This window comes from Taurulus bubalis, assembly GCF_910589615.1.
Source record: "Taurulus bubalis genome assembly, chromosome: 17".
In the NCBI taxonomy this organism is placed as follows: domain Eukaryota; kingdom Metazoa; phylum Chordata; class Actinopteri; order Perciformes; family Cottidae; genus Taurulus; species Taurulus bubalis.
In genome coordinates, this window is record NC_136605.1 from 3,946,986 (window position 1) to 4,019,074 (window position 72,089).

Below are 72,089 nucleotides of genomic sequence, written 5' to 3' on the forward strand. Positions count from 1 at the left end.
AAAGGCCCTAAAGCCTTCATTCTCCACCACAGACAATGGCTGTGTATCCACAATTACTAGGTTCAGCAAGGCCTCATCCAGCTGTTGCTTCCTGGACACTGATGAAAGAAAATTATTTAGGTTACGTGTGCAATATTAAATCTTATTGTAGACTCAACTGAAGAATAGGTTGTATTAAATAGTTACAATACCAGAAGGGTCAGCAGGGTGAGCTTCAGCTGAGGTGCTCGGCTGAGAAGTTGCTGCATCCTCATGCTTGGCACGAAGATGCCGCAACATAGGTGTTATTCCCATACACCAGCTCTCGTGAGCATATGAGGCACTGAACCTAAATTAAAAAAAAATACATTAAAAAATGTATTTACACGTGATATTAAAACAGTCAAGATAATATGAAGTTGAAAATAATACAAGCGATATCATAACATTCATTCATTTTCTGTAACCATTACATGTTTGTAAGTGTAACAAGAAGATATTTTGCAATGCCATATTATTTTATATATATTATATCTCATTGCTCCTCAATGCACAACTGAGCGCCACAGGAAGTCATTCCTGCCTGTGGCCATTAAACTGTATAACTCCTCTCAAAACAAACAAAGCATAATTATAATTACGCATTTGTAAAGCTAATGATTTCACTGTATATATCTGTTTACTGTATTTTAGCTCGTTTTCTACTACTTTGCACGGCGCAACTGGAACAAAAGCAAGTTCTCCCCGGGGATCTATAAAGTATGCTGATTCCGATTATAAAACACCTACCTTAGTGGGTGACACAAGGTCGAAGTGTTCCCATACACGGGAACGCTTTCTTCCACTCGGATTCTCCATCACTCAAGTAGGGTTGTCGCTGTCAAAGGTCTGTAAGAACGCAATGAGGCGGGGGGAACACTGGGCATCTCGGTCTCCTTGAAAAGAACGAAGCCACGCCAAAGTTTCGAATCAGTCACCTCACTTCCGGTGGTTCGTTGTGACGTGTGAAGCTTCAAACGTCATCGGTCACGTGATCGCGGAGATTTGATACAAGCCTCGACACAGCGCTTCGAACCAGCCTGCTTCAGGAAGAGCGACACAAGCTCCAAAGCCTTGGTATCGTTTGCCCATCCCTAGTTACAACTTTATCCTTCTGAGACCCAGCCTATTCATTTGTGTTCTGTGGTGGACACTTTGGTTTTGCATCTCTCCTTAAGACTTCCTGCTGTACTCTAACGAGAACATCCTGGGCTTTCCAGTGATCTCACATGGGTAGCGGTGGGATCATGGCAACGTCCTCTTTTTGACTCGATCAGCCAGCACATTTTATGGAAAGTCAAAGGGTAAGTCAAATATTGCTGACTGCATTTAATCCAAATAGAAGTGTGAGGTTTAAATTATTATCTTTAATGGTGTTATTTTCCATCTTACTAGATTCACACCTGTGCTACCTGGGCTTCCATACTGTCAAGATGGGACAGTAAGATGACTCTACAACCCGGAGTCCAATTCAGTACTTTTTCACGTACATTGACAAAGTATTTGAAGATTTAGCAGCATTCATTCGAAGATGAAGATTTATTTTATAATATAATTATTGGGCGACTGTGGCTCAGAGATGAGCAGGGTCGTCCTTCAATCAGAGGATCGGCGGTTTGATCCCCATCTCCTCTAGCCCCTGTCGATGTGTCCTTGAGCAACACAGTTAACGTAGCTGCGCCTACGGTGTATGAATGGTTGATAATCCTGATGTGGCACCTTGCATGGTAGCTCCCCTAGAACAGCGCTATACAAGTACAGGTCCATTTACCATTATTGGTTTAATACCACTCTGTAGCTATAATTTGTTCATATTTTTTATCTTCTATATTTGGCTGTCTTCACACAAATTGTCCTGTGGACATGCTGTAAAATTAAACATTAAAATAATTTTCCAAGAGTCTAAATTGTAAGATTTATTTTAACTAAGGAAATCACAAAAAAAAATGATTTTGGAAGACACTTTTCCCTCAGTTCCCAGGAGGATACACTAACATTGCAAGACTCAAAAAGCAGCAGATTACCCTGTAAATCACCATGTCCATTTATTCATATTGTCTCTTCCTGTGGCTCAGTATTCGCAATGTTTTTAATTGTCTTTTCACAGTACGAGCGTCACAAACGTACATTTGTTTGTCAAAATGCATCAGTGCTGTCTGGCCGTAGCCTTGAGAAAAAGCGTCGCTAAATATGTTTAGACTTATTTTAGCGTTCCTGTCAAAGTTGACAAAAAACCCCCCCGCCTATCCAGGTATACCCAAAGTAAATTGCAAGCTGTACTATTTGGAATAAATGCATGGTCTTGGTCTCTTTTGAAAGGCACTCTGAAGCTTCCCCCCCCCCCCTCAAGTCAGAATCACTTTGTGCTGCCGACACTGACTTATATAAGTTTGAACACTCGTATGAACACAAGTATAAGGTTTTTATTTTCACCTGAAAATTTCTTTGCACCTATGGTACTAATACTATCATAGTTTGCTGATAGTGTTATGTCAATGGTTTAAACGCAGGAAGTAGAGAAGCTACTGGTGCGTGAACTGTTTTGTTGCCGGAGAAGAGGAAGACTGCCATGAAATGTCTAGGTGTTATGCATGCTGTGATGCTAACGAATGAGGCATTCGCGCACCTTTCTGGAAATCTTACGGACCCACATAATCTGCCAATTGTGCCAAAACTAGTCAGACAAAGCCTCAGCAAAATATCAACCACTTTAAAAATATGGATTAAATTATACTAGCTTGGTATGTACTGGTCCATCTGCTTGAGCAGAGCTGATCAGCTGTCAGTCGGCCGCAGTCATCATAAACCGACGCCACTTCACGTGACGCTTCAGAGGAAAGGACGTCTCATGTCTCTAAAGCGCATTTCCTCGCGTCTTCTCTCCCTGCTTGGTTTCCTTGAGTCTCTCTATGCATCCCTGGTGGGAGGGACTAAGACGCAAGGAAAAGACGCAAGTCAGGGAAACGGGGATGCAATTTAGAGACTTGGGATGTACCCCTGGTCTTGTGTGTCCTCTGGGTTTCCTGCCCTTGTGATTGTCCCCTGATGTGTCCAATCACCTGTCCCTCCCCGGTGTTTGTCTCCTGCCACAGGATTGTACTGTGTATTGCCTATCTGTGTTCCTCTGGTCAGCGAGTTTGTCCACCCTTTGTTTGTAGATACTATTTTTTTGAAGCCTTTTCTTATTTGTTAAAATAAGTTACTTATTTTTTTTCCCCCCCAAGCATTGCCTCTGCGTTTGGGTCCTCCTTCACACATCGTAACAGCTGTTTGTTGAAGATTTAATATCCAGTGTGGTGTTGCCTGTGATAAGGTATCATAATTAATGCTCTGTGTTTTCTTATGTAATAGCAAAAATGGCCAGCCTGGCTAAATTCCCCCAAATCGACGACCCAGAAGTAGAGGCCGTAAGGCAAGCTCTGCAGCTGGTTACGGTGAGTGTGCCATGTGGTGGATTTGCCGTTGGTGCTCATCTGAATATGATATCGGTTGGTTGTGTTTTGTCCCAAGTCTCTAGATTAACGCATCTAAAGTCCACATGCATGTTCTGTGATTGATATGTAAAACATTTTCTTTCTGCTGGCCTGCCTTAAATTTGATGGTAAGTGTTAGCGTTCTGCTAAGTGAATATGTAACAATTGAGTCTCAATTTTGCACATTGGGTTTGTGAATTGGGGCAAGATGGATGGTTTGTTTGCATTATTAAACAATTAGCATGAAAAAGATTTCATTAAATATATTTCTATTTCTTTTGACGATTGTCAGCACCCTGGCCACATTAAATGTGTTGTGTGGTTTGTTTGTTTATTGTATGTTCTATTTTTTTAATAAATTGTTTATCTTGGTTCATGTGGTTGTTTGTTTTCTATTAGGAAATAACTTTGAGAGTATATGTACAGTTGTCATTTAGACAGATAAGGGAGTAAAAGCTACACTTTTGATTATATGGACATTATATATTCTACATAACAGAATGATGTCAACACATAGGTAGCATTATAATGTATATCCAAAAATCCACAATTGAGATGCAATTTCTTTACAAATACTAGCAAATAGTATTGCAATGTAGCAATAGCCTTCTCTCACATAGCGATTAGCAAAAGTTAGCTGTGTCTTTGGGTCCACGTCCCGTCGAGGCCGTTGGCGGCATTCGCGGGAACGCACACCCTATACTCACGAGTCTTGGAATCATCCTAGAACATAAATTAAGTCCATTGCATGGAAAAAAAAAAAGTAGGACAAGTAGTCTTTGGCAGAAAAGAAAATAGGCAAAAAGTGACAAAACTAACCCAAAAATCCCAAATTGCCCAAATTACTGTAGCGCCCCCTACTGTTGAAATCGCACGACTGATTTATTGCAAGTTGGGGGATGCAATGTGCACATAAAAAAAAAGTTTGGAGTCGTTTGTCCAAATAGTTTTAATGTTAGGAGTGTTTAAAAACAAGACACGCCCCTAAGAGGCTAATTGGTCGATATCTCCTTAACGAAATGCGTTCAGCGTTGATCTAAGTTTGGTATGAAAAGAACATAGCTTTTGGAGAAAAGTGCAAAATCGTATTTTTCACTAAATTCAAGACGGCGGAAAATATTCCTAGCCGGACTTTATGGGTCTGAGAGGCTTTTTTGTAGAGCAGGTGGAGATGGACATGTGTACATTTTCTCAAGTCAAAATAACATTCTGGGCGAGGGGCGTCACCGGTCCAACTTGTAAGGGGCACAGGAGTAATTTTTTGGAACTTTTTCCCCCGGCTTTAATATATATTTATTTTCACCAGGCCAGACAAGCGTTCCAAATTTGTTGAGTTTTGAATATGTAAAGTCTCCCAAAAAGCAGTCCAAAGTATAAAAATAATAATAATCCCAGCAATGTCAATAGGGTCCTACTCGGACTGACTGCGTCAGTCGCTCGGACCCTAAAAAAAGAGTCACGAACAACCAAGCGGTTTGCTGGTGTCTGGCCAGTGAACACTCTGGTCCTCCTAAGCTCCACTGCGGTTGCAACCGAGTGTAGATGTACTGTGGGGTTGATTGAATGCAGCTGGTGCAGGTCGGACAGGTGCGGTGAATGAACAGTAATCAGGAGGGAGCCAGGAGATTGCCACGCCCACATCCATACAACAGAGGTCACACATGTCACCATTTGATATACTATTACAAAGTGATCTTAATTGTCACGCTATTGTGCAAAATCTGAATTTTCAGTGACGGAACATGATGTTGAAATAATGCTGGCTTAGCTGTCTATTGCAATACAAAGTACCAACCACAGAAACAGGTGCTTAAAGGCAGTTCATGCCTTACTCAAAACCACTAATGATAAATGACTGTTCAGCTTCAGTAAGTCGAATTGAAAACAATTTTTATCCCTACTTTGAAACTACTTATATATATTTGCAGTACTTGGTTAGGCTGGGTTTATGAAACCACTCCAATCAAACAATAACGGCATTCGAAACTGCTCCGAACCAGGGGTTGGTGGAGGGGAGCCACGCTCGGCGTCAACAACACCGTCACACTGTCTACGGACGGCTTTCTCAGCACTAACCTCTGCATGATCAGCTAGCCATTGGGACACACACATACTTGATGCGTATCGAACAAAGTACTCTTTTGGTATCACCTTAAGGGTGCTAGTGTTGGCATCCTACTTTTTGATTTGCGCTTACCGTGGTCCCTGTCAATTGCCTTGAATGTGAAAGCCTTCTTGGCAATTAAAGTGATTATGAGTTGACAAACGCTGACGTTTCTGAAATGCACACAATGGGAACTGACGTTGAATTGCACAGCTTCCAGTTAGCAAAAGGAAATACATTGCTTCATTTATTTACCAGATTTCTAGTCAGTATTAAAGACATGTCTTGGAGTCTGGCCAGAGGAAAACTGACTTACACAGCCTGGGAGACTTTCACACCCAGAGGGGCAAAGCTGGGCATTTGCCTCCAGATATTCTCAGAGAAACAGCCCGAGAAAACTATTTTGATGAAAGAAAAAACAATATGCATTAAGAACACAAGGTGAACATTTTGTAAACCTCCTCTAAAAACAGCTTGATTGTGTTTGATGGTGCTGTACTGGGGAATTTGTTGAGTTTTAACTCCACGTGCAGGAAAGATCTTAAAATCAAGATAAGAATCCTGATACGCTCTGTGATACCAACGCAACCAAGGTCACTCCAGCTGCAGGATGTCAGGTGACAGCCTCGCTCTTAAAGAGAGAGAAAAATGTATAAGGACGGAACAAAAAATATTTTTGGGAAAGGTCAGTTTAAACCCATTCTGAGCCGCTATATTGACAGCTGTACCAAAGCTCTTATTTCTGCTCTGAGGAGCGAGGATGGATCTCGGAGGAGCCATGAGCGAGGAGGTGCGAGAGCAGGCTTCAGGGAAGTGTTTTAGTGGCCAACACGCTTCCTCATTGTTCATCATTTAGCAGCTAATCAGCCTGATCGCTGGAGTTTAATACCAGAGTGAAGACGGATCACAGATTAATCTCTATATATTAGATTGTCCCCACCTGGTTAAAATATGTTCATTGTAGGTCTGAACAACAAAAGGACCATACACAACTTTCTTCATTTATAAAAAGATTGGTCTTTTTTTCATGATCTGTTATTTGAACAACTTTTTAGTCACGTGAGACTGATCATTACTGACGGTCGGTTTTAAGCTTAACCTAAAATATTGAGCCTAATAAATTAATTCCAGTGTTCAAGAGAAACCTAAATCATATTCTGGTTTATTTAACAATGACGTCACAATCAGAATTTCAAATCATACAGACGCAAAAATATAGTAAATAAGACGAACGCCTTCCGTCGTTAGAAATCAGTCCTAAGCATGACACAGAACACATTATGAATACCACACACTGTATTAATTCAACTCAATGTTTGCATTTATACAAACCGTAGATACGATGACAGCATTTGGTCATCGGTGGGTTAGGGTGGGGAAAAAAAGGCTGCATTCGTATGTGTAAAGCCCTCTAGGGCAAATTTGTATTTTGGGCTAAACAAAATAAAATAAATTGAATTTGTGTTCTTTGTGAAACTAAAAGCATATGTTGAAGGTTAAATAATGTGTCTTCTCTCGTAAAATTACATATTAAAGTTTGCTAAAGGTGGTTGTTGTTTTATTAATGGTAGTTACGTTTCTTACGTGACGTAGTTACATCGTTGTCAACTTTAAAACAGGTTCTCCTCTCTGCTGCTGTCAGTTCTTCTTTCAGCTCAAACAGTTGCATCCCTTCTCATGAGGAGCATCAGTCATGCTTCTTGTTCTTTATCGGATTGCAGCAACTCCTTCTTCACCACCAGTGTCTGGAGTCAAAAGACTTTGCACTATTCAAATGTTATGTAATTTAAATAATAATTTGTTACATTTTAAACAAGTCTCTCCTGATTGAAATTCACTTAATCCTGCATATAACCAGGTAGTTTAGTTTTTCTAAACCTAGCCAATCGTTTCACAACGGTAACCATACGGCCAACATTTTTTCGACTGGATGGTAATGCATCAGTTTAATCAAATTACAAAAAGTCATTTTTGAGAGGAAAAGAGGCAATGCCTGCTGGTTGGTCTGGCCCCAGAGAATGAAGCCCCTTGACAACAGCAGGTTAAAGTGTTTCCATATCTTGTGAAACATCTTCACACTTACCTCATGGATTGGCACTACATGTTGCACCACAAACAGCTAAATTCACCTTAATGTCACCTTGATGTCATCCCCCAATATTTCAGTGACTGATTTTTTTTCAAAGCCTGTACAAATAAAACTAAAACTATCTTCAGGACCAAAGAACAGTTGGGAGATTTAGTGATACAATTTTTTTTTTTCATGTAATATGGGCAAACTGACCGTCTTAAGTGCTTCAAAAAAAGTCAGTCACTCCTTTTCTGCTTTTACCTGGCCTCACCTCACCAACATCCCTCTGATGTTTACCCCCAGTGTAAAGTCAACGGCTGAGTCCCACTCGCCTGCAGAGGGGGCTTCCTCTCGGCAAACAGAGCGTCCTCTGTGTCTGAAACTGGAGAGGTCAGCATTCCTCTGCCCAGGCCTCAAATAAAGACCCTGCAGAAATAATTCAGATTCCCGCAGGGACTGCAACCTATCCTGGGGCAGCTGCCTCCCTCAAGGTGGACAATCAGTGTCTTTGTCAAGCCAAGCTGATGCCAACAGGCTGAGCACCGGAGCAGGTCCACCCGGCAGTCCCGCTGCCGGAGCTGTGCAGACAAGTCGGCCTCGCTGTGGAAACACTGGACTATTTTTGAACAAATCTTGTCATCGATACTGGATTATCAGTGTGTCCTTGATGGATTATGGATGTCCAAATTGGATTCAATGGCCCGCATGAAACGTCACTGGCTTTTATGGATTGCCCGACCACAAGGAGGTATCGCCACCAACTGAGAGGTAGGCCACGATTATTCCTCTTTTCTGACCGATACACAGTGCATGCTACCCAGTGAAGAGCGTGCGATGTGTTTTCAGACCAGAGTGGAGGCTGACTTTTTCTTTTTCTTTTTTTAAACCATGTCATTAAAGAGATTTTCTGATTTCAGGAAAAATGTCACAGTGCATGTCAAAGTATTTCCCGATCCAGTCTGAGCTTTTAAGCAAATGGGTACACCCAAACACCTGATTTAGCATTCGAAACCAAAGTAATGACCCTCTCTGGGATTTGTCTCAGTTGCATTTCTTTCTCCTCCCCACACACTCACAGGCTCTGTCTCAATTAGGATAAGCCCATCCAAGAGATTGAGCAAGAATTTCTGAGAGTTTGCATTAATCTCCCAGATCAAATCACCGTACAACTGGTGAATCGGTAAAAGAAGAAGAAGAAAGAAAGATGCTTTAATTCAAGTCCTAACGGGGCAGTCAGTGAGTCATTCAGGGAATTAGGCAGAATTCAAATGTCAGACCACTTAACATGCTTTATTTCAGCATTCAAAATAATTAAAAACATCTCAATTTATTATACATATACAAAATAGGTACAGATTTGTGTGGTATTTTCCCCCCATGGGTGTATCTGTCTGCATTTTCTCACAAACTCCTTCCTGATGGCTCTCTTTCTGTGCATTGTTTGAAAAAAATAAACTTAAATCTCCAATTTTTCTTTTTTTGTGAAAATTCACCCTTCGCACAAGAAAACAAGAAACAAACTACAACTGATGTGTGAATAAAGAGGGTGTGGGGGGGGATTCTTTTTGAAGGACAAAAGAGATGGAGGTGGGGATTTAAAAACACGAAACCAAGAAATGCGGATCTGTTCTTCACTTTCAACTCAAGAGAGTTTTTGTGCAGAGAGAAGAAGTCTGTCTCATTCTGGACGCCAAGAGTAAAAAAACTGTACTTTTGTTTTAGCACCAAGAGGGCCCTGCCACGCCAGAGTGACCTTAACATTACACAACAGTATAGTCTTACTGACAGCCAGGAGACCTCAAAGAAACAATAGCACCTGAAGTTTTAGCTGTTTTCACTTCTGCTAAAGTGTTGGTAAAAGTCGACTACCCCAACGAACGCCAAAACTACCGCAGGCTTCACTTCACAAACACTGGGCCCCCTTTCTTTTATGTACAGCTGATACTCCTTGCATTTCTGAGGTAGCCATAGGATAGTTTTTTTCTTTCAAAAAAGAGGTTGGAACCCATGTTTCTCTGCTGGTGGTTTTAATGTGACTTTTCTTAAAAAAAGAAAGAAAGGGAGTAATAGAAAGGAACAAACAAGACAGCAACAACAAACAAATCACAACAGCCACAAAATCAGCGGATGGGAGTTGTCAGTGATGTCTGTGGCAGGTTGACTTGATAGGGGGCGGGGGGGCAGAACAACAGAGACAAACATGACTGTCAGTTTCACCGTTTATTCATCAACACCTGAAACGTGGTACAAAGCAATTGGGTTCTGTCTGTTGGGGACTGTCCTTTCGTTCCTCTCGCCACAGTGGTGTATAAAAATACAAAAGTCACCTGTGTGTTTCTGTAAACTCCCGAGAGGCCTGGTATGGCTGGATGAAGAGGGGAAGTCAATTTTTTTACACTTTACAGAAGCATATATTATTTTCTTGTTGCCAGTGAAACAAAATGTCTTCTCTACAGGATCCTTGGTGTTGGTGATGGTAAAAAAAAACAAAAAAAACCAAGAGTCAGGAATGAAAAAAAAAGTAGTGGTCCCAAACGCGACGATGCAGATTCCGCCGCATCGCCGGCATCTTGTTGAAGTGCAGGTTTTAGGCAAAGTGGACCATCAGAACAATGGCCGAATGGAAATTCGTAGAATCAGGAGCGAGGGGTCAGATTTTTCAGAAAAAATGGCATTAGAGAAATGTTTTGGTGGGCTTTTTTTTTAGAGAGAGATGACTGCTAGAAAAAATAAAACACAAACACACACACAACAATTTCAAGTCCAGATTTCTCTTTTTACAAGAAACAGACGGGTCCAACTTCAAGGCCAAACTCTTGGTCTGGAGCACCAACGTCCATAGGAGCGATGTCAATGATGGGCAGGCGAGATGTTTTCGATGTCTTGTAGTCGATGACTGTCTTGCCCCATGTACCGGTGTGTGACTGGAGGGAGAGAAGAAGAAAAGGAAGTTAGAATCATCATTCAAATTGGCCGCTGCATAGTTAACCATGGACATTTGAAAATGTCTCCCCATTCTGTATGAACTTTTGTTCAAATCCCATAAACCGCAAGACTAGATACAGTAGCGAGCATGCATGTTTGAAGCACTACTTAGTGTATAACATGAGTATTTTACTTTTAAGTGTGCTAAAACTACTGGTCATTCCAAACTTTGAAGTTTTAGCATTTGAAGCTCACACAGCTGTCAGTGGGATTGGCATGAACGTGTCAAGTTTTTCTCACCGTGCATCCATCTTCCAGGACACTGTAGGTGAAGCGGCTGTTGCCCTCGGCTCTGATCTCGATCTCGTTGGAGCCCTGGAGGAGCAGGGCCTTCTTGAGGTTGCCGACGGTGGCGTCCATGTAGGCGACGCTGTTCTTGCAGTGGTAGGTGATGTTCTGGGTTGCCTCAGTGGACATGAGACGCAGGAAGGTCAGCTGGATGTTGACATCCTGTGGTGTAGAGCCCTCGCTGCCATACTCAAACTGTGTAGGAGAGAGGAAGGGGGAGACATTACTGACTGAGGGATAAGAAGTGGAGAGATATAAGTTTACCTAAGAGAAGGCAGGTAGGGATGGGTTTGGAGTGAGTAAGTACTCTGTTTGGTTGGTTCAGCATATTTACCTGGAAGCCATCGGTCATAGCCTCTCCGAACCAGACGTGCTTCTTCTCCTTGATGTTCTTGCTCATGTACCAGTTCTTCTTGGCGACCTCGGGCTGAGTTGCGGTTACGCAGGTCTCTCCGGTCTCCATGTTGCAGTAGACCTTGATGGCATCATGAGTGCAGCCTTGGTCAGGGTCGATCCAGTACTGGCCTGGAGAACAAGGTGTCAGAAGAGGAAAAGTTCAGAAAAATCCAGTATGCTTATTTAGATTATTCAATCCTCCTCTACAGTTGGATTAATCCACCACTGCTGGGTAAAAACTCACCGCTCTTCCAGTCAGGGTGGCACATCTTGAGGTCGCGGCAGGTTCTGGCGGGGTTCTTGCGGGTTCCGTCAGGGCTGCGGAGCTGCTCGATCTGCTGGCTCAGGCTCTTCAGGGTGCCATCCACCTCCAGGTCGCGGTCACGGAGAACGTTAGCGTCATCAGCGCGGAACATGCGGAAGGGATCGGGGGCCTTCTCCTGAGGCTGGGAAATGAAGCCGAGGTCAAATCCGCCACCAGGGGCACCAGGTGCTCCGGGGGGTCCAGGAGCTCCTGTAGGACCCTGAGAGAGAAGAAGGGCAAGAGGAGGAAGATAAGAAGTTGGTTATTTCAGTGCTCGTAGAAGCTTTGTGGTGCTCCTAGGAAACCACAACCTCTATTTTCCCTCAGTTAAAAGACACAAAGTAAAAAGACAGAGGAGTGGATGGATAGTTAGACAGCTAGACTTACAGCAGGTCCCATCTCTCCAGAACGTCCACGAGAGCCAGGAGGTCCAGTGGGTCCAGGCAGGCCAGTCATACCATCCTTACCGGCAGATCCAGCAGATCCAGTTGGTCCCTGTAAAGAGCATAAAGGGAAAGTCAATGTCAAAGTCCCTCCAAACACTGAGATATCTCACGAAATATTAAAATGCAAAACACCTAAAACTTCTCCAAGCAAAGATTGTGTGATGTGTTAACTCACCCTAGGTCCAGCAGGTCCGGCAGAACCAGCGGGCCCTTGCTCTCCATTAGATCCCTATGGGTTCAGTATAAAAACAGGGGTTAGAATTAAAGTGCGTATGTTGTTTATGTTATATATGTGTAGATGTGAGTGTGAAGTGACATACAGCTGGTCCAGGAGATCCCTGCATGCCAGTGAATCCTCTGTGTCCCTTCATGCCTCTCTCTCCATTCTCTCCATTCTCTCCCTTGTCTCCGCGAAGTCCAGGAGCTCCCTGTTAGGGTGAAAAATCAGATGAAGAGCGTTGTTTAGCCTTCATTTGAATGCCGTTTCATCAAGTTTATTGTTTGTTTTTATCAATGGTGCTAATGTTGTTACTTACCCCAGGGCCACGAGGTCCAGCAGGGCCAGCAGAGCCAGCGGGGCCACTAGGTCCCTGACGCATACGAAAACAGTTTGATGTAAAGGTTATGGTAGGTTACGGTAGCTCTTATATTATTTGGCTATTTTCCATCAACATGTGCTGTACTGTAAACTGAAGAGAAAGCACAATGACTAAACTGAGTTGTGTCACTCACAGTCTCTCCACGGTCACCATTCTTTCCAGCGGGTCCAACAGGTCCGGGGGCTCCAGAGGGTCCAGGGGCACCAGCGGCTCCAGCTGGGCCGCTCTCACCACGGTTTCCCTAAAATGCAAACACAAAATAATGTTATTTCATCAGCATTAATTTGAATCTCAAAGAATTCCTTACAAGCTGCTGTGGTAAAAAAGGCACATATATAACCAAATAACTGTTCACCCTGACCATGGGTGGACTATGAGGCAAGTGTAATTGTTACATATCTCTGTAGTTTTGTGTCTATGTGGTAATTTGTATTGTATTTGTATTAATTTTGTATTTCTTTGTAGTAGTCCTATTTCTCTTTGTATTCCTTGTGTGTCTCTTAGTGGTTATTTTGCCCCATTTAATAGTTGAGTCTTCTCTTGTCCTTTTGGAGCTGTTTTGCATCTCTTTAGTCGTTTTGTGTCTCTTCGGATTTGTTTCTTTGTGGTCATTTTGAGTCTCGTCCTGTCTGGTACGTATCTTTGAGTTTACATTTTGTAGCTGAAGGCCAGGGGGGCCTCTGACACTTTGGGCCCCAGGGCCTGGGCCCAGTAGGCCTGTTTAGTAATCCATCTGGTGTTGGTGACTTTGTGATTATGTAATTAGAATTCACCTTAGGTCCAGCAGGTCCATCGCGACCAGTTGATCCCTCGTTTCCGGGGCTTCCCTAAAACACAAACACAAAGCAGGTTAACTGATTAGAAAACGCTAACACCAATATACAAAAGTCAGATAAATAGTTAGTGTTAAAGTTGCAATTGTTTCTTCATACCTCACGTCCAGCCTCACCAGAGGCTCCAGCCGGTCCAGAGGGTCCCATGGGTCCTCCTGGTCCGCGCTCACCAACGGGGCCAGAAGGTCCAGACTTTCCAACCTCTCCCTGCGGGTGACACGGGCAAAGTCAGTCCAGTCCTAACAACTACAGTTACTTTTCTAATATATTTAAGTTTATATGGGCTTGTTTAATGTTGCAGGTTTTAATGCAGCAGGCCAGCAAGGTGCCTTTTAATTGAGGATAGATTTGAGAAAATCGGCTTCCTGCTTGCTGGGGTTCACATATTGTTGCAGCCAGGTGAGTTAAGCGTTTTCATGTAATGAACCAGTATTTAATAGTATTTCCAAGTCATCCTCGAAGGTTTTGTTTCAATGTGTCACATCATTTAGAACTGGTTTTCGATCACTTAATATTTCTGGATTTGGAGTGTTGTTTGATTGATTGAGTTTGTAGTTTTGTAGCGAAGAGTTCATTGAGTAATAACAGGAACTTACGGAAGGTCCGGGCATGCCAGGGAAACCTCTCTCTCCTCTCTGTCCAGGCAGACCAACAATACCACGCTGTCCAGCAATACCTGAAGGTCCAGGGATACCAGGAGCTCCCTGCATAGGTGGACAGAGAGTGACAAAGTGAAAGAGGTTATAGAGATTATAAAACAAGGTGCAGGGACAGCAACAAACATCTGAAATAATGTCCGTGTATTGTCAGTGAAAATGTGGAAACTTTATTAATACAAACTATGACAGGATAATTTAGTTGGAATCAAATCACGCTGTTTTTTGTTAGCAACCAATCATTTAGTTATGTAATAGAATGAGATGAAAGGGGCTCCAGTTTCTTTTTGGTTAACTATAACTTACGGGAGATCCATCTCCACCAGCACCACCCTTCTCTCCAGCAGGTCCTGGGGGTCCAGCAGCACCCATCTCACCAGAGCGACCAGAAGGTCCAGTCTCACCACGGTTTCCTTTGGGTCCTTCTTTGCCAGCTGGTCCAGAGGGTCCGGGAGGTCCAGAGTTGCCCTATAGGGAAGAACGCAACATTGCTGAAAACCATCGAAGGGCCCTGCCACAGGAACAATAGGTGCTGATAACATTAGAGGAAGACTTACAGAGGGGCCGGGAGGTCCAACTCTGCCAGCAGCACCAGGGAAGCCAGTAGCACCCTAGGGACAGACGGAGGGCAATTAGCTGACAGTGGCAAAAAAAATGGCCGTATCACATTTGTGTAATCAATGAAAAATAGGGATCAATAATACACAAAGGACTTCTTGCAATACAATACATCTGTAAAAAAACATGTTTTGACAGTGGATTGTCTCCAGAATTCTCTCTTTACTATGTCCATGGGAACTTTCACCTCTGACCACTACATTACTGCTTATGATGCTCCTGATCTGAAGGTGAAATCTGCATGAATGTAAAATGTATTGGAGGAAGACGAGGACAGAGAAAAAGAGTGGTGACTCACAGCAGGTCCAGCGCCTCCGCGGGCTCCCTTAGGGCCGCTGTTTCCATTGGGACCCTGAAAGGACACAACAAATTGTCAGTCAACATCGGAGAACCAGTACCAGGCAATGTAGCCTCAACTTCTTATGTTCACTCTGAATTATGGGATTTTCTAGAAGGAAGTGTGAATTTTTACAAACCTGAGGTCCAGGGGCACCAGTAGGTCCAGCAGCGCCGGGGGGACCAGCATCTCCCTTAGCCCCATTATCTCCAGACTCTCCCTTAGCACCAGGCTGTCCATCTGCACCCTGTGGTGGAATGATGGTGGATGGGGAGAGAGGCTCAGTAAATTCTGCGTTGAAGCTTCAAGCTAAAGAAAAACAGTCAGTCAAAGGAGCCAGGACATTCATGAAGAAGGGACTTACAGGAGGTCCAGCGAATCCAGCAGGTCCAGGTGATCCAGACTCTCCACGCTCACCCTGAGAAAGAAGAGTCAGTCAATGATTACAAGATTCAAGCAACTTCCTCTCATGGTCTTGAGAAGAACAGATGGACAGGTACTTACAGGGCCTCCGCGAGCTCCAGCAGGTCCGACAGGTCCAGGTGCGCCAGACTCTCCCTTGTCTCCGGTGGAACCAGCGGATCCGGGAAGTCCAATTGGTCCAGTCAAACCACGGGGGCCATCCTTACCAGGAGCTCCATCAACACCCTTGCCTCCTTGGTCACCCTTGGTTATTGGATGGAGAGGAGGAGTGAGGAATATGTAAACTGGAAAGCTACTGTAGATGGTGTTGTGTGAGTTGGGCCTCTCATATGGGTAATTCAGTAGTGTCTAATCCTACACTGGGAGTATTAGGAATATTGTTGTGGCGACTCACTCTGTCTCCTCTCAGTCCTGGAAGGCCAGCAGCTCCACGCTCACCAGGCATTCCCTGCAGTCCAGGAGGACCCTGGGCTCCGGGAGAACCGGAGGCTCCAGCATCTCCCTGGGGAAGAGGAACAACGGGTATAAAACAACAACAGGAGGGTTACTCAACAAATCAATGAGAACTCCATAGACAATCAAGTTTTTTTCTTTCTTTCGTATTTCCCGAGCTTTACCTTAGCACCCTCGTTTCCAGCAGATCCAACAGATCCACGGGCACCAGCAGGTCCAACAACACCAGGTGCACCTCGCTCACCGGGGAATCCTCTGTCACCCTGAGGGGAAGGGACGGCACATTAGGGAATTTGAAGAGGAACTCCAAGAGCGGTCAAAGAAGTATTGAGTCATGTATGATTAGTCCTACCCCATCAGCATTTGCCTGTTATTAGCTGCCAACATAGTTTGAACGAACATCAATGTTCGTTTAAACTATAGCAAGAACACGTAGCTTTGTTTGTAGCTTGGTTAGTAACAATTTACTGATTTAGACAACTCTTCAAAGATGCTTAATTATTGGATGCTGTGGGGAGCAGACTGCTGATGAACTGGGAATGTGACTTACTCTATTTCCAGGAGGTCCTGATGCTCCAGCCTCGCCGGGCACACCCTAGAAAGACAGAGGCAATTAATATGTTAATTCACAGTATGAAAGTATCAAGTTGATCAGGTATTCAAATCAACCATGTCTCAGTCAGTACCTGCTCTCCGGGCTTGCCACTCTCACCAACGGCACCCTGGGGTCCTGGGAGACCCTGGAATCCAGGAGGTCCGCCAGGTCCTTGTTCTCCTCTCTCACCAGAAGGACCCTAAGGTTGAGAAGTACTGTTAGAGCCAACAGAATGGGGCCAGGAGTAAAGCATAGTGTGGGCACACCTTGTCGGTAGCTTTAAAGTGTAGTTTGTAGTGAGAGACCATCAAGGCTTATGAGGTGGGTGTCAATGTGGACGTGTGTGTGTGTGTGTGTGTTTTACGTACAGCAGGTCCAGAGGGGCCTGGAGCACCAACGTCACCGTCCTTTCCTGGGGCACCCTGGGTAGAGAGATGGTAGCTTTCAGACACACAAGTTCAGAAAACATTAAAGTATAGTGGATTCAAAGAGAAACAAAGTGTAGAAAACTTACAAGTGCGCCAGTGGGTCCCATTACTCCTCTCTCGCCAGACTTTCCACCCTCACCCTATAGACAGGAGTAGAAGAGCACTATTAGCAGGGATGCCTACTTTCCAGCAGTCTACTGACTTAAAGAGTCAGAAACAAATGATCCACAACACTTTTGAGTTGTCAGTTGAGACCCATTACTCACAGCAGCTCCCTTGGCTCCAGGGAATCCCATGACTCCAGGCTGGCCTCTAGCGCCAACGACGCCAGGGGGTCCGGGGCGGCCATCTTGTCCTGTGGCTCCCTGTTGAGGAGGATTAATGAAGGATACATTTAATTAAATGCAACATGTCTGGGTTTTGATGAGATAAAGATCAAATATATTGTCCTGAGCGTGAACTTACAGCGGGTCCCATCTTGCCATCGGGTCCAGGGCTGCCAGGGCTACCAGTCATACCCTACGAACAAAGATCAGAGGTCAGAGGACCGCCTGTGAAGTGAATAAATGATGTTGCTGGCAATTATCCGACGGGCAGATAGTAGGGAATCTCACCTTAGCTCCGGGCAAACCAGGCTCACCAGTGCGGCCAGATTCACCGGTTGAACCTTTAGGTCCAAGAACACCGGGGACACCACGCTCGCCATTAGCACCCTATGACGTGGGAGAAAGAGAGAACAGAGGTAGAAAGGCAAAGATTAGTTAAATCAAATCTGATTGGAATTATCTCCATGATTGTAAGAGGAATAGAGGGACGTATCATCTGTGTGTGTTTATGTTTTTTACTCACTTTGGCTCCAGCGGCGCCATCAGATCCAGGGAAACCACGACCACCAGGGGCACCCTGAGAGAATCAAGCACATGTTGCTTAGCTGTATGATCAACACTGTAGGCACCGTATCTAGACAGGAATGTTCAATTACTATGTTCTTAATATATCCTGTCCTTTTCCATGAAGTAAGTCCATGTCAACAATATATTAGTTAATAACTGAAATTGTATTGTCTAAACTGTTTAAAAAGATAAGTTTTTTTTACTGTGAGGTATGATGCATTGTGGGTCAGATCATGAAGGCTCAGGAAGCAATTGTTGTTGAGACATGAACATGTCACTTCCTGGCAGCATTCTATGCACAATACATGTAAAATACTGTGATAGTAATAATGTTTCCAAATATCTGGGAATGATGCTCTGATCCTGCATTTACAGTTCATCTTTCTGGCCTGCAGGGGGCACTAGAGAGTGTATTTAGATGGTCCTGTTATGCCGAAAGGGCGTCTGTATCATTTGTGGCCTACACTATGTATGCTGGTATTATATGGGTAGATCATATTACAACCTATTTCTTTATTTTTATATTCATAACATTAATAAGATAATCATATTTGCACTGACCAGCTATGATTGTTTCTCTTTTTAAACTAAGACAACACCACCAAAGGGCAACTTAATCTCTTTCCTTACCAGTTACACTTAATATTAAAGAATATCACAGTATACAGTATCTTATAGTGAAAAGTGAGCTGCTTACTCGCTCTCCAGGAGCTCCACGGCCTCCTGCAACACCAGGCTCTCCTCTGGATCCTCTCTTGCCTTCCTCACCGGATGGTCCTGGGGCTCCAGCAATTCCTGCAACACCCTGGAGAACACACACGAATGGCATAAGAGATGGAACGTTTATTTGTACACGTGTATATTACGGAGCTATGCTCTGCTCCGTCTGTGGTGAACTTCAACTTACAGCCTCTCCCTTGGCACCAGACTCTCCCTTGGCTCCTGGGCCACCGACGTCGCCCTGGGGGATACGAGCAAATAAGCAAACATAAACAAACAATATCAATTCAACAACTGACATCAGTCGTCAAAATCTATCAAACAAACAAACAAATAATCAATTACTGAGATGGATCTCAATTACAAATAAGAATAAAAATAGACAAATAGCCGTCAACAAAAAAAGAATACTTCAACAAAACTAAAGTAAAACAATGTTTACTTTCTTTACTTTAGCAGTTTTACTTTTACTTCAGTATGTTTGGAATTAATTACTATTTCTAATTGTGTCCATTTGAGGCGACAGAAACTAGACAGAAAATAAAAATGTTGCCGTTGGTTAGTATTTTCTGAGAAAGCTTTACTCACAGTGTTACCCTTGGCTCCGGGTGCACCACCAGCACCCTGAGGTCCTGGAGGTCCACGTGGTCCGGGGAAACCGGGAGCTCCGGCAACTCCGGCAGCACCCTGCAGGGGGCGGCAACACACAACAGCAACACGGTCACATCATGCTGCGCTGCCCGTCTCTGAGGCTATGCGACTATGAAACAACACCTTTTTGAGCCGGGAAGGGATTTGAATCCTCAGCCCTGTCATGCTCATGAGGTAAATGTGATGAGAGAGATACTTACGGGGGTACCCTTAACTCCAGCAGCTCCATCAGCTCCAGAGTTTCCCTGATAGGAGAAAGAAGGGAAGAGATTTATATTGACCAGAAGATTCTTAGGAAGGATCTAAAATCAGGTGATCTTATCTAGAACCTGTACAGTCCATCATAGAGGGGTCGCTGATTGTACTTACAGAGGCTCCAGCGGGGCCAGCAGGTCCGGGGTTACCGGGCTCGCCGCGGGATCCAGCGGGGCCTTCGGATCCACGTGTACCCTGAGGTCCTGCATCACCCTGGGTAGAGGGGGAAACAAAGAGCAGCCAGCCGTGTCAATGTCCAAAGCAAAATTGAGGCTGCGATTTTGTCAAGGTGGAAGACTCGTAGAGGGATGATTAAATCAGTATCATAGAAGAAAAGGGCAAATTATGTTGGTACTTAAATATGAAGTGGAAGAACAGGGGCTATATTTTGGTCTTACACCGTGTTCAGTATACAGAATTACTAAATACTACTACTACTTTTCAAGTTCATACAATAAATATATTATTACTCAATAGTCAATAGTGTCCATCAGTGCTCTCAAGAAAAAGGCAAATTGAATATACATATTGTTAGTTATAATTATTCGATTACTTTTCGCACGCAACTCCAAACCCTTAAGATGCTTAGACTTAGTATGTAGTATGAAATAGGGACATGGAACATAATTCCTGTGCAGCTTGGATGACCTTGTATGACCCCCCCCCCCCTCCACCCTGTGCTACCCTTGTTCAAAGATCACATCAACGGTCACATATGTTAGCAACTTTCTAGACTGCTGCGAGCTCTTATAAGAAGAGAAAAGTAGAGGAAATAAGATACATCTGGTGTTGTTTTGGATGGTGAAAGCTGTGAGAGATTAAGGAAGATGTTGAAGATGAAAAATATTTTGTTTTAAATGGAGGCTTATCATAATGGCCGTCGTCGTACCTTTGATCCAGGGCCACCGGGGAATCCGGGAGATCCAGCGGGGCCAGTGGGACCCTGGGAGCAAACAATAAGACAAACAGGTTCAGGCAAATGGAGCAGATGCATCCATCACAGCCAATGCAGAATTTGTTTTCTTACTATCTGAGAATCCCCCTGGGGTTTTAATTAAACAACTAGTGGCACTTGAAGTTGTACATTCAAAATTGCTACTGAAGGACGAACATGGTTGTTCTGTAAAGTGAAAGACTCACGGGAGGTCCGGCAGAACCAGCAGAACCATCGTTACCACGAGCTCCCTGCAGCACACAAACAAACATTATTGATTAGTTGATCTGTTCATTGACCGACTGGCTGGTCGATTAAAGTATGAGTAAGATTATGTGCGGGTGTGTGGACTCACAGCAGCTCCAGAAGCTCCATTGCGACCTCTCTCGCCGGGCAGACCACGGGGTCCCTGAAACAGAGACACAAAGAGTAAGTCAGCTATCCAAAACTCAAGATGGCAACTACCTGGCATAGATGGGGATGATTGTTTTACTCACCATAGCACCAGGAGTTCCGTTCTCACCGGAGGCTCCAGACTCTCCCTAAACATGCATAAATACACAGACAGGTGAGGGATGAGAATGATAGAAACCGTAGCATCGTTTGTCAATATTAATGTAACTAGCCAATATGGCTACTGCTAGCCAATAACTAGGCAATATGGCTGTTACCACTAGTTGTACACAACTGTGACCACAACTAAAAACTTACTAACTGGGTACATGGAGTTGGTAGGTCTAAAGAAAAGATGCAACTGGTTGCATTTTGGGACACATAGGAGACAAGTTTAGCCACTTTTAGGGGCTAAAGTATGGATATCTTAGCTTCTGTAGCTATGTTTCTTTAAAAAAAATCTGTCTCTTCTGAATGTCACTGGAGGACAACATTAACTTTAGCGAGTACTTCCACTACATGTTCTAGTACTGCGACTACTGTCCCCATTGCTATTAGTCACTCTGTTACAACCAGTACTTCTATCACTTCCGCCACCGTTTGTGCTGCAAAATCTGCATTTTTCTACACTGAGGAGCGAGGTATCAAAGAGGGGCAGTCACCTTGGGACCAGCGGGGCCACTGTCTCCCTTAGCACCATCCAGACCACTGAATCCCTACAGAGATGGGAGACATAGCAACAGATTAGGTCCATAGTTATAGGAGATACCATAACATTTATTTGTTGAACGGGTTGTCGCAAGTTCTGACTCACTCTGTGTCCCTTGATGCCGGGCAGACCAGGGGTTCCTGGGAAACCACGAGCTCCCTGGGGGAAAGAAAAGAGATTTTAATTTGTCTATCTATCATGGCTTTGTTTTCTTTTTCACTAGGAATAGGAATTACACCGCCACGCCGACTTACCTGTGGGCCGGAGGGTCCACGCTCGCCACCACGACCAGGCTTGCCAGACTCACCCTAAGAGAAAGAGTAAAGGGGATGAACACATTGAGTAAGTCAACAATTTTTCACTTTAAGTTTGGAGATGGTGAATATGTGCAGATCCAGTCGACTTACATCCTCTCCGTTCTTTCCAGAGGGGCCGGCGGCGCCACGGGGTCCCATGGCACCCTGCAGAGAAAGACACACACCGAGGTGAGAATGACCACAGGCTACCGAGGTGCAATTCAGGTGTATATCTGTTTCAATATGTTCCTAATACTCACAGATTGTCCAGCCTCTCCAGGCTCACCAGGGGGGCCGGTGAATCCCTGAGGTCCCTGCAGGTAGAGACACATCAAACACCATCAATACTACACTTACACCGCCGACAATGTACAAATTAATTGACAACAATCTCTATTAGGCGTAAATCCAACCAAGTTATTGTAAAGCATGGGTCCTTCAACTACGCTCACAGATTTACTGTGGTGAAACTAAAAAGCCTCAAGCTAACCGACTAGCTTAAAGGTTTGAATGAGCCTTCCTGGTGCCGAAAAATTGTAATTTTAGTGAGTGTTTTACTGGTATTTTTTTCCGAGGCTGTAACGCGCACACTCATCTAAATTAAGCTAGTTAAGATAGCTGGAGTGCGATAAGAGCTTGATGCTGGCTTTGTGCTAACTGGGCACCAATGGGTAGGGATGTTATAGGTGATGTCATGATGTATGAGGGGGCACGTGCCATCTCCTCCCCTATCCTCCCAGCTTCAACTATAAAACAGTTTGCGTTGAAGAAGAAGGAAGCGGCATACTTACGCTTGAACCGGGAGATCCGGGGGGTCCGCGGGGTCCCATTGGGCCCTATCAATCAAACAGAGGCTAGGTCAGATATACCATTTCCATGATTGATGGTGAAATGATTGTGTGTGTGTGTGTGTGTGTGTTTTACCATTGGTCCAAGAACAGGCATGGAAGGAGATTTATCATCGTAGCCACCAGACATCTGAGGGGAGAAGTTCTGGAAAAACAAAAACAGAGCTATAAATATTTCAATCCAATACATTTTCTAAAAAGCTTTAACATTTCAATGACATGAATAAAATACCCTTATTTTTTTATTTTCATGCCCATTATATGTAAAACATTTTCACACATTTGTTATAAACCAGACCCATTTCCCTTGCTTTGTAAGTGTATTTGTTACCTCTACACACTCCCCTAGTAATGCATCCTCAATTATGTCTTAATCCTGGAAAAAAACATTCACACAGAAGCAACCAGAAACAAAACATGTCAGATTCAATATCAAAGTGCAGTTTGGTCTGCCCCAGCCGGTTTCTGACAAATGTATAAAATGTATAAATGCTCTACTCACTCGCCAGATTCCTACTTTGCTATATCATGTCCCCATCATTTTGTGTTAACAAACAGTTTGGTCCCCTTTCCTTCTCTGCCAGCCAGGCCATCCCCCGACCTTTAACCTCATCTCTCTTACTATTGCTGATGTGGAATTTGTTGAGCTCAGTGAAGTCTCTTTGGATGCTACTTAAGTGATCGGACCACAGAGTCTACTTAGAAAGTGCAATATGAGGTAAGGTTAATCAAGGCTAATGTTGGTGTACGCTCAGCTGAGTTTGTGGTAAATTCTCAAGCATGCTAAATCAGACTGGGATGGTATATCAGATTAGCTTAGTTTGGTGAGAATGCTAATTTAGGATAGAAATCAATGGAAAGTGAATCATAGCATGCCAAGTTAGATTGTGATACTATTGGCAATACGCGGTTAAGAAGCATGTTAGTCAACAATATATTCCACAATAGCATGGTAAATTAGACTGGGATGTCATGTTAGCTTAGCCTAATTAGCATGTGAAGCAATAACAAATTATACATGGGAATCCAAATTAAAGTGGGAATGTTAGCTCATATTTTCAACTAAAATGAATGTTAATGGAAATGTAAGTTTATACCAAACTACAATGAGTCAGTGGGCATGTTAGTTTAGTATAATAAATTAGATTGGAAGTTGATGCTAAGCTGAATCAAATCATGATTAATTAGATTGTGAGGCTTCTGGTATGTTAGCTTTGCATGCTCAATGTAAAAAAAAAGAGCAGTCTATCGGCATCGTTGATAAACTTATACATAATTAGTATAGTAGGCAAAGTGTGTTCACTCAACACAATAAACTAATCAACTATTGGATCTGACAAGCATCCAGGACATCTCTGCTTCCCTTTTCTTGAGAATATACCATAATTAACTTCTGACCTTCTGACCCTAGACTCAAAAAGCCAAACTTCAAGTCGGAGGCACATTTTTTAAGCCAAAGCCAACACGTCACTGACAAGCTTGACTTTTAGCTGTGAAACTGGAGTTAGATTTCCCAGCTCATCCCCGCCTTTCCTGAAGCTGAGTGCACAGCCACCATATTGGTATACTGGTCCAATCCTTTTTATAACAGAAGCACTGAGGTGGTATAGGCATGCAATCCAACAAACTAGAAGAACTAATAGGAATTATGGCTGGGGGGTAATGAGGGACATAGGACACCTCTGTCCAACAAATGAGCTAAATGCATGGGTCTTGGTCGGCTTAGGACTGGTAAATTTGGACCCAAAAGAGTAAAACACCAAAAAATAAAAAATAAATCTACAACTTACTCCACCGAGGCCGGGGGGTCCAGGGGGGCCGGGAGGTCCGGGATAGCCGGGCTGGCCGGGGTTACCGTCGTTACCAGCGGGACCGGGATTACCCTGCAGATTGGGAGAGGAGAGAAAGAAAGAAAGAAAGAAGGGGTCAGACTCTAGGGTCAGACTAAATGATCGTCTGGATGGTAAACGCACTCAGAGAAAAAAAGGACTAAAACATCCACTGTTTGATTTTGGTTTTGATTGTTTAACCCCCAAACATATGACTGCCTGTACTCTTGTTACAATATCAGAATGGATCTTTGGGTATTATCTTTAATTTCCTATGTGTGTCCTGGCAGGCTCACTTGCTCCATGTAGTGGTGAAAGCGGCATTAAACCTGGAGGAGGTGCAGTTTACTCCCCTGGGAGACTGACCATGTAACCAACCAGGAATGGACTGGCGGTCACGTGACAAGCAGGATACAGAAAGTGGGTAAGACCTGCCATTGACACTTGCATAGGGCACTACACATTTTGTTAAACAAACCTCAAAATAAATGAACTCTACATATTACATAATACCATACATACATACATTACAATAAGCATTACTGAAAACTCAGAATTAGATAAGAATATGATTTTATATTGTAATAACACATTTATTTATTTACTGTAGGTGAGCTAACCGAAACCAAACCGAAACCAAAGATATTGCAAATTATCAAAAATAAACTGTAAAGAGTGGCATCACCACTGCAAAAGCAATCCCAAATGCAGCTTTATTTTAATTTTTTCAATATAAGACATTTTGTTGACATTCATTTTGAGTTTTCTCTATGAAAATACTTAACGTGCTTGGCTGAAATCTGACTCTTTCTCGCAGTTTCTAACTTTCCTTCAACCAAACAAACTCCTCACTCTGCGTGTCTGAACTTGACCTCTGCATGTCTTCAGTCACGGATCTTTTCACTGCTCTCAGTTAATGATGAACGCCGCTAACGCACATTATTTCCCCTTAATCTACTTTGTTGTGTCACAGTGGTTTCTAGAAACAAGATACTTTGACATGATTCAGAGGTGAATGCGGCAAAGTAAAAAGAGTGCAGTTTTAAGGATGTATATGTATTATTTACTTTAGTATTGCTATGTTCAGGGGCTTTTACATTATTCCGTGTACTTGATGACAGTAGTTACTTTGCAAAAACAATGTTTAAATGCTATTTGTCAATCAGACCTGATGCCATTTCCGTTTCACTTCGAACTCTTCTCTACTATGATGTAAGTACGCTTTTTTAATTCCGGCCCAGCAGTGTACAGCAGCTCCAACTCCATCATAAACACACAGGAATCTGCTCAGAGTGGCAGTCAGTGAACGCACCACGTGGTGATCAGAAATCAGGAGAATTGATAAGTGTGTGAACCTACCCTCTCTCCCTTGGGTCCACGTTCTCCCTTGGGTCCCTGTGAGTAAAGAAAACAGTAAAAAATATTGTGATTAAACAGAACTGTGTAATTTATATATCTAAATATGATTCACATGATTATTGATGTATCTGATTGAATCAATAAGTGATGTAATACAGATAATGATCAACTAATTGTATCTGATATGAGCCAATTAACAATATCTAAAGATTTTGTTGAATAATTGTCATCTTCCACTTGGTTATCATATGTCCTAATCATCACTCAATCAATAAACAATACTACAATCAATAGGTATATCAAACTGAAGTATTTATTTTTCAATGAAATATAGTATTTGTGATTATTTACAATTTAGAGCGATCAATAAATGGTTGGTGATCAATGCAATAATCAATATTTACCTCAACCTGAGGCTCCTGGAAGCCTGTAGAGAGAAAACACAGATTATGAAAATTGGATTATGAAACAAAACACAAGCAAAAGTAGAAGAGGCAGATGTTCTTATAGCCAGAGAGGGGACTGTGCATCTGGTGCTGGATGAGAATGAATGTGTGTGTATGTGTGTGTTTGTACAGCTATCTTTGTGAGGACAGTGATCTTTGTTAGGACCACTGTTGTGCGTTCTTGTTCAACTATCTTTGTGAGGACTGCTGCTCACTATGTGAGGACCAAGTTTGTGTTTTCTTGTTCAGCTATCTTTGTGAGGACCAATTTGAGTTCTAGACCTTCAGAGGGAGGACATTTGGAGGACAGTCCTCACTTTGGGACGGAAAAGGCCCGTTTGAGGGTTCAGGTTGGAATTAGGTTTAGCTTAGCAATATGTCCATGAGTGTCCTCACAAAGATCAATGTTCAAGGATGTGCTTGTGTGTGTGTCTGTGTGTGTGCGTGTGTATGTGTGGAGATAATGGGCATTTGGTTATTTTAGAGCCAAATGTGAAAGGAGGTAAGGCCAGACTAGAAATGTTTCAATGTTCTGGATTTGCCTCTTTTGTGAGTAAAAAAGGCGAACAATAAATACGAACAAGAGGAAATTAAATAACAAAACAGAATTCCGGAGAGCATAAAAATCATGTAACGAAAGACCGAGGACGGAGGAGTTGAGGGGGCGCAGTACCGTCATCGGGGCAGATGGGGCAGCACTCGTCGTGGGGAATGACGGGGTTGGGGCAGTCAGTTGTGTCCTCGCAGATGACCTCATCGCACATCACCGTGCCGCTGTCGCACACACAGATCTGGCATGGCTCAGGCTTCCACACGTCCCGGTCTGCAAACACTTGTCCGTCCAAGGTGCAGCTTCCGCCTGTGCCTGATGGGGGGCGACAGAGAGCGAGACAGGTGAGACAGCTGGACACATTTGGGCGTATTTGAAACAGTTTAAAAATAGATTTAATAGATTACATTTTTTACATTTGATAAATATATATCAAAATACCACAATTTTTCAGCAACTTATAGTTGTGTTTTAACACATTTTCGAAAAAAAGTATAAATCTCATCACGGAAGAATATATTAGAATATGATTTTGATAATAATAAATATAAATATTAAGAACATATAGTTTTTGTTTATAACTTTATAAACAAGTATTGTTATGACCTTGTTAATATACTCGGGTGTTCAGTGTATCTCAACATCTAACGTTTTCAAGAACTTCACATTCAAAAGAATAATTTAAAAGAATTGATGCATTGACACAAAAGTCATGAACGGGAAACCGAGGAAATAATTTAAACAGTTACATGGAAACATCCAGCGGGAGAAGTAAATGTTGTGAAAGGTTTGGACGGTTTGGCCTCATAATAACACCAGAGAGAGAGAGGCCAGAATGAGGTGACAGAGAGGGCGCCGACGTGCATCACAAGTTGCATCGGCAAAAAGAGGCATTGGACCCAACGTGTCCCTGCGTGATATCATTTCCCTTTAACAACAATCAGAACACAGATCGCTCCCCCTGCTCTGACTCAAAGTCACATTTTCCAACTTGCAGCTGCATCGCGCCGCTGCTGTGGCCTTTTCTCAGCAAAACTAAACCCAAGCGGGGGCTCCCTTTAGGGGCTCCAAGTGTCCCACAGCATGCCAAAGTGCTGAGCTCAGAAGGGAAAAGAGACTTCGCTGCAGACTTTGGCAGCAGCTGGTGGAAACTCGGTCTGCATGTGTTTGCAATTAGAGGAAAAGGAAAAAAAGCGGAAAGACGAAGAGGAGGAGGAGGAGGAGGGAGAAAAAAAGGAGGCGGTGTGGAGAGGACGTGGCGGCCAGATGTGTCCGCAGTTGCGGAGTGAAGCCTCTGGGTGGCGCTGTGAGACCGTTCACGGGGGTCAAACAGCATCTACGTTAGACAGGCAGCCAAGTCCTTTCCAGACAACTGGAACATCTGGAAAAATAGAATTTCAGCTCCTTGGCTTTTGGTTTTCCAGAGCTGATTTTCTTTGTCTTCTTTCAAGAGAAGAATAGGTTTGTGTCTCAACACCGACAGAGGCCTTCGTTCACGCCCGCTTCACTGACCCCCAACTCTCTTTTGGAATGACATCTGAGGTTTTGTAAACCCTCACACAAAGGTCACCAAGTGAAATATTGCTCAGGCTGAGAAGGTCAAATGTTTCAGGTGGCCCAACTCACTCCCTATGCGCCTCTCTCAATCGCTCACCTGGCCAACTCGACACTTGGCTTGAGGCAGTGACTGACTCTGCCCCATCAACCAAGGCCTGAGGAAAGCTCTACCCTCACTACCTCACTGGAAGCAAGTCTTACATCCACAACCGTATAGTTTACTAGCTTTTCAGGCTGGGATCAACATTTGGCAGGCAGACTGGTTAAGGGTGTCAAATTAATGAAATGCCAAAAGACATTCTGGCTTTGTTAAGTCCTGAAAAAAAGCTAATGTTTTTTCATGAAAATACAGCTTTTTTTGAAGGGAGGGGGGTGGAGAAAACATCCATTTCTGCTATTGGAGAAAGCCTCGCCTGGAGGAAAAGCCTGGAAAAAACCTGCAGCAACTCGCTCTGCATCATGCACAGGGGTGGGGGTGGAGGGGTAGAGAGACATAGACAAACGCAAGGAGAGAGGGAGAGAGGGAGAGGGGGCCTTCTTGAGATGCCCAATGCATTACGTACACCCTGTACTGTTTAGACTGCAAGCTGCAGAAGCTCCTCCATCTATCCATCTTATCTTTCTAGTGGAAACAAAAGGTGCAGCAAGCATCAAAGTTCCTACTTCTACTTCAAACTTTTTTTTCCTTTCTTCTCATCCCTGTCTAAGATCTCGGCAGCCGTCCACCCATGAAGAAAGAAAATCCACTTTTAAAAACCAGTAGAAAAAGAAAGGAGTGGGGGAGGTTGAGAAGCTCCAGCAAACAGTGATGAGACTTACGGTCGTCTTCGCCCTGCGCCCTGACCAAGAGCACTGCTGCGCCGAGCAGCAGCGCGAGCTTCAAATCCACAAAGCTAAACATGTCTAGATGCCACCAGACATGCAGACTCTCTGAGGAAAAAAAAAATGCCGGGGATGTTTTCTCTTGCTGCTACACTCCACTCATACACTGTTTTTGGGGCAGGGTCCGCTCGTCTGTTCACAATCCTCCTGACCCCAGCAGAAAACTCCCTACTGCCTACACTCACTTTTCGCTGGGGTTTTTATATGGGAGCCTGAAGAACTGGGAGGTGCCGGGGTGGCCTGGACGAACTGGGGACGCACCCTCCTTACCCCGCCGCTGCTGCTGCTGCGCGTTTAGGGAAGACAAGAATGGACCCCTCCTTCAAAGAAAGGGAAAAAAACAAAAAAAACAGTAGAACAGAGAGAGAAAAAGAAGAAGAAAAAAAGCCAGCAGGTCCCTCCTTCTGTAATTCCACAGCAGAAGGGAGTTGGGATCAGAGGAGGAAGGGGAGGCCGAGCAAGCATGGAAACCTGATCCTGAAGAGCATCGGAGGGTTCGGAGGAGGATCTCCTCCTCCAGCAGCCACGGGTTTAATCCAGGTTTTTTATTTCTGGTTCTGGTCTACTTCCTGATTCACTTTGATTCTTTTGTGCTTCTGGGAGTCTGGCTTCAGCTTAAGGTGTAGCTCACAAATACAATGTCCCAGAACACTAAAGATTTTTAGTCGCGTTTTGGTGGCTTGTAGTTTTGTTTGTAGTGTGTTTTGTTCATCTGCAGGTTTAGATCAGCGTGTCGTTGGGTTTTCTGTTGCTAACTCAGTTGTGATCCGTGTAGAAGTTTGACCTCAAGTTTGGAAAGCCGCCCTGTTTGCATTGTTCACACAACTTTCTGTCTGCGAGAGAACGGCACTGTAGGGCTTTGTGTAGTTGAGTTCTCCTGTATCAACTCCCAGTTCAATACTAGCATGTAAGCTAAACCCCACACCACCCCCGGTCCTGTGACCTGAACCAGTTCTGGCTCAGGTCATGTGACCCGGTTCTGGCTTTGGAACCAAGTAACTTACGAGTTCCTCATCAGCTGGAACACCCCCTGAAGTCTGACTTCTGATTCAAAAGGTTTGGTGATCCTCACCAACCCCGACCTTCAAAATCCAAGATGCTGTCAACCGAAGGGAAACGCTGTAGTAATATACTGTTTATTAGCCCTTCTGTCTCATTTCTGTCTCACTAAATCCGCCGTGCACATGCTGCTACGGTGTATGCATGTGCAGCAGCGGCATTATGGGTTTGTTATCAACTGGCCTTGCCAGCAACGGCTAACCCGGCTAACTTTTCCGACTTGTTGTACTAGAAACGTAGTCACCTCAGGAGTGACATCATTATATGCAATGCAACAATAGCATTGTGTAAAGAGTGAGAAGTACACTTTAAAGAACTGCTCTTTTTTTATTCCACATGCTTCTTCCTTCTCCTGCATTACCCACAATGCAACTCGGCTGTTCGGTTGGAGATTCAGGTGTGTTATGCTAGCAGCGGCTATTGTAGCCTCAAGTTACATGCTACCGTTCATTGTTTATTTGGCAGCAGGAGTCAGTGCTCCAGTTTTGGAAAGAGTGATGCACATTCATAACACACTGACTGAACATATCGTGACGATCAGGAGCATTTTATTGGGCCTCAAAGTTGACCCTGCGCCTATCTTGTTATGCTGAAAGTATTCAGTTGGCTAAGTTTTAAGAAACATGTTACTCAGGACTTCGATTATGGTATAGTGATGTGTGCAAAGGTTCAAAACGCTTCCTCCTGAGATTCAAAACCACCAGAATTATCCCCACTATTGATATAGATTTCATGCAAATGTATAGAAATAAGAACTTTAGGGTGCTGCACGTTTGTCTCCACGTAATCACGCAGATTAATAGATGGACGAACGGACAGACAAATAAATACCTCAGCGAATGAAGCGGACTGTAAAAAAAACAAAAACCCAGAGTGAACCAGATGTTTGCATTTTTTAAGCGAACGGCTGCAGTCGGCCAAAACTGCCTGTTTTCGAAATACCTGCACAATTGCTGGGTTTGCAGACATTATGGTTGTTATTGGCTCAAAATAATAAAAGCCCTATTTTAGCGTCTGCGTACCCCCCCATACACACACAGTCCAAATAAAGGTTTTACATGGGCGATCCCCCCACCCGCCCCGCAGAAAGCTGTGTGCAGCGCCGGCCGGGCTGCAGGTGAGCTGTAATTAAGCCGAAAGCAGACATTAGAGCAGAAAGAGCTGCAGGGAGACGCAGCACCGCAGCTCTCTGCCATCTGATCCAGCACAGCAGACACGTTGCACAGTCTGAAGCTGGCCAAGCAAGCCTCTAATTCACTCCTCCTCTCGTTCGCTCTCTGTCTAACACACACACACACACACACACACACACACACACACACACACACACACACACACACACACACACACACACACACACAGATACCTTCACATTATCCATGTGTCTGCCTGTCCTTTTTTTTTTTACAGTGAAGAGGATGGAATGCAATCTGTATTTCAGGAAGAAAACGAGGCAGAGAAGAAGAAGAAGAAGAAGAAGAAAGGGAGGAAAGCGCCACCTCATCATTCCCTGATCGGACCTTCAGCTCTGATCGGATCCTCAGGGCGTCACAAAACCGACGCACACACACACACACACAAGACCAATGCACACAGACACACACTTACACACACACACCACACAAACACATGTGTGCACAATCCTATACACACACACACACACACACACACACACACACACACACACACACACACACACACACACACACTTAGCTTTTGTTCCAATGTGTCTCTCATGAAAAGAACATATCGCTCTCGTTTCAGCAGCAAACAACACAGACTCAACTCATGACCATTCAACGATAACTTCTCTATGTTCACTATATTCACTAAACAATCAGTAAGCAACCTTCCTTTTTGTCAAGATTCAGGTGTTTACATTTAGCAAAGTCTTGAAGAGAAACATACAGATCTTATCTTCTGTATTATTGTATATACTCTCTTGTCTATCTTTTAATGTTAGAAAATAGTTTTTAAAACGGTGCTTGTTTAAGCAAATCCTAAAATATTGCATGTGGTGTGTGTTGGGAATGCTAAGACTAGTGCTAATCTTTAAAGCTCCTCTCCTCTATATCAGTTTTAAAAGTGACAATATGTCAAGGTTGTGTTCACAGCTTCTTCCTGCTGCCCAAAGTGGCCCAAAAGAAATCTGAGATCGCAGGTTTAATATTCGTTTCTGAAAATGCTGCTTAATAAAAGTGTGTTTGACTGAAAAGTATCTTTGGAGGTAACTTGACCACCCTGCATGCATTCGAATAAAGTATGCACGTTCATTTGTAAGCCAAAAGTTAGACATTGTTCATCTTTGTATGTGTAGCGAACGTAGAACTGTGAGAATACATTGAAAATGGGTTCATCCAGTAAACATTCATGTTGAGAACCTTTACTTCTAAATCTATACTTGACGTGATGAGGGTTACCATGAAAAGGGGTCAGCTGGGTGGACCGATCACACCTTTAATCAATCATCTCCATGTTGGCACTCCTTCTCTTGGACCATTCCCAAACAAATAAAAGAAACATGGAATCGACCGCCACAAGATCCAGTGTTTCTAAATGCAACGTGAAGCTATGCTGTTTGGAATGAAAAAAAAAACAGTCCAAAAAAAGAGATCTTAAAACACAAGCGTAGTTTTGGATCAACATTTTCTTTATACATTCCGTGGATGGATGAGGGTTGAGCTGCAGTGCAATAAACTGGTGAAAATAGTTTTTCCCTTCTGTGTAGTCTGGACCAAATATGTTGTTGTGGAGCTGATAATTGAACCTATTTTTTTCCTCAACCTAAAAAATAATGGGAACTAAATTAAAGAGTACGTGATCATGTGCATTTGCTCTATAAATGTACATAAAGCCTTTGATTCTTAAAAAGCCATTCCTAGCAAACATTGCATTCACAGAGCTGTCAGTAATTGGTTGGAGTGGATTGGCTGGTTCGGAATTTGGAAGGTCAGATCAGTTCTTACAAGCAGAGCATTATGTTTGACACACACATACATATAAGTGTGATATAATTAAAGTACATTGTAAAGCTGTATAGCAACAGAGGTCCGAGTGAACAGTCAAGCAAAATGTTCAACTCTGTAATTTCCAACGTTTGAGTTTGGATTCCTGCACTGGACGATGAGAAGGTCAGAGAGGATGTACCAACCCGTTCTCACTCCCAACTCGTCGATCGTCGCCCAAATACCGTCTCTTATCGCCGTCCGATATAGATACTCCAATGTAAAACCATCTGCGTCTGTATTAGAGCGTTCTGACGTAGTAGAGCGCCAAAGTCCATGTGAGGTGGAGGTTGAGTTGGATGTATAGGTCAAACAAACACAGGTTTTCATCCAGGAGGCTGCTGGGTAAACGTTAGGACTTATTTTACCATAGGTAGTTAACTAACTACGTACACAAGTTACGTAGCAAGTGTACTAATTTATGGAACAAACGTACCTATTGTAACCCAAGCTACGATCTTTTCATAAACCTACCCTTGTAAACCCAAATTGGAAGTTCATTTTTTTACAGATACTACGCATGTAACGGGAGAAATCTTTAAGTTTAAGTTTATTTTGAAAAGACACTTTTCATTTAACGAACAGAAACTGAAACGGCGTCTCTGCGCAGTCCAAAACTCGGAGGGGTACCTTCAGCGTCATAGTTTGAAGTGTAGTTGGGAGTTGGGACGGAGAATGTGTTGGAGGTAGAGAGAAACATTTAAAAGGTTAAACCAATGAAAGCAGTGGTGAGGTGACTCAATCAGCCATTCCATGGACTGTGTACCAGGGAGCTGGCAGCGTAAAGACCGTTTAATGTCCGGTCCAACTGATTCGGACGTTTCCGTTCTCACAATGAGCTTCAAGTTCAGGGTTGCAGTGGATGTGTGAAAGGACGCACACGCAGTTTACAGAGAAGGCAACGAAAAGGCAGAGAGACAACTGTTAACAAGCTGTGAAGATTGTTTCACTTGTACCTGTTACGTTCTGCACCTTGACGTCAGCACACAACCTCTATCTTTGTGAGGACAGTTATTGACATAATACATTCTCTAGCACTTTAAACCATCACAACTAAATATCTGACCTTGAAGCTAAACCTAGTTCGATAGTGGACTTTAAAACCAAGTTTAATTAATTAAACCTTCAACTTTGAGTGGACAAAAGAGTGGACAAAATGTTGACTCTTTACAAAAGTCCATACCCACGCCTTTAGCTGTGAAGAGCTTGAGGTTTTTTTAGGATTGCTGTTTGTATGCTTGCCTAATTTTGGGTGCATTGTTCTGTATTTGTCTTTGTTAACTGCTGAGATAATACAATGACTGAGATGAAAATCATTGGTGTCATTGGCTTGATTTGAAATGAACCAGTCCACCCATAACTGCAGCATTTGAGCTATAGAAATCAGAATTCAGGAAGTTGACAAAAGGGAAAGCATTTAAAAGTTTTTTTCTCTTTTTATCTCTGCATGATACAACAACTGTGTTATGCCATCATTGCCACATCATCTCCACAATGCAGTCAGCGCCGCAGACCAACATGGCCTGCCACTGAATAGTGAAAAGACCACAAATTGTCTCTGTCTATGCTGTATGAATAATTCAGCTCATGATTACGAATTGATTGAATCTCAACCTTTGACTCCCACCGTCAAACAACCCCAACCTGTTGTTAATGTAGGTATGCGTAGATTACAGTCATTGATTCTGGGGATGCTTTAAATATTTACTCATGCTAACACAGCATCCCCTCCATTCCACGCAAATGGACAAATGACAAATGAATGGCTTTGCGCTGTGAGTTAAAAGTGTTTTTCCCTTGAGGCCTCATATTACTCCAGCAACCGCTGCTGTCATTACTGGTACTTCTGTTTCTGTCGGTAATATTACCATCACTGGTGAAAGACGTATAAGTGACTGTGAAGTGCAGCACTGCTGAAGACGGTTCTTCACAAGACAGTCTCACCTGCCGGGCTCAATGAGGTGGTTAGACAAGCGCTTGCTTGAGGTTTTTTGTCTTTCAATCCGAAAATAAATCTTTTGTTATCTTCTTAAGCTACTTGAGCATTTTGTTAAGGTTGGGTAAAGATCAATTACAATGAATAAAAAGTCAAATGATAGATGTAAGTCAGATTGCTGCATCAAGATTACTTGTGAAAATGTTCACCGTTTTCACTGAGCGTTAGCATACTGTATACCGGGCATCACCAAAAAGTGGACTGTTTGAGTGACAGTGAATGAATGAGAATAAATAATCATCTTTAGGGGTCTTTGCTTTTTCCCCCACCTTAGATATGAATGTAGAATGTGGTTGCAGCTAAACCAGTTAATGCAGCAATAGCTTCTTACCATCGAGCCAATCCAATTGATCGTTTCCCGCCCTTTGACAGTTCACTGGAGGCAACGAACCCAGGACTTTCACTCAGGAAACCCGTGTTCGTGTTCCAAAGGGTTGGTGTTATTGTGAAGTTACGTGAGTGACTTTTTAAAAATGTTTTACATATAGAGACTTTTGTCTGAATGATCTCATACGGATGTTATTATGATTTTAGTCATACATGTGTAAATCTATTTTTGACAAACATCAAAGCAGACAAATTCTGGCCATGATGTTTGCTGCCTGGACCCCAGGTTGGGAACCATTGCCCTGAATGAGGCACTTTTTAAATTGCTGTATTCAGAAGATTATGTCTTGTTTTCTTTTACTAGGAATTTCGCCCTTGAGTTAAATTGTATTTAAAGATAGCCGTTCCAGTCCCAATGTCTTGCAAAAAGATGTACAAATTGTCATTCATCTGACATTTGGTGGACAGAGAATTATCACTCAACTCCTGAATGTGGGTACATACTTGCCTAATAAGCATCTTAAACACTTACCGTTGAAACAGAGCACACACTCACACACACACTTATTTGATGGGCGTCGTTCAATCCAGGTGTTAGGGCTATTGGCTTTCTGCTGCTCATCTTTCAGCAAAAGCAGGTAACGGGTGCGAGGCCTGAGGATGGGGGGGGGGGGTCCTAAACCTTCATTTTGTGTTGCCCCCAGCTGTTTACCCCCTGAAAGCGAGGCTCTTCTTCGCTTTTGCTTCCTCGATTGCGTCGTTAAAATACAAAATAAATTTAAAAAAACAGATTGTGCCGAAGCGAGGAGGCGGATGGAGGAATGTGGAAGGGAGGGATGGACGGAGGCATGACAAGCAGGACGCAGAGAGGAAGACAGATTCAATCACTCCCAATAAATCACACTTACAGATGGAGATGTCTGAGCGGGAAACAGCTACAGCCATGTATTATCGCCAAAATGTCAATCTGATTGGCTGGATGAAACCCCCTGTTGTGTAACTCTCCATGTGTGCGTTTTCACCTGTGCGAGGTGGAAGAGAGGGGTAACTCTACAGCATGGTGGATCTGCTTCAGCAGAGCATGGCTGAAGAGCTAACCGGGCCTCAGAAGGCCTTCGGTTCTCAAAAACAACACGATTAACACTCTCAAATTAGTTCCCTCTTGGCTCTGAGTCCTCGTTGGCTTGGGTTCAAAGGACGTTGTACCGACGCGTCCCTGCCTCAAACATTTAAATTCAAACTCATAAATATATTTTTATCCAATCTAGTTCTTTGAGAATAACGCAGAACACTGAAGGAACCGCACGGGTATATGTGTGTTTTTCCCTTTTTTGATTTGTGTTTGACTCCCTCACTGGGATTGGCTGACGGAAGACGTGTGGCCCTGAACCTAACCTGAGCATGAGCAAAACAAGCACTTGTAAAGTTTGTTTACCTAGCATGCGGCCAGAAAAGCAAGTTCAGGGCAATAAAGTGTCATACGTTCCATGATTATGTATCGTCAGTGTCTCCTTCACAGGGTCTTTGGCACTATTTGTACAGAGAACTGTATCAGCAGAACATCCAGAGAGAAGGATCCTCCTCAGTTGCTCTTTCCAAGTTTCATCAGGACAGAGGGCGTCGCACGCTGTACAGATTGTGAAGGAGGATGTAGGAAGATGACGGAGATGAAGAGGAAGAAGAAGGACAGAAAAAATGAAGATGCAGATAAGAAGACAACAAGATGAGGATTCAGAGAAGACAAAAGAAGAAGTAAAAAGAGATTAAAGCAAGAAAAGGCCGTGTGTGTCCTCGGCTGGACGGACTGAAATAGAAGCATTCATAACTCCCCTGCACTGCGGAGACTGTTAACTGACTGAGGGACTGTCTGTCTGATTGTGTGACTGTCTGTCTGATTGTGTGACTGTCTGTCTGATTGTCTGTCTGTCTCTCTGATGGTCCCTCTCTTCCTGACTGACTGACTTTCTGTGCTGCAGAACGTCCTGTGGTCAGTTAGCAGCGAGGCAGACTGCAGGGTGGAGCTGCCTTCACTGTAACCGCACACACACACACACACACACACACACACACACACACACACACACACACACACACACACACACACACACACACACACACACACACACGTGATTTCCTCTTACTCTGGATCTGAACTGTTGGCAGCCTAAACCTAACTAAGTATTCCACCATCTTTTCCTAAACCAAACTGAGTTGTTTCCCGTGAAGACGGAAGTTTATTTTGAAAGGGTGGTATCATCATACAAATACGTTGAGGACACATAATGAGGTTATGTAATCTAAAATGGACATTCTGACACAACAAAACTGTATTTTCATTTAATTTGCGACGGAAAAGTATCGTGTCCCAGATGTGTTTCGATGTAGCTCAAATACATTGTATTTACATTGTATTTAATAGGTTGGACGGATGGGTCAACACAGGACTTTCACCCAGGACACTGCTGTTTGAGTCCCGTGTGAAATTAAAAGTCAACCTTCACCTTTTTTAATTTAAGTGTGTAACTTAAATAATGAAAGAAACATTATTATTTTAAGCCAAACCATAATGTTTTTTACTAAACCCACGGTGTGACCTTCACGGTGTGACCTCCACGGTGTGACCTCCACGGTGTGACCTCAATGGTGTGACCTCAATGGTGTGACCTCCACGGTGTGACCTCCACGGTGTGACCTCCACGGTGTGACCTCAATGGTGTGACCTCCACGGTGTGACCTCCACGGTGTGACCTCCACGGTGTGACCTTCACTGTGTGACCTCCACGGTGTGACCTCCACTGTGTGACCTCCACGGTGTGACCTCCACTGTGTGACCTCCACTGTGTGACCTCAACTGTGTGACCTCAACTGTGTGACCTCCACGGTGTGACCTCCACGGTGTGACCTCCACGATGTGACCTCCATGGTGTGACCTCCACGGTGTGACCTCCACGGTGTGACCTCCACGGTGTGACCTCCACGATGTGACCTCCACGGTGTGACCTCCACGATGTGACCTCCATGGTGTGACCTCCACGGTGTGACCTCCATGGTGTGACCTCCACGGTGTGACCTCCACGGTGTGACCTCCACGATGTGACCTCCACGGTGTGACCTTCACTGTGTGACCTCCACGGTGTGACCTCAACTGTGTGACCTCCACGGTGTGACCTCCACGGTGTGACCTCCACGGTGTGACCTCAACTGTGTGACCTCCACTGTGTGACCTCCACGATGTGACCTCAACTGTGTGACCTCCACTGTGTGACCTCCACGGTGTGACCTCCACGGTGTGACCTCAACTGTGTGACCTCCACTGTGTGACCTCAACTGTGTGACCTCCACTGTGTGACCTCCACGATGTGACCTCCACGGTGTGACCTTCACTGTGTGACCTCCACGGTGTGACCTTCACTGTGTGACCTCCACGGTGTGACCTCAACTGTGTGACCTCCACGGTGTGACCTTCACTGTGTGACCTCCACGGTGTGACCTTCACTGTGTGACCTCCACGGTGTGACCTCCACGGTGTGACCTCAACTGTGTGACCTCCACTGTGTGACCTCCACGGTGTGACCTCCACAGTGGGAGATTCATGTGTACGTGTGCGTTGAATTAAACTACTTAACTGTACAGTACGAGCAGCTGCTTTGAAGTCGCCCTGTTGTCGACTTTGTACTTCCTCTCAGGTTGTAAAAACCTGAACACACAGATGTCTGTCATCACACACAGCGAGACAGCCTCTCTTTGTGTGTGTGTGTGTGTGTGTGTTTGTGTGTGTGTGTGTGTTTGTATGTGTGTGAGTGCGTGTGAGAGAGAGAGGGAGGATGAAAAGCATAGCCTACCTGCTGCTTTCTCATTACTGCTTTTGAGAGCCTCAGCAATGGTTAAACATGCACGTGTGTGTGTGTGTGTGTGTGTGTGTGTGTGTGTGTGTGTGTGTAATAGGCTCTTTATGAACGGAAGCTATTGGTTGTTTGAAGTTTACGCTACTGGCAAAGAACGTTTTGGGGTTTTATGCAGAGTGTGTGTGTGTGTCGGTGTGTGAGTATTAAGGGGCCTCCCGCTAATAATCATTTACTGCAAGTGTGTGTATGGTAGGAACGGGAGGTGTACACATAATCATTGTGTTTCCCCTCTGCGTGTGTGTGTGTGTGTGTGTGTGTGTGTGTGTGTGTGTGTGTCCTCAATGCTAAACAGGAACTGGCCACCTGTTGATTGGACATTCTGGGTCTGCTGTTGTGTCCTCCGGCACGGTTGTGACGCACACTCTCCTTTAATGTTCTCTTTGGCGTTAAAAAAAAGAGAAACTAAAGCAACAACTTCCACAATGGACACATAACGAAGGAATATGAGACTGAAGGAAGAATCGCTGATTCCTTTTCTTTTCTTAAACTGCTGAGAAGCTAATTCTAGACAAAGTGGAGGAGATTGATACTGCTATGCTAAATACGACATTAACCCTCCAACAGCCGGTTAGCTTAGCTTCGAACAAAGTGTATTCAAGTGTAAAAATTCCAAGCCCTATTAACATAATTAATGGTCACCTCTTAAGCTCACTAATTCAAGGTGAACTGTTTTGGGAGCAACGCAAACCAGTGACCGAGTAGGAAGGTGTGTCTTGTCACGCGTGCGTCTCAAGGTTACCTATTTGTAGAAACAGAGGTGCTGTGAGTGACAGACAAAATAATAAAAAAAAGAATGCTGTAGAAAGACTTTAAATTGCCCTTAATGATGAAATATGATAATGATGTGTGTGAGAGGGTAAAGTGCAGGCCTGTGGGCTAGACTGACTAAACTCTACTGCCACCTGCCACCTACTGGAATTACTCTCTGACAGAGAGAGAGAGAGAGAGAGAGAGAGAGAAAGAGAGAGAGAGAGAGAGAGAGAGAGAGAGAGACGGAATCAGTTTAATCTCAAAGAACATTATGAAGGAATTTCCTGTGTAGAAAGAGATAGAGAGAGAGAGAGAGAGAGAGAGAGAGAGAGAGAGAGAGAGAGAGAGAGAGAGAGAGAGAGAGAGAGAGGCAGTGTTGAGATGAAGGGCGTGTTACTCCCCAGTCTTCTTCTTCTCTCTCTTTCTCTCTCTGGCAAGAAAAAAAAAATCCCAGATAATTGAAGGCCTCGCTTTGGTTTGGGAAGCCAGAGGAGGGATGGACAAAGACGGAGACTCAGTGATTGAGAGCGAGAGAGGGAAGCCACGTCCACATGTATGACTCACTCCCCTTCCCTCCCCCTGCTCTTTAACTCTTCCTCTATGACACTCTACCCCCCCCCCCCCCTCTCTCTCTCTCTCTCTCTGTCAACGGGGTCAAACTGAACTCAGAGCTGCGCTGATTTTCCCGGAATTACTTCCACTGGTACTAATTATTGATCCTGCTATTGATAGCAGTAACAGTATAGTTTCACTGTCCACTGAAATAGAAGCATTGGGAGTAACAGCAGTAGTATTGAGAACAGTGCACTAAATATGCGTCTCAGCAGCAAATGCTACTTTCTCCTTTCAGTAACCACAAGAAAAAGCTGCAACAGACGGAAAACGACTGAAGTGAGCAAAATCAGGTCAAGACTGGAAAAAAGTAAAGGCCGGAAAAATTGTGTTTAGATACCGTAGACGAGTGCAACAATAAGAGAGCATCAGTGTGTGTGTGGTATATTTTATAGTTGTCCCTGAGGCCCGTGATCACACAGAGACGCGTCCGAACGGCTCGGCGGCTTTAGGAACGCCCCTTTGGCAAAGAGAGTCGGGCAAAACAGCGGATGAGCCCGTTTTGCTTGATTTGATTGGCTGCTGGGCCAAGTGAGACATTGACGAGCGGCTGGCGCTGATAAGTTGAGAAGATTTGAACTTGTGCGATACAAGACGTACCTCAGACAAACTATTGTTTTGAGGGCACTGCGTTTTGTACTCAGTACACAGTAGTACACTTCCAGGTACAAAGCATTGTATGTGTACTCTATGGTGTACGCAAATGTAGTTTTTCATTATGTTCTTTATTCATTAATTTTTTACAAAGACTGGTAAAAGCAATTCCCACGGTTGACGCCTGTGTGCTCTCTCCGATTAATGCTCATGAGGTATTTCTTCGTGAGCTTTGTGACACTGATTTGCATGGAATTCGGTTTCCCCAAGGGGGGGTAGGGGGGGTGGGGGGTCCCGATGATGCAGGATGACAATCTCCGATCTAATCAACGAGTCCCGTGTCACACCAGCACATGTCGTGAAATAGTGACGACAACGAACACAAGAATTTCAACCACGAGATCTGTGTTCAACACAATGTGGACTCTCTGATTGGGGGAATAATCTGTAGCATTGGACACACCGGGGCCCCTGGGATCCCCTCTAGTCCCTGAACCTTTGTCGCTGCTTTTGGTTTCTTGCTTGTTTTTTTTACCCGCATGCAGCACATTGACTCTCTACACGAGTGACTTTACACGTTCTTCCATCCAACCACCATCTTGAAAAAGGGGGTGCGATATTTGCGCATATCCAAAAACCTGTTGGTATCCAAGTCCTTCATGATGCTTAAACGTTGGTGTGTTTGTCCTTCTTTTCTTTTAGCCGTGCATCTCGACTCCAGCTTTGCCAACTATTGGCTAGTTTGTTTGTGTTCAACACTCAGCGCTGGTCTAAGGAAAGGAAAGAGGCCGTGTGTCAACCCTATTGAGACGCGTATTCTGAATGCTGAGTGAAAGGTAGAGAATGGAGGAAAGTCCTGAAGAAGGGATGTGTTGCATTAAGAAGAAGAGACGAGGAGGCCAGCTGAGAGTAAATTAACGAATGGAAGAGCAGACTAGGGGAGTGACTCAGGAGAGAGAGAGAGAGAGAGAGAAAGAGGAATGTTTAACACACTTTGTGTCTCCCTGTTGCACTCACTTTCTCTGTTTCCCAACATGCAAAGAATATCAAACCCATCCCCCCCTCTCCCTCCCTCTCCTGAGCAGACTGAGGATGGAAACTATGAGCACGGCGCTGCTGCCAGACAGCACAGAGAGAAACGATCCACAGACGGAAAAATATAAAAATATCCTGTGAGGCTCTGACTCAGGTTCATCTCTCCTGTTCTGCTCTGTGCTCCATTCAAACGGACGAGCGCAGTGGGGTCTTGATACCGTGGACGTGGTGACATTATACATTTGTTTGGGAGTTGAAATCAAGTCGTGACACGGCTACACGGCCAGACAGCCCATCCCCCCTCTGCTAGGATGATAATGATAAGGTGCCGCTAATTGCCGTGAAAAACTAACATGCAGTCAACGTCTTTTCATTTGGAGAGAAAGTTGAGTGTGGTGATGCAATGCACACGCACACACACACACACACACACACGCTAATCGGCAGTTGTCCATCTGTTTGGACGTAGTAAACGTAGAGCAAAGTCAGCTATATTGTATTGAAAGGCGGCCTCCTAGAAGGTATTTTGTCTTTTGAAAACCTTTTTGGATTAACAGAACTGTAACTCACAGAACAGAACTGTAACTCCCAAAATGTCAAACTATTTAATCTGTAAAATGAACATCGACTTCTACGCACACAGAGGAATTTAGGTTTTTTGAAGAGCCATTTCCTTTGAAGAGAGTCAATGAAAAAAAAAAAGACTAAAACAAAAAAGACAGAAATAGAGTTAACTATGAAAACCAAAGACTGCAGAAGTGAGAAGAAAACTCCCATCAGCGGCAAATTATAGTATCTTCTTTTTGAGTATGAGCGGTCCCATAATATTTCCTATATTACAAGCTTTTTACAACATAAAAAATAGATCAATAACTATGATTACCATAGTCCACTGGCGATGCGGGTCATTTGCAAAACGGACACGTTTGATTCACATCGTAGCATTTATTTTGTTTTTACGTCTCTGCTTTATGTCAGTGGACACGTGCCACCACTGCGTATGAGTATCGCTGTTTAAAAAAAGTGCATACTTGCACGCGCTCCGGGGAGCCGTGAGGCGTCCACGCAGGCATCCCATTGAGGGCCAGAGAACAGGCCCTCAAAAGTGCAACTGCCAACGTAGCGATGCGGCATCGTCCTCCATGACGGAGACGCCAAATGAAGAGCTGTGATATGTGGCTCAAGTTAGACGTGTGTGTGTGTGTGTGTGCGTGCGTGCGTGTGTGTGTGTGTGTGTGTGTGTGTGCGTGAAATAATGACGTGCCATAACCTCCTGCCGTCCTCCATTTCCTGTGCAGTAAATCTGCAGCCTCCAGTCTCCCGTCACACCTGTGTTTTGTGTGTGTGTGTGTGTGTGTGTGTGTGTGTGTGTGTGTTTGTGTGTATCTTCACCTCATGGTGCGCCTAGGCGCCAATTGCAGGCATTTAAAAAGGCAGCCCCGCTGTGTGCCGACTACCAGAGGTGATGGTAAATCTGGGTCGGGCTGATTAAGCTAGGATAACAAGCTACGCAAAAAAACAGAAATATGGTTAAAAAACAACAACGACGGCAAAAAGAGGGGCTCGGTGATCCTCTGGGTTACTCCAGGGACCGGTGTTTGAAAGCGTATAAGACTATGAGACAGGGTTGTGCAAGTCTGTAAAGTTATGAACGATAGCTGTCATCATTTTATCGACAAGTGACAAAAAGACGTGATCTACCAGGATCTAATGTCACACTGCTAGAAGACAACAGAAGAGAAGCACTCTCCAAGAACAGTGTCGATATCCTCGGGGATATTTATTGTTCAACTTTGATCTATTTTTGCATTTACACGTAATATTGATTGGCACTGTTATCTTCATTATGAACGTCATTCAGGCTTTTCTAGGCGCTGATCTCTGATGATGTTACACTGTCAACAGAGTTTCTGTTCAGATACATTATGATGCGTTCAGGCTCTGTGTAGTAAAAATGAGTATTGGGTGAAAGGTAAATAATGATGTTCTCATGATATGTTCACATGTAATCTTGTAAAATGTAGTGTGGGTGAGAAACCTAAATAAATTCAATAGTTTGAAGGAAATAAACAGACATGAGAGATGAATTATGAGCTGTTTACACTACCTTTAATAATACATAATTAAAACTACTAAAGATTTGTTTAATCCATAAAAATACAATCTTTTATTTCCTAATCATTTGAATTGTGTGTGTTTTTATGAGGAAAAGAAAATCACTCCAGATGACAACAATAAAGAAAAAGGATAGCATTGAGAATTGTTGGTGGTTTACTGACTTCAGAGCAGTTGAAATGATTTTTGGGACGTGGCAAAACAAAAAGAGAGGAAGAGACACAACATCATTTCTCTGCACCACCTCTGCGGCTACACACCTGCTGTACCTGCAGGAGATAAGACTCTCTCAGGGAGGAGGATAACGTTTTGCTGACACAGCTTATCTGTGATTGCAAAGTAATCTCAGCGGAAGCGTGTCTTGAAGATAGTATTGCGTTGTTTACTGTTGCTTTCCCCACAATGCAACACTGATCTGGGGTCAGTTCCTCCTGCTCTCCTCGAGTGTATTCTGCACCACATTAGCTCACTCTCAGAGCAACACATCAGCATTCGCTTTGTTGATTCCTCTTTTTCTTTTTTTCTCTCAAAGATTTTGTTTGCAGAACATCTGGAAACGCTCAGCCCTGCGTTGCCACGGTAGCGACCGGGAGGTGGACACGGCGGCGGTGTAAATCCGTCCCCGTGACAAGAGAGGCATGATGGGATGGCTGGGGATCGCAACAGGCTAGAGAAGAGTAAAGGGATGTCCTGTGTGTGTGTGTGTGTGTGTGTGTGTGTGTGTGTGGCTACAAACTGCCACATGTGAGCACGAGAGGTCACTCTGTGACACGTCCCCGCTCATCCTCCTTAGAGGTCAAAGGTCAGCGGTGGTAAAGCGTCTGACAAGGTAAAAGCTTTAGCAGCTGCCTGAGCTCTAGGCTAATTCCTTCTCTGCCGTTCGTTTGATCGGCTCCTGAAGTGCCAGCTGGGCGGGTGCTTTTGCTGCACAACCTTTCAAAACAGCCACTACAACCACTCATTTGACTCTTCTAAATGGGTCGGGGTCTGAGATCGTCTGCCCTCGTTGGAGAGGCGGAGTTTAAACCCCGACTCCTGCGCCTCCTGCATGTGTTTTCTCCATCACCGCAGAACACACACTCATTGGCTGAGGGGTCAGCGACCCCGTCGGCCTGTGAAAAGGCACAGTAAACCAGGAAGTCGAGGTGCGGATCCTCTCTTCCGCACCACGCACACGACTGCAAAGGGTAACTACATTACCCAGAAGTCCTTTTTTTCTGTCCACAGAGACACGCATTAGTAGACTGCTCAAGGATGGCCGCACAAAACTACGAGGTGGAGGGAAGACGGTCACATCTGTCTGAGGCCGGATTCAAAGGAACAGGCTGTGTTTCTGCAACACTTTAAAATGAAATCAGGTTCAAGACAGCATTGTATCACAAGAAATGTTTCAAAAAGTCAAAACATAAGCAAAGGATACATTGGCATAACAAATGTTTTTACATTTAGCAGATAATTGTGAAAGAAAGTCAAAGTCAAAAGATATTTAAATGTTAAAGGTGTCTAAAATATACCTATAACACTTAAAGGTATATTAACACTTATGTATGTGGAGCTCTTCAGCTTTATTTGAGAAACGTCAAAATCTCTCAAACGGAACACGTTCAAGCTGTATTTTTTCTTTTTTAAACAATTGACTTTTTTTAAAGCACTCTAGCTGTCCTGGTCTGTGAGCGCTTGGAGCAGTGATGGGGTTAGGGATGCGTTCTGTATTTTCAAGCGCTCCGCTTCGCCTCTCTCTCTTTTTACTTTTGAATACATGAAATGAGAAAGTGAACGTCTGTTGCCAGTAGGACCGCTGTGACACCCTCTTTTCCACGCGCTCTCATTCTAAACTCGTCCCACAGAGTTAACGCGAGGTGACGAGGGCCTGGAGCCGCCCGTACGAGTCTCAGAATAAACTCCTTATTTCCTGACCCTCTTTTCTTCCTCTAAGTTGGCGTCTGCTGCCTTTTACATTTTCTCCTTTTCTTCTCTTTGCCTTCTCCTTTCCTCTCCCTCTGTCACTCTGATATTAAAGTGACGTCGTGCCTCTGAGGTTTGCTTTAATGTCTGTAATGATAACGTCTCTGCCTCTGGGACGTTTGACATGTGTTTCTTCCCCTCCACTCTTTCTCTTTTCGTCTCGCTGTTCTCATCTCTTGCTCTGTTTCGTTACCTCTCTTGACCTCTGTTTCTGTGCAAATGTGAAGCGGTGGAGAGAGAGAGAGAGAGAGAGAGAGAGAGAGAGAGGCAGACTGCTCGTCCTCGACGTGGCAGGGTGACGTTGCAGAATAATGAACCCCCAGGCTCGCTGAGAGACAGGCGTGGAGAGAGAAAGAGTGCGAGTCAGAGTAGAAGGAGGCAGCTTTATTTTATTCTGCGTTCATTTCGACCCTGTGGCCATTTAACAATCATATCGATAACGTGTTTTTAACTAAACGGCTGAAGAAAGAAGTGTGTGCTTTGGGAGGTCCTTTTGCAGCCTTTTGCATAAGCTTACATCTGTACGGTACATTTATGATTAAAAGTAATACATTAAGAAACCTCTGGGTCATGGCACCTACAGAGTGGGAGACATTCTGCACAACTCAAAACCTTTGCTGGAGTTTGGAGGTTATCTTCTGCAATTTGGGGAACTAGGAAATCCTAATTTGGCCAAAGAGGTGTTTGAGAAGGAGCAACCATTGTGAAGGCACCTAGAAATATCATCATCTAACCCTAAAGAGTGCAATTAGCACTGTTATTTTATTTTTAAAAATCCAATGCACCACGTCTGGCTATAAATCAAAGAATCGACTAAACACTTCACAAACCCGAGGACGTGGAGTGTGGAGGTTTGTTCCTCAGCCTTAGGATTATGTTTTGATGCTCATGGATGTCTTTAGGGGATATGTGCTCTCTCTGCTCCAGGATGGCTTCCCAATCACTCCTTTGAGCCCACAGGGCTTCAGAGAAATATACTGATGAAGAATAAGAATGCACGAAGAAAGAAAATCAAATAATGTGCTGGTTTTGGCACTGTTTTTTTTTGTGGACATAATTGAGTTTGAATTTTATTCAGTCAATCATTACATACAATACAATAAGCAAAACCACAATCTAATATACAGAAAAAGAAAGACTCAAAAGGTATAATAAAGAAACAAAATACAATTAATGTATTTATATACATGCATTTCATTCACACTTGTGACCTTCAACAATTGTTTTAATGTAATCATTTCTCTATAATTCATTCTTTTTCCTTTTCATTTGAGGTTTCCCTTTGATTGGACATGACAAACTGCCACATGGCTAAAATCTGCTGGAGCAAAGACACGGCGAGCTGAAACGTCACAACGACGTTCAGCAAAGCAGCAAGTTGTCATCATGACCCGAGGACGTCCTTTACACTCCGTGTCATGCATTCATAGCACTGTAGAAGTGCTGCAAAGATTTAAATACAAGGCTTTTGTTGTTGTGTGAGAATTCAGCTTTCAGAGCGGAGAAAGAAGGAAAAGGAGAGTAACACGAGAGATGACGGGGAAAAAAAGGAAAAGTCTGGGTCGAATGTGGGGAAAGGAATATTTGCCTCCCTCTCTCTCTCCGTGGCAGTTTAATCTAACCAATATGTGTGTGTCTCACACATGAGGGGAGGAGACGGAGGGCGAGAGAGAGAGAGAGAGAGAGAGAGAGAGGTTTGCATTCTTTTCCATTGAGGTCAATGTTTTACAGAGCCTTTGACCACTGTGTGTGTGTGTGTGTGTGTGTGTGTGTGTGTGTGTGTGTGTGTGTGTGTGTGTGTGTGTGTGTGTGTGGACAGTTTGGTCCATCGTCACTAATCAGATTGCGATGTCTTTCTCTTCACCTCTCTGTCCAAACGGACTCTTTCTGTTCAATTCTCCAAAGGACGCGTCGGCATCGTCCCACGATTATGACATCACAGCCAGATGTTTTGAAGCGTTTGGTCTGTGATGTGTTTCCTCCCTGCCGTTAAATACTTTCTGTCAGTGTAAATAACAATGCCAGTTATGTTAACTTGCATTTAAAGTGGAGCTTGGAAATATTTTCTTGGATTAAAATTGTATTAATGAACGATTTTAAAGACTTGAAATTGTTATTATTTTCCTTGTTTTATGCTTTTGGACTCTTTCTCCTCCCTCAGTGTTCCTCCACCCTTCACTTCCTCCTCCCTCTGTCTTTTCTGGATCGTTCATCTCTCCACACGTCACACGGTCTTTTTTGTTGTCCAGTTTTCTCCAACTTTTTCCCTCCCGTCCTTCCTTCCTTCTTTCTATCTCTGTTATTTCGCCTCTTTCCTTTTGTCTGCGACACCAATCTTTCCCCTTTCTGTCTCCGTCCTCTCAGACGTCCAGTTTTGTGTGTGTGTGTGTGTGTGTGTGTGTGTCTTGTGCTCTCTTGGCTTTATTTCTGCCTCAACTTTCCCTTCTCCCTCCCTCTTTCCGCCACCTTCATCATAAAGCCTTGTCTCCAGCTACATCTTGTCATTCTCTTCTCTTTCTGTGCTTCATGCCGGCAGGAACAACATTCATGAAATGGCAATAAAAGTTAAACAATAAAGTGCTGTGTTTATTTTAACATACATACACATATTTGTTGACAGCTGAAGTTTATTTAATGTTTATGTGATGTTAGCTAACTTCACCGGTTCTTAAGTCTCCGTCAGTAATGTTAGCTAATATTAGGCAGTAGGACTAATATTAGCTAACATTAGGCCCACTGATGTTAGCTAACATTAGGCCGACTTACTGAAAGAACTTCCTGAAAGAACAAACAGACACATTTATATTTAAAATCCCAATGAAATATGACAATAAGTGGCAAAACATGCAGACCAGGAAGCAGACATTTATAGAAATGTAAGTAAATGTACCACAGTTCTGAAAAGTGAAGCCAATGCAGAAGTACCATAAACTTGCATTCTCTCTACTGGCCACCAGGGGGGCGACTCCTCTGGTTGTATAGAAGTCTATTCCCTCAGTAAACATTGTAAACATGAGTTTATGGTCTCAAGTCTTCTTCAATAAACCATGATGTTCATTTAGTAAATTATGATCCTTTTAGTTTAAAGTAGACCATAAAGCAGGGAATGCATGAGGGCGGGGCTACCTTGTGATTGACAGGTTGCTACTGGAGACATAAACGGCGTCTCTACGTCACCCCTCCACAGTCCAAATATGGTCACTCCTGTTCACTGGTTGTAAGAAAAAAACAAGATGGCGATGGACAAAAAACAAGATGGCTACGGCTAAAAAGTCAAACTCAAGGCTTCATAACGTCAGTTCACAAACCAATGGCTGACGTCACAACGTCCACTTCTTGCACACGGATGTAATGTTATGTTTTGAGTTTTCATGTTTGTAGACACATAAAACAAGGTTCAACTGAAACTTGTTTTAAATACAGATAAGACTAAACTTATGTTGTTTTCAAACAGTCGGAGTAGGCCTCAGAATATCCCTTCAGTGGTCACTCTTGAAGGGAGTGAAATAGAGGTCGTTGACTCTTAGAAATATCTGGGTATTCTGATTTATGACTCCCTCACTTTTCAGCCACATGTACAGTACCTGGTGAAAAAGTTGAGTGAGTGCGGGCCTACGCCTGTGTGTGTGTGTGTGTGTGTGTGTGTGTGTGTGTGTGTGTGTGTGTGTGTGTGTTTGAGAATGTGATGAACGCTGTTCTTGTTCACCACGTGAACTGTTTACCCATAAGTCCCGCTCGAAAAAGAGATTTTTAATCTCAATGGGACTTCCTGGTTAAATAAAGGTTGAATAAAAATGAAATAAACCCTTCCCTCTATGTATGATTAAGGAGCACGGTTTGTAGTAAAAGTGTTTTGGCTGCTCGTCTCAAGCTAACCCGCACAGTGAACAGGATTGTGGGTAAATCCAGCGTCTGATTGATAACACCGAGCACTGGTGTCTGCAATAAGTGAGCGGAAGAAAAGTGAGCACAACCGGTTCAAATAAGGATGTAAGGAACAGTTGTTATATTACTACAGATCACACTGACAAGGGAGCTGGGTGAACGGGTAACGGTGTTTTTTTCAATCTCCTGGAAGTCGAGAAGAACGCTTGCAACCAAACCGACTGACAGATACAGAGACAACCGTTACCTCAGAATGCATGCAGGGCGTAACAATGTCAAACTGGTGACAAAAACGAGCCGGAAACTTTTCTCCTTAACTAAAACAAATTCATCAAATTGAGTAAAACGTGACAGGTCTCGAGATGTATCACACGCACACACACACACACACACACACACACACACACACTATTTTTATCAGCAGCCCTGTAATTTCGCTGTATGCGGTCAGCGTGGATGGAATACGAAGAGTTAACCTCTCTGTAGAGACTCCTCTCTGCTCTGGTTTCTCTCACACTCTCACCACTCCCTAACATGAGCTGTGAGTGTGTGCGTGTCACACTCCAGTCCTTCCTCTCAGCTGGATTTGGAGACTTACTTCATTGTCAGAGGTGGAGAGAGAACCAAAAATGTTTTGATCAATCATATATATTTACTTAAACTTCCAACGTTGTGTCACTAGGCAGACATTATTCTGCGGTGGTCGTTTGCTGACGTGTGACTGCAGTTAAAGATTTTCTCTCTCGTCCCTCATCTGCCTTTTTCTTTTCTCTTTTTCTGTCCCTCCCCGTTACTTTCTGGCAGGCGTTTCTTTTTCCTTCTGTCTCCTGTTACTGCAGTCTGCATATTCACTCCGTGTGTCCTCTCTCTCTCTCTCTCTCTCTCTCTCTCTCTCTCTCTCTCTCTCTCTCCCCTACACTCCTTAATCTCTCGCCCACATGACCATTTATTTCCTCTTTTCCTTCTCTGCCTCCTTTCTTCCTTTGTTTACTTTGCCTGAAGTTCTGCAGTCACAATTCTGTTTCCCCTCCCTCCCGCCCTCTTTCTCTCTCTCCCCCCCTCTCTCTCTCTTTCTCTCCCTTTGTGTAATACACAACTATCAATCACACACAGACTATTACCATTCCACCAACTAACTAGGGTGTAAATTAGCAGTAATGCTAATTAGACTAATGATCTGAATACAAAATAGAAAAGTCGAAAGTGGACTTTCTGGACTTGTCATGTATAACACGTGTATAACACATAACTGTTCACATAACACATAACATTTCATATGTTAAGATTTATGAGTTATTGCTTTTATTTTTCGTACCTTTTCTTTGAGCCAGGCTGGGTGTTGTTGTTGACGTGAGCCAGGTTTGCCTATCGAGTGACTGAATGTGACACTGGACTTGACTGCTTGCAGGTTTAAACATCATTTGGGATGAGGTCGCAGTGGATGGTCGGGTGTTAAAAACAGAGCAGGTTTGATAGACGTGATTGTGTCTGTTCACAACCAACAGTCAACCATAAGTATTATGTTTTCCTAACCTTAAAGGAATAGTTGATCCCATCTCATGTACAGAAAATGTGAAGCTTACAGCAGGGAACCATTAGTTTAGCTTAGCATTAAGACTGGAACCAGGGAAAACAACAGAGCCTGGCCTGATGTTTACCTGTTTTTCAGCCTCGATGCTAAGCTAAGCTAACCAGCTGCTAGCTGTAGCTTCATTTTTGCAGTACAGATAGTGGTATGAATCTTCATGTCGATCTCTCAGCAAGAAAGTGAAGAAGCATATTTCCCAAAATGTGACTTTATTCCTTTACCCAAGCAGTGTTAGTTGCCTAAACTAGTCCAAACTATTAGTGGCAGATCAAAAAATGCTTACATGGTCATTCCAGAAGCCAATGACAAAGGACCAACTTTGTTGGTAGATTGATTAAATACAAAAAAATACAAAAAATACACAACTTAAAAAGAGTAAAGGTGATTGTGTCTGCTCACAACCAACAGCCGACCATAAGCATTGTTTTTCCTAACATTAAAGGAATAATTGATACCACCCTCATGTACAGAAAATGTGAAGCTAACACCAGGGTGCAATTAGATTAGCTTAGCATGAATACTGGAACCAGAAAAACAACAGAGCCTGGCTTGCTGTTTTCCCCGTTTCCTGCCTTTATGCTAAGCTAAGCAGCCGCTGACTGTAGCTTCATATTTACTGTACAGACAGGAGAGTGAAATGAATTTTCTCGACTAACTCTCGACAAAAAAATGAAGAAGCGCATTCCCCAAAATGTCACATAATTCCTTTAACAGGGCATTTTTAGTTGCCTAAACTTGCCGAAACTAGAAGAAGCAGATCAAAAAGTTTGTCGTTCCTGAAGCAACTGAGAAATTACGTCTTGGTAGATTCATTTTAGATTCAAGTTGAAACTCAAACTATCACTTAAAATAATTTACCTGCGCTTGATACTGTACAGCTGTGCTACATTGCTAGCAAAGCACGGACAGGTTGTGAAACGTAGACGCAGCTTACGACACAGTAACTGTTCGCTCAGTATGAATCATCAATCATCATCAGAGGCTAAAACGTTGCATTCAGGCTCTGTTATTTTTATGACTCCAGTCTCTGCAGCTTGGCTGTCAGGACAATCTGTTTAAAAACTATTTCTTGAACAAAAAATAATTATACTCTTTTAAACACATTCCTCAACCGGGCCTCACCTGTCCTGTTAAAACACTTCAAATTACACGTTTCTCCGCATCCTCTAAAGACCCCCCTCCCCCTCCCCCCTCCTCTCGCTCTCTAAATCGGAGGGAGATCGGGCCCCACCAACCCTTCCTCTCCGTCTCTCTCTCATCATACCACCTGTGTCTCTGAAGCAGGTGTTTCCCATAATGCCGTTTGGTCTGTAATATGTGACATTATGGAAGCAGAAGGGTGAAATATGTGTGGTTTTATGATCGCCTTGACACCCCTGTTATTTTCGTATGATTAGAGGTTCGCCCACGAGAAACGGACTGTGTATTTTTTGGGGTTTGCAAAGATGAGGAGAGGACTCGCACACCAGCGTCAAAAAGTGAGGTAAGGGTGTTTTTTTTTACTTTTTTTTTTTCATCCCATTGTGGAGTTGGATTTGCAACATTATAGATGCAGAGATGTCACAAGGTCAACCTAAAATACACACACACACACAACTGGCTTGCCCTGTGATCATGCGTTGTCGGGTTTCACCGATTAAAGGACGGCTGAAGCAGACAAGAAAGAAAAAAGACGGAGACAGAAGACAATAATAGCCGAGAGGTCAGTTGAGTTTTTCTTCACTCATTTAGGGTGAAAACCACACAAACACTCACATGCATGGGAATTTAAGAAATGAGTTTCAGCCTCCATTGGACTGCTCGCTGTCCCCTCCTTACTCGGAGACGTCATTCAGAAGTTGAAAACTAAAGGATAAGGAGAGGGAAATTTTACATTTCTTTTTTTTGTCATCAAAAAACGATAAAAAGACTCAATCCTACGTGACGTGCAGACTAAATGCCTTTATTTTGGGCCAAATGTGGCTCCATTAGCTGCTACTAGCATAGCACAGCTGAATCTCAGAATGAACTGTCTGCGGTGGAATTGCATTGTGGGTAATTCAGGTGGTGATGAAGAATGCGTGGTTCTGCATTATTGCCTTTTGTCTGTCCATCGTGAGTCAATATCATTGCAGTGCACTGCTAAATTAAAAATTATATTTTAAACATAAAACATATTAAAGTGATTCTTTTTGTATGTATGGCCATACAGGTCTAATAAAAGTAGTCTAATACCACTATTTGAATATGAAGGTAGGTGAACATCTCATGTACAAGGCGCAAATATTAAATAAGCACACAACTGCTGTTGAACTATATTCCTCTTTTTCATTGTAGCTCTAGTATGATCGTGAGGTTGCAGTATGTTAATGTGTATGTTAAATTTGTTTTCTTCCACATTATCATCTTTTCTTCCTAATTTTCCTTTCCCTTCCTGTTCCTTCACTTCCTCTTCCTGGGCAAAGAGGGCACACTCGGAGATCTCCCTCTTTTTTGGTTCATGCTGGGACGAATTGCTTGTGTGTGACCATGAAATGTGTGTGTGTGTGTGTGTGTGTGTGTGTGTGTGTGTGTGTGTGTGTGTGTGTGTGTGTGTGTGTGTGTGTGTGTGTGTGTCAGCTGGCTGCCTGATTGAAAAACCTGCTGCTGTTTTTCCACACGGACACCGGACCCGCTGTGAGTGAGGGTGGACGCATGTATCCTTTGCCTACGCCTGTGTGTGTGTGTTTGAGAATGTTTTCCCGTCATTTAAAATGAAAATCCCCCCAATTAAGGGATTCTCGTGTGAGGATCTAGTATATCCACAGTTCTATTTTTTGATTAATTTACAATTTTGGTAAACTTGGAGCAAACGAATATGCGTGGAGGACCACAGGCCGTGTTAGAAAACGGCAAAATTGGAGAGTCCAAATTGATGGACGCCATCGTAGCTTTTTATAGCCGCTATCGGCCTGATGACGAATTCATTAATTAATTAATTAATTAGTTAACGATCAGTATTTCAAGGACTCCAATAACGGATATTGGGGCCATAATTTAATGACTCATGTGCTGACAAAATGCTAAACTGACGTGAGTCGATGAACGCTGTTCTTGTTCTCCACGTGGATTGTTTACCCATAAGTCCCGCTCGAACATGATTGGTCAATACTATTCCCGCTATAAACGTAGCACAAACGAATATCAACGCCTCCAATAACATAATCCTAAACCTAGATTATGCGTTCATATGCAGATATCTGTTTATTGAGATTAAACAAGTATCAACGGTACAAAGACGCAGATGAATTTCACCACTTTCTGACTTTATTAAAGAGAATAAAGAATGAAAACAAGGAAAGGAGGGAAAAGAAAAAAACGTGGCTTTCATCCGGAAAGATAATAGCTTCAGGTGAGTGTGTGCTTTTATGTGTGTGTAACTGTCATTTTTTTGGAGGATTTCAACAGATGGAAGGAAGTCATAACTGTCATTTTTAAATGCAGGTGTACCATCGCCAATGGAATCTACGCCTCCCCTCACCTCTGCCTGGTTTTAGGAAAGGCCAGGTGTTTCAATGCATAACACACAAAAACACACATAAACACACATACTGCAGGTCCCCTCCTACTTTCGGTATTTCAAATCGGACTCATATAGGAAGTTGAACTTCCTGTATGCCAGCGGTAATAAAGGAGTGCATGTTCAAGTACATGGGATTCATTGTTGTACTTTATACGCAGCAGAGTCTACCAATCTTATGTAGGAAACACTGCTATTAATATTACAGATTTAGTATTATTAATGTGCTACCAATGCGGTATATGGCTAGTATTTTTGGCTAGTTTCCTATATTCAGGGACCCTTCAGAATAAAAGCCCCAACAGCAACGATTCGGTGTGCGAGTCACAGGAAGGGAGGGGGAGGGCCGGGAATAGTAGTGTGTAATCACGCCTCTTCTTTTTCCTCCATCCACCGTGGCGTCCAGGCCACTCAGACTGCTGTAAATAGACATCAAATTAGAGACTCCCTTTGTGTGTGTGTGTGTGTGTGTGTGTGTAGGGGCAATAACGGTCCTTGGGTTTAGATCGTGGACAGGAGTCGATGAGCCTGCGGACTGACCGCTGGTCTTTTCTTTCTGTCCGTCATTGTTCATATCTTTGCGTTTACTGTTCTGCAGATGAGTCCAACGAAAAAAAGCCGAAGAATGTTCATTCTGAAAAGCCCTCTCAAACCCTCCATTGAGGAATATAAACTCAAACTGTCCGTCAACACGTAGCATCCTTATTTTCGCCGCCGCTGCCGCTCTTAACATACTTTGCGTTTGGCAGCAGGTGTGTCGAGGCGTTTAAAAGACCTCCGACCTTTTCATTTCGTGACACGGTGAACAGGAGGAGAGGCGCTGTCTGCCTCTGTGTGTTCAAGCAGACGCTCGCCGAGCTGCCATTAACGTTACAACTACTGGTGCTCCTCTATTAAAAGAAAACTTCCAAACAGCTGTCAGCTTCTTTTCATTCCTGGCAGCGTTTTTTTGTAGTTTGGTGTGTATTTCTTCAGCCTGTGGGTGAGTGGCCATACATTACATGACATCATATCCACATATTCTCAATAGAGCAAGAGACAAAGAGCAAGACGATGTTTAAGGGATCTTCAACCTTTCAGGGTCTTAGGCCTTTTTCTTGATTTTACATACATTTTACTTAAATTCACCTTTTAAAGGCACTTGCATATGAGATACCCATGTGTTGGTCCTTAGGGATTTCCTGAGTGTTCATTGGGTAGTTTCACACAAAAGACCGACACCTGACTCGATAAATCACGGTGAAAGGCGGAGCTCGACACAGACTCCACAGGCTGTGAGCTCCTGTGAGAGACACGTAGGATCACACAGAGCGGAAACTACAGACTCTGGTGTATCTAACAACAGTGGATTATTATGTCTGCGCTGTTTTTTTACGGAGCTATTCATAATTACAAAACGTAAACATCTTCAAGCGTGCCCGCTAATGTCAAGCATTAAGTTAACTCAGAACAAATCAGCTGCATGGTTTGATCTTTGACCACCAAATTCTAATCATTTCATCTGGTGAGTGCAAGTGGACGTTTGTGCCTTAAGAAGAAGAACAGAATAAAAAAGCAGAAAGCAAATATAATTATGTACTTTTTTTTAATTTAGCATTTCTCTAATAATTAATTACTGGAAAATTTGAGCTCTTCAGGTCACCAAAAATGCATAAATAAATTAAACCGATATGGACGTCACATCTAAACGTAACAAAGGTGCACAAGTCAGCATAGCTTCGTTTTAAGGGGTCACAAGCTACAAAAAGGGGGTCCTAGGTATGCAGTATGAACCCCCTCAATGCAGGGCCACAGTATCAGCTGATAAAGCAGAACCCACTTTAAGGCCCTAGTCGATATTTGGGCTTAAATAGCGCATATTGCAAAATTCGCAAACAAAATAAAAAAAAACATAAACCAAATGCCTCAAAAATATGGGTTGCTGTATTTACGGATAGTCAAGATGACGTGTGATACAAACACAAATTCATGCGCAGTGTACTTTTTTATTTTGACATATTTAACTTTATTTAAAAAATGTTAAAGACGTAATCCCAAAACGTCCTGGCCAATTTGGCAACGCCACTGGTCAACTGTGGTAACGACAAGTGAAGTTAAATACTCCAGGCAACGGTCCTTGAGCGACTTCACTGTCAAAAATCAATCGGTCTCTTGAAAATCCCTCTGCAATGTCTGATCGGCAGTCCAAAAAGGGCCAAATATTACTGTTGTCTTGTTATTTAGACTCAGGCGTCAGATTTAAAAATGATCAACCATTGAATACCAACAAGATATAAAAAATAGGATTTTGGATTATGCCTCATTTGAAAGTTCCTTTCTCCAAAAAGGAACAGATGAAAAACTGATGTAGGGATTTTGGCTCCCTGCACAGCTTGTTGATGCAAGGCATTCTGGGAGCCGTGAAAGTGCGGCGGACATCACAAAGAGAAGTGCAGAAGGCAAAATAAATGCTCCGTTCAACTGCTGCTACTGTTCTGTTAATGTGAGCACTAAATCCATCCATTTAAAAACACTAGGATGCATTTTACTAGCGCAGTGTGCATGTGCACTCTCACCATGCATGGTGTCGCTGGCGGCAGCAGGGGGGAGTTTTTACGCGTCAAAAGATCAAGGAGGAGAGCATGGTGGGATACCTGGTGCGTTTACTGCTTCCTCAGAGACCAGAATCTCTTATTGGGCTGTTACTGTGTTTGTGTAAAGTCAGCGAGAGAGAAAGAGAGAGACCCTAGCAATAAATTCTCTCACCTAAATGTGAATTAAGTGCGTATTAAATTTCCTTTCTTACTTACATGTGTCTTTATTTATTTACCTTTTTTTGGTATTTTATCATACTCTCCTTGTTCCTCTTACCGCTTCTTACTTACATGATTCTTTGCTTTGGAAGGTCAACAGTACAGACTGACATGAGACAGGGGTCTTTTTAATGTTTTTATTATTGCATTTCTTTAAGACAACTTTGTACTCACCGAACGTATCCTCATGCAACGGTTCGTATGAAAAGGTTTCTCCTCATTCTTTGTATTTCGTATTTCTAGGAACATTATTTTTGTTAGGTGTTGCTAGGTGAATGCTGGCTACGTGGTTAAGAATTTGACTTGAAAACAAAGAGCTTTATATTTTCTGACTGAGCCAGGACTATATGTTATAGCAGTGTCGCTGTATTCCCAGATCTTTGAAATGACTTTGGTGAGTACAATGTTATTGTAGCCAAATGAAAATAGGAACCACGTTGTAATAAACCAAATGTATCCCAACGTTAAAGGTGCACTCATCAATATTCTTACGCTAACAAGAGCTCAAAAGGTCATGTGTGATGTGAAAGAGAACGATTGTGGTGATTAACCCAACGAGAATAATCCCCCAGAGGGAGGAGACCAAAACAGAGCTGCGAGGGGAGTTCATCTTCTGCAATAACCGTCAAAAAACACGTCGAAAAACCCAATTTCCGTCAGACGCAATAAGTAAGCCTTCGTAGATGGTATCAACATCGGCGCGAGGTTGGCTTTGTCAACTTGACCAAGTTGATTAACATCAGCCCTTGCCACAAGGCCAGAGGACGGCCATCTTTGAATGCAACTCAGTAGTACCTGGGCAAACACACACAAACACACACACATCGGGCTGAAAGAGCAGCAGCTACCTGGTTGCCATGCTGGCAACCCCCAAACTCCTAAACATCTTTATGAGGGGGGTTTAAAATGGCCCCCCTCTGGCGGTTTCCAGTATGACATCGGGGGGGGGGGGGGGCCACAGGTCACCTCTTTCTTCTCCTCTTTTCATGTCACTCTTTCTCTCCCTCTCAGCAATTTTTAAATAGAGCTTCTTTCCATATTAGCTGCTCTGAAAGCCTATTAACTCACCCCCTAAACCTGCACACCTTTAAACCCACTGCTGTTTTCTGTTTGTACTTAGCCACGTTAGCAGGGGGGGTTATGATAAACAGGCTCTATAGGGACGAGGAGGAGGAACTGCTTGGATAGGTACCTTTTTGAAGTTTTATGACGGTGTTTTAAATTGGATTTCTGGGGCTTTACGTTACAAAAGTTTATAGTTGCCCCCTTCAGCTTTTTTCATGGTGGGGCTCATTTTTCCTTCCTCACGAAGCTGGTTACCAGAGAGCCACGGTTCAAAACCCAACCCTGCCGACGACACAACCTGAGTTTGGCTTTGCGACGTCCTATCGTGCTGCAATTTGACACAATCTGTGCAAAAGTTGAAACTCTTTTAACTCAATTCAGGCTGTTCTCCTACGCTGTAGCTGTACCTTCCTACTACCTAATTTGTACGTGCCCCATAATTAATATACAACCTACATAATAAATTCGTAAGTAATCCTCGTAATTGTAAATCCAGGACATGCAACGTCCTGAAGTCTGGGTGGATGGGCTGGTCTAAAACTAGTGGATTCTCACCCAGGAGACCTCTGTTCGTGTCTCGGGCAAAACCAAAAGTCATCGTTGAATTATTTGTTATTTTATTTCAACCACGATCGTTTCCGAAACCTACGGTAGTTTGGTTGCCTGCAGGAGCTTGGACAGGTCCGCTGAGGAAACAGCTTTTCACAATGTCTTTCATAAGAAGCTTTCATGTGTTTTCTTGTGTGAGGAGATGCTCAATTCACATTGGATTGAACTTTATGTTTTGGATGTGGTTGAAACAAAGTCTGGTCAGAGATCACAATCAGAGACACCCAACTGGACTTTCCTGAGACGTTCAGACTCTGTATGGACAGTCGAGGGACACTGAGGACCAATATATAGAGAGAAAGGACGAGAGATCTCTTTCTATCACTTCTACCAACATCTGTCTCTCTCCGCTGTGTGCTCTTTTGTTTTTTTCTCATTATCAGCACTCCGCTTTCTATTTAACAAATAAAGTTTGTGGCTCATTTAGAGGTTGTTCTTTAACCACAAGGCCGGCTGACAAGGTTCGACTCCTAGGTCCCCGTCATGTCCAAGGGCCCTCGAGAGACACTGAACCCAGAGTTGGTCCCTGAGTTGCTCCCCAAGCTGCTCCCTGAGTTGCTTCCCTAGTTGCTCCCCAAGTTGCCTATCCTAAGAGTGCTTAGGATGGGTCGAACACAGAGGTCCAATTTCCTGTATGTCACAATTATAATATAGTTGAAGTGTGCAAAAAAAATACATACTTGGTTTTTCTTACCGAAGAGCGCAACCTGACAGCCTTTTATTTTTCTACATCTTCACGGTTTGAAGCCTGTGGCGTTCAACACAAATTAAAATGCCCTCACGAACAAACATTAAAAAGGTTTGATTTGCAGTGGAAAGAACTGCAAGTTTTTTAGTTTTTGCACATTGAAAGAAAAAAACAGACACAGCTGGGCGGGAGCTCAGATATCCACCAATCACCACCAAACTGACGGGCCCTGATTGGTCCATGGACCAAGGCAGCTTGCATCCTATTGGCTGCTCCAGCAATGAAACATTGGAGCTGCTGGAATCTGAGGGAGTTGATGAGATCTGCAGAGGTCCAACACACACACACACACACACACACACACACACACACACACACACACACACACACACACACACACACAGCCAATGGATTACTCATCACTGCCTACACTGTAACAGTTATGTAGCCTGGTTTCCTCTCTGTTGCTTTCTCTGTGCTCATCTGAAGTCGGTCCCTCTAATCTTCACTTTGTTCTGCTCTATCAGAGATGTTCCTTCCGACAGAAATATCCAAGTCACCTTCTTTTCTGAAAGTAAACCTCACTGTTGTAATGTTAATCAGGTTCTGGTGGACCTGGTCCTCTTTTATGACACTGTAATCATCTCTGACGTGTGCTTTCCACTTTTGTATATTTAACTTTTCCCGTTTCCTCCACCATATTGGACGATGTACGTTCAACTATCGTGCAGTGTGTTCCTGCAGTGTGGTGTTGAGGTCTGGGTGGTGAAAGGGTGTGTGAGGGTTTAACTTCTGGTTGAACCTCGGCCAAGTGTCTTAGCCTCGATACTTTCTGTAAGGTGTTGTACAACCACCTGTACAGCTGCTTCCATTTCCTCCACACACCTTCATCCCGCCTGCAATGCTCCGACTGGCTTGTGGTTTAGTCCAACTGCTGTCGGTGAGCGCACCATCAGACCCAAAAAAGCAGGAAGATGTGGGCAGTGATTCAAAAGTCTGGAACCAGTCTAGGTTTGTGAAACACTGCTTTTCCACCATTCAACTTGGACACATTTAGTTGCGCTTTAATGTCATTGCTTTCCCTTTAGGCTGTTTTAACCAAAAAGCCAAATAGCACAACGATGCAATGATCAACACTTTAAGTAGTTCGGTGAGCGGAGGCCTCGGATCGAGAAGCCTTGACTATGTTCCCTGAGGGATCTTCCACAACACTCACCAACTTTTGACATCAGCTCAGAAAGAAGCATTCTGTTATGTGTTACACGTGTACCCATGAGGGATTGCTGTAGTTTTAACAGTACCTAGGATCTCAATAGCTCTACTGACAGATAGAGCTGTTATGGCGGCCCCTGGTGGTCACACATGGATACTGCACACCTACAACCAGAACTCCCATTCACACACACAGACCCTGGATCCCCACAGCTCCTCCAAACTGCTGCTCTACTGGCACTAGTACTACTACCACTGGTCTTACCGGTGGACTAGTTCACCGGTGGTGGAGCTGGAGGAGGCAACGCACTGGACTACTCGGTTAACGCGAGCAATCGCTGGACATGAGGGAAAAACTGTGTACATTTTGGGGTGTCGGGGGAGAGAGAGAGAGAGGGAAGGGAGGCTGAGGGTAGAGCCGTGGAGCGATCAGGGGGCGTGTCTTTTCAGAGGAAGGGCGGGGTTAAGGAAGCGGAAGGAGGTGTCCTGTTTCCCCCGTATGGAAGGCAGGAGGAGGCAGAACGAAACACTCCACGATGCCGCTACCCTCATGTGCCAAAACACACATAAAGAACATGCAGCCTCCACATACAGATGGGCAAATACATGTTCAAGTAAATCAGATCATATCCTGATCATATGCAGAAGATACCGAAAACAAACAACAACATGATCTCTGGAGTGAGTAGATCAGCAATGAAGGCAGTGCGAAGGCCAGCACATGGACCAGCTGTTCTAGGTTGCACGCCCCGGTGAAGTGGATCCAGCTGATCACCCCCTCCCATGGCAGCCAACTTAAAGGGGAACTTTGGTAATCTCTCGACCTGGAAATGTCGGCGTAGATAATAAACACAGGAGAGCATGGTATGAAGATTGAAGGCTTTTACGAGGACACATACATGTTCGGTTAATGTTCAAGCATGGACGCATTTGGCGGTGTCGCCAGTTAACACGGTTACGCGTTAAGCTGAAACACCGACAAACTCAGTAAACTCAAAAGTGTTACGGTCGCGGTATCTGACATTCTGTGCATGTAAACAGTTGAAAGCCTCTGGACATATAGATGGAAGATATGCATAAACAAAACACTCACTAGAGTAGCCTACTGTATTAGTGCATACCTGTCCTAGTTCTCTGCTTAAGTATTCCCATATCATGCCACTTTATACTTCTACTCCATTCAGGGGGAGACTATTATGAGACATTTATAAAACACATGATAAACGTATGACATATGACACATTGTTTAAGAACACTCCACTGGTTCCAATCCTTGTTTGGCTTGTGACCCCTCACCACAAAAGCAGGGTTCAGTTGGCTCCCTTTGTCATGTGGCAGGTCTACGAGTCGTTAGCAGTTCCACCAAAGGCAGATTTTAGCTCAGGTTTTCTATTTTAGGCTGCGTAACTGACCCTTTTCCTAATATTTCACGGATGCCATCCAGTCCGGCCGCTCTAATCGGATCTCAGAGGACACACAGACTCGATCTGCTCGCTTGCAAAAAAGTGCAGACTTAAAGATCTGGTTTGAGAAACCAATCAGATGTGCCTGCAGTCTGCTGAACGTGTCCTCAAACTTGCATTCACCGAAGTAACATTTTGAATATTTCTTACAGTATGGTACTGGATCCTTCTTCCACCACTGATTTTGACATCTTATAGGAATGGTGACTCAATCTTTCCAGTGAGACGATTGGTGAGAGGCTGGCTGTTCATTTTTCAGGTTCGAAATCAGAAAGTCTGCGTCGAGCACTGTTTCTCATGTTTAACTGTTTATATGTTTAATATTTCCGATGTTTCCGATTGGATTTATGAATATGGAACATATTTAAATAGTGTTATGAAGGACAAAACAAGTCTTAATGAAGACACACACACACACACACACACACACACACACACACACACACACACAGAACAGAAACACATTGAAAGCTTGCGAAGCCATTTGGTTGTCTCTCTTCATCTCACATTCCAGGGGAGTTCTCTAGCTCGGGGTGAAAAGACACACCCTGTGAGAACGGAGGACAGAGGGAGGGAGGAGGTTTGTACGTCAGCCTCCTCTCTAACGCTTTGGTTCATGACTGAAACGGTTTTCTTCCCTCATCTGACCCGAGGAAGAGAACCGAGGGAGGACATGTTGCTTCACTAACTAATATGCAGGCTTTTGTCTTTCGCTTCATTGTTCGCCTTTTGGAATTAAACTTTTTTTTTTAAGGAGGTAGATGGTTGATGGTGCTCAGCCTTGAATGATTTACACATTGAAACGTAAGCATAAAGCCTCACGAGGTACAGCGTGGCAATGAAGGGTAGGCGGGTCTTAGAGGTTGAGGCGCCGCACATTGATGCTGTGAATGATGCGGTCACTTTCACATCTCAATGAGAAAACATGAGAAAGTCTTCTCTGTCGTGGGACGACTCACCTCATTACCTTACATATTCCTGACCCCGATGGGGCCAGCTGATGTGGGTCACCTGTGGTGGCCATGCGCTGATGAGCAACACGTGCTTGTGTAAGCGCCACACACATGCGCGTCCTCTCCGATGACGCCTTCAGTTTGAGAGATCGTCTCCCCACTCACAGAACCTGGGTTACTCCTGTAACCCTCCGATATGTTTGTGACAAAATAAAAGTTTGTTTACATTCATTCTCATACATTTTCTGCCCTGAAAATAAGAAACAAGATCAAATATATGTATATTATATATACCCAGAAATCCACAAACAAATATGATATACACACTAGTGTTCATATCTCAGTTTTGGATATATGTGTACACATTTTCATTTCCTTTTCTGAACTATTCCACAAATGAACTGACAGTTTGCGTCTTTGTTCTCGTCTTTGCTAGCAACTAGCTGGTGAACGTACATTCAGCATCCAAAGAATCTGCTATTCTCTGGGTAGGTGGTGGAGACCGAGGCTAAAAGTGTGTGACCGTGTGACTGAAGGATAAAGTTGCTCTGTGTCTACTGGATGTGTAAACATGCAACTGCTTGCTCACACGTTCACAAGAAAACTTTAATAATAATACGTTTGTGTTGTGTTCAGAGCTTGTTGTGCTGCCCCAGGTTGCCAAAAACAACTTAGGAATGGGAAGCCACATGTGATGACATTTTCCAAACCATTTAGCGCCAGTAGCGCCGAAAGGACTTTGTGGGAAAGTTTAATGGCATTGAGGGCTTTAGGAGAACACCAAACAAATATTAGTTCATTTCCTGGTATGACCTGTTGGTGAATCTGCTTTTTCCATTCTGAGGAGACAGAAGGGGGAGGAGTGTGTGTGTGTGTGTGTGTGTGTGTGTGTGTGTGTGTGTGTGTGTGTGTGTGTGTGTGTGCGTGCGCGTGTGCGTGCTTGTCTGACTGGGCGAGTAAAGAAGAGGAAGGAGAACAAGTCCAACTAAGTAGGGAAAAGGAGAGAGAGACACATCTTCTGCCCTGAGCTGAGTGACCTGAGTCGTCATCTTCAGGCAACCAATCAGAGAAGACCTCCACTGCCTTTTGGATCAACCCAAATCTACACACACACACACACACACACATGCACACATGCACATCTGGCCTGCTGATGTTGCCTGCTGCTCCACATCAATAGCAGAGGAACCTTTTTTTTTTAAGTCAGAGCTCCCTCCACTCCTTTTAATGGCTCCGCCCCCACTGGAGTAGATCCTGAGACAGACACACACACACACACACACACACACACACACACACACACACACACACACACACAGCCTCCTTTTTGTGATCTCTCTCTCTCTCGTTCTCTCTCTCGTTCTCTCTCTTCCACACACACACACATATTTTAACATAAACTATCATGCTGAGTCCTGTGCTAATAAACACAGTCTTGAAGTTGGGGGCGGGGGGATATTTCTATTCGACTGCAAAGCAAACTCAGCTTGGAGCCTTATCACAGTCACAGACACAAACAACATATATTTAATCTGTCATTTTCATAAAGCAAATAGATATTTTTACAGTTGAAATGAGCAATACATGCACTGCTTGAGGGGTTACAGCTGGTTGGTGCAGAGCACAATGTTTAAAATAAAATTTGCAAACGTTGAGGCTGCATCTGAGTCGGTAAACGCATCGCATTATATTGTCTAATCTCCAGGTTAGTAATTTCTTACAGCTGGCCCCTGTAATTCAGTTCAACAACTGTAAATTGTAAATTGTGCATTTGTTCAACATGTTCTGCCAACTCATCACAGTGGCCTAACGCTTCAAACCATGACGCTCCTCTTTAGTGTCAGTTTTTAACACTAAAGTTAGGTTTAGGCAACAAAACCACGTTAGGTTGAGGAGAAGAACGTGGTCGACGTTAACTTGACTGACTAAAGACTTACGGGAGTCGTGACTCGCCTGATTCACGAAACAAAATGTCATCTTTAACTTTCCGTTTGGCATGGGACACAAACGGCAGGCCTGTGTTTGATTGACAACCCTTCCACAACCCCCATCGCCCTGTGACCAAGCGACTCTGTGGTAGAGCAAGGTCGTCAGAGGATCGGTGGTTTGATACCCGGCTCCAGCAAGTCATTATTGCTGAGTCCTTGGGGAAGACACTTAACCCCAAATTTCTCCTGCAAGCTGTGCCTGCGTTGTATGAATGTATGAATTTGGGGGAGTTTTTCCTGATCCGACGTGAGGGCCTGGGGTATGTGTAGAGATTGTAAAGCCCTCCGAGGCAAATTTGTAGCCATTCCCATCAGTGTATGAATGGGTTTGAATGGGTGAATGATGACATGTGGTGTTAAAGCGCTTTGAGTGGTTGGAAGACTAGAAAAGTGCTCTACAAATACAAGTCCATTTACCATTTATTTAGCAGCGGATTGCGACACATTTGACGCACCGTGAGCAAAACGTTTTGCAATCCACACCATGTCTCCATGTCTGTGCAAGATGGCGATGGCCAAAATGTCAAAGTCAAGGCTTGAAAACGGTGGTCCGCAAACCGATGTGTCACGACGACTGCGTCCACCTCTTGTACTCAGTCAATGATTCAAATCTTTACACTTGTTCCATCACTGAAGCGCAGAGGAATGTGAGGTGACCAGGGAGTGAATACAATTACATCTTTATTTACATTCATTTTATTGACACGTTTACAGAGTTTGTCTATCCTCTAGCAGACAAAACAGCTACTTTAAACTCTTTTAATATCCTTTATTTGTTGTTGGGCATATCATGTCCTCATGTGTACTCGTGACTGTGAAATATGCAGGAGGATGCTTTGTGTTTCTGTTGCTGGAAGATTCTATCAGCTGTAGCTAGCTAGGTCGTAGAGCTAAAGTTAGCTCTATGAGCTAGCTGTCTGCAGTCGGCACTCTTTCCAGCTGATGTGGAAGACGATATTAATTGTGCTCGTTTTGTATTGCGGTGCAGCCTCAAGTTATTCCCAGTGTAGTAGTGCAGTGTTAGAAAAATGTAATCAAACAAAATAATAATATTTTTTACTTTTTTAATTAATTGCAGCACGCCACTCTACTCCCACTGCCGTCTGTACAACCCTCAAGACCTCTCTCTCTCTCTCTCTCTCTCTCTCTCTCCCTACCTCTCTCTCTCTCTCTCTCTCTCTCTCTCTCTCTCTCTCTCGTTTCCTCCATGTCTCTGGCCCCTCTCAGTCAGCCTGCCCGTGCCTGCCTACAGCATACCTCAAGTTCCAGCTCATTTCTTCGAAGACTTTCGCCCCTTTCTCCCCTTTCTCTCCCGTACTCTTTTTCTCTACTTCTCTGAGCTTTCTTTCTTCCCGTAGCTGTTTTATTTTTGCATTACAACACCTCTCCTGGCTTCATTCAACCCGGAAGGTACTCTCTACATTCAAGTTCATTTAAAGTGGCCTAGAGGCCAGGAATACTCTATGACCACCCAAGCTTTGAAAACCTGTAGGCCCATTAGGTGACACTGGTTTGACCTCTGCCTTTACAAACACACAGACGGACAAGCCTGGACAGGCATTCTGCTGCGGATACAGGATTACACACGTGCACACGTTTGTGCAGGCCATCCTGACACAAATGAGTATTCGATCATGTTTTGAACACAGCGGAGCAGTTCAAGTCCTCAGAGTGGCCAAGTCGTGCCAACGTCACAGTAAAAACACGCGACCAAAAAACTGAGGAGATTATAAATGGAAAACAAGTATTGTTGCTGCTTCATTGCGTTGAAAATAACTAGTTGAGTGGTCGACTCGGTCCATGCTTACTAGCCACAAAACTAAACTTGCATTCTTTCTAATGGCCATCATTCTCTCTTGATTTATTCCCTCAGTAAACATTGTAAACATGAGTTTGTGTCTCAATCTCTAGTGTTAAGTCTTCTTCAGTACAGCATGATGTTCATTTAGTAAATGATCGTCCCTTTTAGAGTAAAATAGACCATAGAGTAGAGAACGCTTTTGGGCGGGGCTTACTGTGATTGACAGGCTGCTGATACTACCAGAGCCCTGTAAGGCTTCTACGTTGCTCCTCTGCAGTCCAAATATGGTCACACCCGTTTACTGGTTGCAAAAATTAAAGATGGCAACGGCCAAGTTGACGAACTAGCAGCTTCATACTGGCAGTCAACAAACCAATGGGTGATGTCACGATGACTACGTCCACTGTCTATGTACAGTCTATGGTTCTCTATGGTTGTTTTTTGTGCAGCCTAAAAGAAGGGCATGCAAAGTTAGTCCAAAACAAAACTGCTTGGCAACGACTGCACTGTTCATATATCACACTAGAAATGACCCTGACCAGCAAGAGTCAGCTAGATTTTGAAGGTACATGCAACCAAAATAATTTCAGGCGCCTCCCTTCAGGCCTCCCTCCAAAGCCACAACCCGAAACACATGAACTTGACTATAAGATAAGATAAGATAATCCTTTATCAGTCCCGCAGTAGGGAGATGTACAGGTTACACCAGCAAACAGGGGTAAATTGCACACCATAGACAGAGTGAAAAGAAAAAAGAAGTAATATAAATAATAAACAGTAAAAACAGTAATACAATTATAATATATATTATTATAGAAAGAGCTAGGGAGAGGTTGCAGCGCGTCAATGTCATTGCTAACCTTATCCATTACATTTCATGTACACCTAACACTATCATAATGAATTGCACAAGGCTGTTGTTGGTTGTTGGTCCTCTTGTGGAAGACTTTTCTTGTGGAAAACGTGGGTAGGTAGATAAACCCTGTCCCCTGGACTATGTTCCTGTGCAACTAAATTGCATTCATAATACCATTTTGAGTTGAATATATTTTCTTGTTTGCAGTTATTAACATGTGATTACTGTTGTAAATTGAAAGACAACACTGCTTAGGTTAGGTTTAGTGCAAACATGGTTTGGCTTAAAATAACTAAGTTTGTGAAGCTATTTAAACTACGGACGTAAATTAAATGAGTGAATGTTGACATTTGGGTTGCAACAGGAAAGGAACAGAAGTCTCCTGAGTGAAAGTCCTGTGTGTGTCTGAAATTAAGAACAAGAACCATATTTTTCATGAGTTTATAGCATTTGCAAATGACGACTGTACAAGGGATGAATTATTGTATAGATCATAACATTTTAATCATATCAAGTTTTAAAGTTCGGCATAATTGAGGGCGTGGCCGCTTTGAATGACAGCTTGGACGGGCTTATTACAAGACCACGACAGCCGACGGGTTCTTCTCTTTTTATGTCAGAACATTTGATTTCATGATTGCTGTTAGCTTGTAGAAGAGAATATTTGTACTTTTTTTTTATTCTCCCCATACATTTAAAAAAAAAGCCTTTATCAACAATTCTTCTATATTTAGTTTTAACGATAATATAGAAATACAATAGAAACGATAATATAGAAATACAATAGAAATACAATACAGAAAGAAAACATGAAAAATATGTAAAATAAACCAGTAAATAATCACTAAAATCATTTCTCTAATCAATTCAGTCTATACAGTATTAAAAAAAAGTAATATCACTTTCTACAATTGTAGGACCTCTATGCCTTTTTTATTATTATTATTACTATTATTATAATAAAGCAGATACATAGCACTTAACAGCTATGCAAATCCTGTGGAAGAATCAAATAGCCAAATCTATGTAGAAATGCAGTCTGAATTTAGAAACTGTGGCCTTCAAACAACACGACATGACTTCTGTAATGTTGTGATGTCACAAATATACAGTCAGTGCCGCTAAACTCCACGTCGTCGACACACAGCCAGTTTCTACAGTGACGCTGTGAATTGATGCGGACCAATCACATCAGACTGGGCTGTTTCAGGAGGTGAATACAGGTTTATTCAGACTGACAATATGAGAACAATTTAGTTTTCTTTCAACATGAACTCATGTAAACATGCTAGAAACCCAAAATACAAGCAGGAATGTGAAAATGAGCATGATGTGTCTCTTCCTTGTATGAAGCCTGATGAATTGTCATACATTAACCCATATAATACTTTTAAAGATTTTGCAAAATGAACTATTTAGCATTATTGTAAGATATGAAATTCCCCAGACCAGATCATCTGGAACTGCTTTGCTTCCTGTTCCTATTTGCAGCTCCATGAAGTTTCGTGGAGCAAAGACCAGTTCTCACAGGAGGCTTGCAACCTTTCTGTACTCCTATCGTGGATTCTATGTTTTTATTTCTTATTCTTGCTTTGAATATTTGTGTTTCTTAGCTTCTTACAAAATAGTTTCTTTCATACAGCACTTTTAATGTTGTCTCACAGTGCTCTATAAATACACTTTATGCTAAACTACATAATTACAAGCCACATATTGTTTCACGGCTGTGTTTTGTGCTGCAAGTCAAGTGAGGATGTCTGTGAGTGGGTGTTTCTTAAAGTCTGGATGTCTCTCGATCAACCTCAATGTAAAGCTCTCTCTAGTGGATTATTGCTTAAACCCATTGGTTATACACGTGTACTGTTTTCTCCAGTCGGGGGAGAAAAACAAAGCAGAAGAGTTGGCATACTAGCCGTGCATTATGGGAGCTCTCAGCATGGCGTGGAACAGACTCTGACCAACGGGGGTCACTTGGCTGAAGCTCGGCAATGTTTGAACTGGATGTGTTGTCGACCTCAGCCGGCCGAACCCAACCAGCACCAGACCAGCCTCACGTAATTCTATGTTGCAGTAATCACACACACAGGGAAGTCTACTTTCAGTACCGTGGTTTTCCACACATGCCTGAGTTTTAACTCTCAACTCTGTCTTTCTAGCTTTATTCTACATCCAAACCAAAATACACACATGCACACACACACACACACACACACATACACACACACACACACACACACACACACACACACACACACACACACACACACACACACACGCATGCACACACAGACAGACACACAAAGGCTGGGCGTTTTCTTTACAAGAGTCCTGAACCTGCTCTAAAAGTTCTGAATGGAGATCTCATGGATACAGTTCACACTGCACAATTAGATTTGTACTGTACAGAATCATGAATTATTAGGAGTTTGGTCGGACATCAGAACCTCATGATCAACGTCTTGCTCAAAAAATGTAAAATGTATTCAATCCACCATACCGTCTTCAGTGGATTATCAATTATGCTCATGCTTCTAGCTATAACACTCACCATCATATCTGCTTCTTCATTTATAAGGCCTTGCTATCTAAGATGCTGAGATGTAAAAAACATTTCGTTGAGTTCAGAGCTAACAACTGTGAACTGGAGAAGACAGGAGAGACACCCATTTCACTGAAGGACTCTAAAGCATGACCAGCTTTTATTTCTGATGACATTTTGTATATATTAGTGATTGTTTTAAACCGTGTTACGGCCAGGTGGGCAATCGTTGTTTTGAGGGAACTCGTGTTCTTTTTGTGATCTCATGTATATGTCATTTAATTGACCAATTGTCAAATGTACGCTGATCTCAAAAGAATTGTGGGAGAAAAACATATCCTCAGATAACTAAATATCCAAACGCAGATTCAGGCAGAGGCAGGGCAGCTGGGTGACCAGG

The 72,089-nt window shown here is 43.4% G+C and overlaps 1 protein-coding gene across 1 annotated transcript; it reads right to left on the bottom strand.

The window, feature by feature from the left end:
• Positions 1-8,935: 8,935 nt before the first annotated feature.
• On the bottom strand, positions 8,936-29,508 carry col1a1a (collagen, type I, alpha 1a). The gene is made up of 49 exons (XM_079232839.1): positions 29,287-29,508; positions 27,034-27,225; positions 26,319-26,341; positions 25,915-25,950; positions 24,517-24,609; positions 22,803-22,871; positions 22,670-22,714; positions 22,139-22,192; positions 21,990-22,043; positions 21,837-21,890; positions 21,688-21,741; positions 21,536-21,589; positions 20,978-21,022; positions 20,836-20,889; positions 20,687-20,731; positions 20,436-20,489; positions 19,661-19,759; positions 19,492-19,536; positions 19,229-19,327; positions 18,828-18,881; positions 18,618-18,725; positions 17,877-17,930; positions 17,642-17,740; positions 17,493-17,546; positions 17,294-17,392; positions 17,114-17,167; positions 16,968-17,021; positions 16,691-16,798; positions 16,555-16,599; positions 16,169-16,267; positions 15,946-16,053; positions 15,633-15,794; positions 15,493-15,546; positions 15,268-15,375; positions 15,090-15,143; positions 14,731-14,784; positions 14,480-14,641; positions 14,114-14,221; positions 13,617-13,724; positions 13,458-13,511; positions 12,818-12,925; positions 12,622-12,675; positions 12,406-12,513; positions 12,261-12,314; positions 12,027-12,134; positions 11,580-11,859; positions 11,274-11,464; positions 10,892-11,134; positions 8,936-10,590 (listed from the first exon to the last, which is right to left on the bottom strand). The coding sequence occupies exons 1-49, from the start codon at positions 29,366-29,368 to the stop codon at positions 10,444-10,446; spliced, it is 4,344 nt and encodes a 1,447-aa protein (XP_079088965.1). The 5' UTR covers positions 29,369-29,508; the 3' UTR covers positions 8,936-10,443.
• Positions 29,509-72,089: the final 42,581 nt, after the last annotated feature.

Coding starts and splice junctions, on each gene's coding strand:
- col1a1a (XM_079232839.1), bottom strand. CDS start 29,368: ATGTTTAGCTTTGTGGATTTGAAGCTCGCGCTGCTGCTCGGCGCAGCA. Junction 27,226..29,286: donor GGCGCAGGGCGAAGACGACC/GTAAGTCTCATC, acceptor GCCCCCCATCAG/GCACAGGCGGAAGCTGCACC. Junction 17,741..17,876: donor ATGGCGCCGCTGGAGCCAAA/GTGAGTAAAAAA, acceptor CCCACGTCATAG/GGTGCTAATGGCGAGCGTGG.